The sequence below is a fragment of the Oncorhynchus clarkii genome, chromosome 11 (assembly GCF_045791955.1).
Source record: "Oncorhynchus clarkii lewisi isolate Uvic-CL-2024 chromosome 11, UVic_Ocla_1.0, whole genome shotgun sequence".
Classification (NCBI taxonomy): Eukaryota; Metazoa; Chordata; class Actinopteri; order Salmoniformes; family Salmonidae; genus Oncorhynchus; species Oncorhynchus clarkii.
The window spans coordinates 10,162,376-10,223,323 of NC_092157.1; the positions used below are offsets into that span (position 1 = coordinate 10,162,376).

Below are 60,948 nucleotides of genomic sequence, written 5' to 3' on the forward strand. Positions count from 1 at the left end.
TTAATACCACCTCAGGGCACTATGACTACCTCGTCCTGCCGTACGGGTTGATGAATGCTTCATCAGTCTTCCAGGCCTTTGTTGCTGAGATTTTCCGGGACTGGCACGGGCATGGTGTAGTGGTGTATATCGACAACATTCTGATATACTCCGCTAATCGCGCCGTGCATGTGTCCCTGGTGCGCAGGGTGCTTGGTCGAATGTTGGAGCATGACCTGTACCTCAAGGCTGAGAAATGTCTGTTCTTCCAACAGTCCGTCTCCTTCTTAGGGTACCGCATTTCCACATCAGGGGTGGAGATGGAGAGTGACCGTATTTCAGCTGTGCGTAATTGTCCGACTCCCACCATGGTAAAGGAAGTGCAGCGGTTTTTGGTCACCTGAAAGCTCTGTCTACCCCCGGATCCCTCTTTGGCGTTCATGGTGGAGGTGGACGCGTCCAAGGCTGGGATAGGAGCCGTGCTCTCTCAGCGCTCAGGCACGCCACCAAAGCTCCGCCCCTGTGCTTTCTTCTCAAAGAAGCTCAGCCCGGAGGAGGGAAACTATGATGTGGTGGACCGGGAGCTGTTGGCTGTTGTCAAGGCTCTGAAGGCGTGGAGGCATTGGCTTGAGGGAGCTAAACACCCTTTTCTCATCTTGACTGACCACCGCAATCTGGAGTACATCTGGGCGGCGAGGAGACTGAACCCTCACCAGGCAAGGTGGGCTATGTTCTTTACCCTTTTTGTTTTCACACTATCCTACAGACCAGGTTCCCAGAACGCTAAGGCAGAGGCACTGTCGGCACTAAGGCAGAGGAGCGGTCCATGGATCACCATACTTCCGGCCTCTTGCCTGGTGGCACCGGTGGTGTGGGAGCTGGACGCGGACATCGAGCATTACGCACAGAGCCCACTCCCCCCCAGTGTCCAGCTGGGCGCCTGTACGTTCAGTCTGCTGTCCACGACCGTTTCATCTATTGGGCCCACACATAACCCTCCTCTGGTCATCCTGGCATAGGTTGGACGGTGCGTTGCATTAGTGGGATGTACTGGTGGTCCACCTTGGCCAAGGACATGAGGGTTTATGTTTCCTCCTGCTCAGTGTGCGCCCAGTGCAAGGCTCCCAGGCACCTGCCCAAAGGAAAATTACAACCCCTACCCGTTCCACAACGGCCGTGGTCGCACCTGTCGGTGGATCTTTCTCCCTCACAGGGAGACACCACGATCCTGGTCGTGGTGGATCGGTTTTCTAAGTCCTACCGTCTCCTCCCTTTGCCCGGTCTCCCTACGGCTCTACAGACTGCGGAGGCCCTGTTCACACACGTCACGGCACTATGGGGTGCCTGATCGGGGTCCCCAGTTCACGTCCAGGGTCTGGAGAGCGTTCATGGAACGTCTGGGGAACCTCGGTCAGCCTCACCTCAGGTTTTCACCCCGAGAGTAACGGGCAGGTGGAGAGAGTAAACCAGGATGTGGGTAGGTTTCTGCGGTCATATTTCCAGGACCGGCCGGGGGAGTGGGCGGCGTTCATCCCCTGGGCAGAGATGGCCCAATACTCACTCCGCCACTCCTCCACTAACCTCTCTCCTTTCCAGTGTGTACTGGGACATCAGCCGGTCCTTGCACCTTGGCATCAGAGCCAGATCCGGCGTATGCAGTTTGGTCCACACTGGACTCAAGGCGTCGGGCGAGGGGCCTTCAGTACCTTGTGGACTGGGAGGGGTACGGTCTGGAGGAGAGATGCTGGGTGCCGGTGGAGGACGTGTTGGACCCTACGATGCTGAGGGAGTTCCACCGTCTCCATCCGGATCGCCCTGCACCTCGTCCTCTGGGTCGTCCCCGAGGCTGGCATCGGCGCGCTGCGGGAGCCGCGCGTCAAGGGGGGGGTACTGTCACGACTTCGGCCGAAATCGGTGCCTCTCCTTGTTCGGGTGGCGCTCGGCGCTCGGTGTCGCCGGTCTACTAGCCATCACCGATCCACTTTTCTTTTTCCTTTGATTCGATCCTTGTTTTCACACACCTGTTTTCCATTTCACAGTTAATTGTTCCTGTATTTAAACCCTCTGTTTCCCCCATGGTGTTGTGCGGGATTATTACATGTTCAGTTAGGTTTATTTTGATTGCTGGGTTTTTGATGGGTACTGTGTTCACCCGTGCGTTATCTTTACCGTCTTGTTTAATGTAATTGTTACCTTGTGCCTTGTTGAGTAAAGTACGTTGCTCACTCATTCTGCTCTCCTGCGCCTGACTTCATGCACCAGCTACACTCACCTTCTGACACAAATATTTGTTTTGCCATCATTGTAAGCCTGCCACACACACACTATACAATACATTATATTTTCACAGGACCGCCTGTTGCAATTTCGATGAGGCTCTCTTGTTCAGATATTGGTAAGTGGAGTGGAGGCAGGACATGAAATGGATAATGAATCTAGTGGTTTTTTTCGTCCGTTTTGGGAAAGTACCTGCGTAATTGCGCACCCAGCTCACTCAGGTGCTCCGCTATATCACATTTGGCATTGTCCGTAAGCTTGGGTTCATTTGAACACAAAAATCTGTCACACCCTGATCTGTTCCACCTGTTCATGTGCTTGTCTCCACCCCCCTCCAGGTATCGCCCATCTTCCCCATTTTCCCCTGTGTCTTTAACCTGTGTTTTCTGTCTGTTGCAAGTTTGTCTTGTTTGTTCAAGCCTACCAGCATTTTGTCCTCAACTCCTGGTTTTCCCTAGTCCCTCTTTTTCTCGTCCTCCTGGTTTTTGACCTTTGCCTGTCCTGACCGTGTACCCGCCCCCCTGACCACTGCCTGTCTCTGACCCTGAGCCTGCCTGCCGTCCTGTACTTTTGCTCCACCTCTGGATTACCGAACTCTGCCTGACCCAACCCTAAGCCTGCTTGCCGTACTGTACCTTGCCCTCTGCTCTTGTTTATCGACCCCTGCCTGCCTTGAAATGTCATTTTACCTGCCCCTGTTACAATAAATAATTGTTTCTTCACACAGTCTGCACTGATTCCTGATAAAATCATACAATGATGGAAAGACCTGAGTGTTGTCCTCATCATGCAAGCAAAAATTATGGTCAGTAAAGAAAACTTTAAGCTCGTCTCTCAATTTTAAAAAAAAGTTTCAAGTTTTCAACTTTCCCTTGATAACCAGCCCATTTCCTAGATGCCCTTCCAGATGCCCTCTGCCTACCCAAGGATTTCACAGTACAAAAATCAGTTAACCACCTAACTGAGGAACTCAATTTAACCTTGCGCAATACCCTAAATGTAGTTGCACCCCTAAAAACAAAAAACATTTGTCATAAGAAACTAGCTCCCTGGTATACAGAAAATACCCGAGCTCTGAAGCAAGCTTCCAGAAAATTGGAACGGAAATGGCGCCACACCAAATCCTGTGCTTGGCCCTCCTATGTTGAACATAATAAACGGCTCTCTATCCCCTGGATGTGTACCAAACTCACTAAAAGTGGCAGTAATAAAGCCTCTCTTGAAAAAGTCAAACCTTGACCCAGAAAATATTTAAAAAAATATCGGCCGATATCGAATCTCCCATTCCTCGCAAACAAAAATGTAAATGCTGTTGCACGGCAACTCACTGTCTTCCTGAAAACAAACAATGTATAGGAAACACTTCAGTCTGGTTATAAATCCCATCATAGCACTGAGACTACACTTGTGAAGGTGGTAAATTACCTTTTAACGGCATCAGACCGAGGCTCTGCATCTGTCCTCGTGCTCCTAGACCTTAGTGCTGCTTTTGATACCATCGATCACCACATTCTTTTGGAGAGATTGGAAACCCAAATTGGTCTACAAATTGGTCTACAAGTTCTGGCCTGGTTTCGATCGTATCTATAGGAAAGATATCAGTTTGTCTCTGTGGATGGTTTGTCCTCTGGCAAATCAAATGTACATTTCGGTGTTCCGCAAGGTTCCGTTTTGGTGATGTCAGTCGGAAACATAATGTTAACTTTCACATAAGTTCACTCTCAGACATAAGGAAGTGGATGGCTGCAAATGTTGTACTTTTAAACTCGGACAAAACAGAGATGCTTGTTCTAGTTCCCAAGAAACAAAGAGATCTTATTTTGAATCTGACAATTAATCTTGATGGTTGTACAGCCGTTTCAAAAAATATTGTGAAGGACCTCGGCTTTACTCTGGACCCTGATCTCTCTTTTGACAAACATAAGACTGTTTCAAGGACAGCTTTTACCATCTACGTAACATTGTCACCGATGTGTTGTGAAACAGTGTTTGATGAAGACATTGTCTGTATAGTTTTTTGGCCCTTTCCCCCCAGCATTGACCCAGCTGTAACCGCAGCAGCAGGAAGAATAGAGTCCTCCACATTAGTATGGGGCTTGCCTGTCCTAGCCACTCGGTAGCTCACCATATAAGACGCTTCCAGCCCCTTCTTATTAATGGTATCGGTTGCTTTTATACATGTCTTACTACTCGAATGTCATCTTTATTCATGCTAAAAAAACATCTGTGGCTAATTTTTCAAACTGTAATGTTTCGTTTCTAAATGTTTGCGCAAGAGTGAAGGTTTCTCGTGAGAGAGTAATAGTTAATGTGATTGGATGTTAATTATTTGACTAGGCTTCCTGTATTTGACATTGTGTTGTTATTTCGCTGAACACTAGATGTTTTAATTTTATTTTTGGCAGTGAAATGAGGCTCCTCAGGAGAGAAAAAAACCTCACCCAAATGTTTAGCCTTGTTGGAAAATATAAATGTACTGTTTGAAAAAAATATATATATTTTTGTTACACCCTGATCTGTTTCACCTGTCCTCGTTATTGCCTGCACCCCCTCCAGGTGTAGCTTCTTTTCCCCAGTGTATTTATCTCTGTGTTTCCTGTCTCTCTGTGCCAGTTCGTCTTGTATGTTCCAAGTCAACCAGCGTTTTTCCCGTACCACTGCCTTTGCTCTTCTCTTTTTTCTAGTCTTCCCGGTTTTGACCCTTGCCTGTTCTGGACCCTGTACCCGCCTGCCTGACCATTCTGCCTGCCTTGACCATGAGCACGTCTGCTAATCTGTACCTCCTGGACTCTGATTTGGTTTTGACCTTTAACCTGTCCATGACCATTCTCTTGCCTTCCCCTTTTGGATTATTAAACATTGTAAGACTCCAACCATCTGCCTCCTGTGTCATGATATTGTCACAACTTCCACCGAAGTCGGTCCCTCTCCTAGTTCGGGCGGCGTTCGACGGTCGACGTCACCGGCCTTCTAGCCATTGCCGATCCACCTTTCATTTTCCATTGGTTTTGTCTTGTCTTCCCTCACACCTGGTTTCAATTCCATCAATTACATGTTGTATATTTAACCCCCCCCCCCCCCCCATGTCCTTGTCCGTAATTGATTCTGGCAGTGTGTGTGTACGTTATGTTGGTGGTTGTAAATCAGTTTTCTCTCTCCTGCGCCTGACTTCTCTGCCGTCAGTACGCACCCCGTTACAGATATATTTTATTTGGCGTACCCCCGACGGCATTGCTCGTACCCCAGTTTGGGAATATCTGGTCTAGCCTATACAGGATAGACGTACAACAGGATAGGTCACTATGAGGTTTGACATTATACCTGTAGTCTAGTCTATTAACTCATATCTGCGATACTTTAGTTAAATAGTTTTTTAAGTGTGCCACAAACCTTACGTTCCAGGTCCAGTTCAAGTTCCTGTTTCAAACATTAAAGTAGTTTTATGAATATGGTTGTCACATAAGTATGGAAATAATTTCCATGTTATAATATAGGTTGCTGTCTTTCTGGTTCAGTTGAGGAGAAATAAGTTGTTTAACGCAAAGATGATCTTGACACAAGAGAAGTGTGTTGTTTTTTTTTCTGTCATAGCTTGTCTGTAGGTCGGCGTGGTGGAAGTGATTGAGTGCTTAAACATGTGTTGGTTGTAGGTGCAGTGGCAGAAGTCTAGGTTTAATGTCTGTAACATATTCTGGTAAAACACTGAATCATCCCTCTAAACTCATGATAAGGATCAGTTGACTGATCGCCGACCCCAAGACAGTGTACAAGTAAAATGAAGCAGAACGGACGTTCTTGATGTTCGGATAAAAGAGGATGTTTGGTCACGTCTCAAACCCAACATTTTGTTTCAAAGTCATTAGGACATTTAAGTTGATTTTGTATGTTGCACTCATAACTACTGTTGCACTGTATATTTAGCACATGTTTAAGTATTTTATGAAACTCACTAACTGTGAGTTTGTCATATGATTCATATTTTCATTGTTGATTTGTCCTATTTTAGAATGAATGGATCAGTGGTTAGTTACCTTCTAATCGAAAACTGTGTTGATGCAAACCTGGGGTTTGCACAGATACAATCTGAGACTGTATTGACATGTTTGACTGTTTAGCGCTAATGCTAATTTAGTAAACAGGCAGTGTAACTTCATGGGGATTAGGGATTAGTTTAGTCATTTGGAAATGAGGGCAGTGTTTATGTTCTGAGACATGAGGAAAGACATTACTTAGACCTCTCAGAGTGTTACTGTAAATAAATACTCACTGACGCCTCAAGAATACTCTATGCAGGCAGTGTCACATCTAGCTAGCGCTCAACCACCTTGTCTGGTAGCTATTTATAAGAACAAAGTGGCTGCGGATCCAACTTTTCTGAAACCCTCTTCCCGACAGCTAAAGGTCAGAAGCTTCTGCGTATGTGTAGGATTCTCTACTTTACACACAGTCTCTCCTCTACTCGTTCAGCTGTCCAGAGAGCAGGCTACTCTATAAGAATGTGATAATCTGAAAGTTTATTTACCAATCAATATTGTTATCAACTCTGTTATGATGCAGATGGCCAGTAAATGAGTTAACAAACTGTTATGATTGGTAGCTTTAGCCTCATTTTGTGACCACTAAGAAACTTTCCCTGTATTACTGTAACTTATCCAAAGCCAAAAATATAAACTTTACTCTCTAACCTTACCTGCCATTTCCTTCTGGAATGTTTTTCCATGGCTCGCCCAAGTTCATTGGCTTCAGTCTTGTTTACAGACAAACAACGGATCCTGACTCTGATCCTGACTCCGATCCTGACTCCGATCCTGACTCCCTTCCTTATTCTCATCCTGACTCTGATCCTGACTCTGATCCTGACTCCGATCCTGATTCTGTTCCTTATTCTCATCCTGACTCCGATCCTGACTCCAATCCTGACTCCAATCCTGACTCTGCGCAGACCTTTTTGCCCACGTCTGCCTGCTCTAACCTCACCTGTGAAAATAGGCCCCATTTTGATGCCTTTCCTTTCTGCAGCCTATGTTTAGTTAATTCCAGATTGCCATCTGAGATCATTGGCCCAAGTCATTGGTTTACAGATAAACAACTGATCCTAACTCTGCCCGCATCCCAAGAATAGACAGTGATACCAGTAGGAAATCTTCCTCTGGCAGTTTACACTACAAATTATATCTTTACATTCTGGGCCCTCTCTTTGGATCCTGATCATGGAGGGCGGGGTCAGAATTATTAAAGGTTATTTTTACATACTTGCACAGTCATTGACATGGAAGTCAGAATTCTCGTTTGACACTTTTGTGTGTCAGGTCTTGGTGTATTTTCGGACACCTGCCCACATGGCCCTATACGGGATCCATTAACTAATCCATCACTGCTGGGCTACTTTGTTAAAGCAAGATGGAGATTAAAATCTCTGTGCCATTGTATAGCTATTGAAAACAGCTTGACACATGAGTTTTGCAGGTATCTGTACTGCACTTCTCCCTAGGCCTCTTTGGACTCATCTCATCCGTCGGAGCATTTGATATTCCGCCAGGCAGTGGGGGGGGGGGGATACGTGCGATCCTTGGTTGTGCAGGTGCTAATCTTTCCCCATGCTGGAGGGCTCCGTTGGGGGTCAGGGGAGCTGTGAGAGGGGAGATCTGAGGCATCGGTTGGGGGTTCCAGCCCCGATGGAGCAAGCCGAGCATGGCCGTCTGCTTTGTCCTTTTTCCCCACTCCCCTTGCCTTCAAGGTTCTCCCATCACTCTGTCATGATCTCCGGCGAAGGTATTGCTTTTCTTTGGGGAGAGGATTTGAAAGATGCGTTGATACAGTATGACTGAAAGGTGTGGGGGGGCTAGAGTTAAATCTGTCAGATATCTGAGGACTCTATTCTGATACCTACTATGTGCCATGAAAGTAATGTTTTTATATTACGCAATAACGGATATAATGGATATATAATAACAGATATATATATAGGTTATATTGTAGTGACAGTCATTCAAGTAACAATACATTACTGACCATCCTACCGATCCTCGACTTCGGCGACGTCATTTACAAAATAGCCTCCAATACCCTACTCAATAAATTGGATACAGTCTATCCACAGTGCCATCTGTTTTGTCACCAAAGCCCCATATACTACCCACCACTACGACCTGTACGCTCTCGTTGGCTGGCCCTCGCTTCATACTCGTCGCCAAACCCACTGGCTCCAGGTCATCTACAAGACTCTGCTAGGTAAAGTCCCCCCTTATCTCAGCTCGCTGGTCACCATAGCAGCACCCACCTGTAGCACGCGCTCCAGCAGGTACAGTATATCTCTCTGGTCACCCCCAAAACCAATTCTTCCTTTGGCCACCTCTCCTTCCAGTTCACTGCTGCCAATGACTGGAACGAACTACAAAAATCTCTGAAACTGGAAACACTTATCTCCCTCACTAGCTTTAAGCACCAGCTGTCAGAGCAGCTCACATATTACTGCACCTGTACATAGCCCACCTATAATTAGCCCAAACAACTACCTCTTTCCCTACTGTATTTAATTAATTAATTTATTTGTTTTGCTCCTTTGCACCCCATTATTTCTATCTCTACTTTGCACATTCTTCCACTGAAAATCTACCATTCCAGTGTTTTACTTGCTATATTGTATTTACTTCGCCACCATGGCCTTTTTTTGCCTCTCACCTCATTTGCTCACATTGTATATAGACGTAGAATTGTTCTACTGTATTATTGACTGTATGTTTGTTTTACTCCATGTGTAACTCTGTGTTGTTGTATGTGTCGAACTGCTTTGCTTTATCTTGGCCAGGTCGCAATTGTAAATGAGAACTTGTTCTCAACTTGCCTACCTGGTTAAATAAATGTGAAATAAAAAATAAAAACTTTTATCCACTTCCTATTGACCCTTTTAACCCCAGTTGAGAGACCTCATTGAAGAAGTTGAATGCTGCCAGATACATCGGAAAAGCTCTACATTTTTACAAGTGACACAACACCTAGACTGCCAGACTGGGCTGTCTGCTGTCAACAGCGGTTAATGTTTTTATAGTACTATGCGGCAGATGAAGGTTTAAAGGGAAACATTGGCCGCCGATTCGTCATTGCAGGAGATGTGATGACATGGACTCTCACGCTCAGCACCCCTTTAGAGTTGGTTTCAGTTGATTTATGATAAAGCTACATGGCCACGGCATTCCGCAAAGTACCGGCATTCCAGCAGCCTTTCAGGCAGAGATATCAAGGCATGGTGTAAAGAATAACCTGTCCCTAACCATCCATTCTTAACAATTATGTGACATCTTCGAGACTGGAATGCCTGAGATTCCTGTTTCGGTCATGGCTAAGGACAAAACAACAGTAACCATCAGGTGAGACAGCTTCCTAGGCAGACATACAGTACATGTTTGAAGGCCAGATGCATGACTGTCATTGGCTGTCGATGATTGAGGAAGAAAAAAAACGGCGAGAGACAAAACTCTCTAAACTTAATTATTTTTGGCACATAGATCAACTTCACCAGAATTTATGTTTGAATTTGACTGGAAGTGTGGTTGGTGTGATGAATCTGCTTTGTGTAACTTATTAATGCAGCTATTTTTTAAGAATAAAATTTACAAAAGTCCCACATCAATGTTAGGGTTTTCACCCAGATCAAAAAGGCTGGAAGACCTTGTGTGTGTGTGTGTGTGTGTGTGTGTGTGTGTGTGTGTGTGTGTGTGTGTGTGTGTGTGTGTGTGTGTGTGTGTGTGTGTGTGTGTGTGTGTGTGTGTGTGTGTGTGTGTGTGTGTGTGTGAATGTGAGTCTTATTCAGTAAATGTAGTTATTGCTTTCTTTTCTGAAGTCTACCAACCTAGCCAGCAGGTATGCCAGCTAAGATAGTTAGTCAAACAGTGGTGGAAAAATTACCCAATTTTCATACTAGAGTACAAGTAAAGATACCTTAAAAGAAAATGACTCAAGTGAAAGTCACCCAGTAAAATACTACTTGAGTAAAAGTCTACAAGTATTTGGTTTGAAATGTTCTTAAGTACCAAAAGTAAAAGTAAAAATAATCATTTCGCATTCCTTATATTAAGCAAACCAGACAACACAATTTTATTTTATTTTTAAAAATTGATGGATAGCCCAGGGGCACAGTTCAACACACAGACATCATTTACAAACAAAGCATTTGTGTTTAGTGAGTCCGCCAAATCAGAGGCAGTAGAGATGACCAGGGATGTTCTCTTGATAAGTTGTGAATTAGACAATTTTCCTGTCCTGCTAAGCATTCAAAATGTAACGAGTACTTTTGAGTGTCAGGAAAAATGTTTGGAGTAAAAAAGTGCATTATTTTCTTTAGGAATGTAGTGGAGTAAAAGTAAAAGTTGGCAAAAATCTTAATAGAAAAGTAAAGTACAGATACCCCCAAAAACTACTTAAGAAGTACTTTAAAGTATTTTTACTTAAGTACTTTACACCACTGTAGACAAGCTACTATTGATAGCCTGAAATGGCTTCTTGGTAGTTAGGTTCCCAATCTCCCAAACTCATAACTATCTGGGCTAGTTAAAGCCAACTTCATAAAATGTCTAGGTGGCTAGTAGTAATGCAGAGAAACAACAATAAAAAAAATATATATACACAGTACCAGTCAAAAGTTTCAAGAGCTTTAAGAGTTTCTTCAAGTGCAGTCGCAAAAACCATCCAGCGCTATTATGGAACTGGCTCTCATGAGGACCGCCACAGAAAAGTAAGACCCAGAGTTACCTCTGCTGCAGAAGGTAAGTTCATTAGAGTTACCAGACTCAGAAATTGCAGCCCAAATAAATGACAGAGTTACTTGACAGAGTTCAAGTAACAGACATCAACATCAACTGTTCAGAGGAGACTGAGTGAATCAGGCCTTAATGGTTGAATTGCTTCAAAGAAAACACTACTAAAGGACACCAATGAGAAGAAGAGACTTGCTGGGCCAAGAAACATGAGCAATGGACATTAGACCGGTGGAAATCTGTCATTTGGTCTGATGAGTGCAAATTGGAGAATTTTGGTTCCAACCGCGTGTCTTTCTGAGACGCAGAGTAGGTGAACGGATTATCTCCGCATGTGTGGTTCCCACCGTGAAGCATGGAGGAGGAGGTGTGATGGCGTGTGGGTGGTTTGCTGGTGACACTGTCTGTGATTTATTTAGAATTCAAGGCACACTTAACCAGCATTGCTACCCAGCATTCTGCAGCGATACGCCATCCCATCTGTTTTGCTCTTAGTGAGACTATCATTTGTTTTTCAACAGGACAATGATCCAACACACCTCTAGGCTGTGTAAGGGTTATTTTACCAAGAAGGAGAGGGATGGCGTGTTGCATCAGATGACCTGGCCTCCACAATCACCTTACCTCAACCCAATTGACATGGTTTGGGATGAGTTGGACCACAAGTGAAGGAGACGCAAATGCATTCCTGGTGAAGGTGGTTGAGAGAATGCCAAGAGTGTGCAAAGCTGTCATCAAGGCAAAGGGTGGCTACATTGAAGAATATAAAATATAAAATATATTTTGATTTGTTTAACACTTTTTTTGGTTACCACATGATTCCATATGTATTATTTCATAGTTATGATGTTTTCTATTATTAAACAATGTAGAAAAAAGTTTTTTTTAAATAAAGAAAATCCGTTGAATGAGTAGGTGTGTCCAAACTATTGACTGGTACTGTATATATATTTTTTATAAATATATTTTAAACAGGATTAATCTGAGCAGGCATGACACCCCTATGGGCATGACACCTCTGTGTGTGTGTGTGTGTGTGTGTGTGTGTGTGTGTGTGTGTGTGTGTGTGTGTGTGTGTGTGTGTGTGTGTGTGTGTGTGTGTGTGTGTGTACACAGAGAAAAATGGCTGTGTAAATGGCATCTCTTTCTGGCCAGGAGCAGCTGAGGCCCTGCATTATCAGTCTGAGTAACCTGTAGAGAGATCGAAGCCTACAGAGCCAGAGAGCACCTAGCCTGCCTGCTATGTGTACAGCTACCACTACCACTACCACTACCACTGCCATTGCCACTACCACTACCACTACCACTACCACTATCACTACCACTACCACTATCACTACCACTACCACTACCACTACCACTACCACTACCACTATCACTACCACTACCACTACCACTATCACTACCTCTACCACTACCACTATCACTACCACTACCACTGCCACTACCACTACCACTACTACTACCATTACCACTGCCACTATCACTACCACTATCACTACCACTACCACTACCACTACCACTATCACTACCACCACCACCACCATCACTACCACTACCACTACCACTATCACTACCACTACCACTACCACTACCACTATCACTATCACTATCACTATCACTATCACTACCACTACCACTACCTCTACCACTACCACTACCACTACCACTGCCACTACCACTACCACTACCACTACCACCATCACTATCACTACCACTACCACTACCACTACCACTATCACTACCACTACCACTACCACTACCACTATCACTACCACTACCACTACCACTACCACTACCACTACCACTATCACTATCACTATCACTATCACTATCACTACCACTACCACTACCACTACCACTACCACTACCACTACCACTACCACTACCACTACCACTATCACTACCACTACCACTACCACTACCACTACCTCTACCACTATCACTACCACCACCACCACCATCACTACCACTACCACTACCACTACCACCATCACTATCACTACCACTACCACTACCACTACCACTACCACTACCACTACCACTACCACTACCACCATCACTATCACTACCACTACCACTACCACTACCACTATCACTACCACTACCACTACCACTACCTCTACCACTACCACTACCACTACCACTGCCATTACCACTACCACTACCACTACCACTGCCACTATCACTACCACTACCACTACCACTACCACTACCACTACCACTACCACTACCGCTCAGCAGCTAATGCGAAAGTAGTAGAGAGTCTGTTGAGGAGTCACTCAGGCTGTTAGAAGGCCGGTTCAGTGGACCCGCCACCTGGGACCTTCCATTTTAATCTTCACAGGAATGTTTTTTTTTTTTGAAAAAAATACTCAAAGCCCCATTCTTTTTTTTTGGGGGGGGGGGGGGGATTGGAAGGAAGTGTGCAATAGTAAAAATAAAAAGGGACATAACAGTGCAGGAAGCTTACATTAGTGCTTTTGAAATGGCTAATTTAACCATGAAGGTACAATTCCTTCCCACTGGTATTCTGTGTTTAACAGTTTTACGTTTGAATTTGTTTTCAGAATATGCACCTCAGATAATACAGCTGCGTATGTTGTACTGTGCTATGCACCCTCCTCCTTATTGGCAACACCAAGGCCCGTGATGTGTCCAACCATCTAAGGCACAGTCCCACCTCTGAGCCCCTTTTGGGTCTCTTTGAAGCTATATGAAGGCAGAGATAACCAGGCACCTGCTTTTAAACATGGTGTATCTCTACCCCACTGTTTGTAAACATATCCTCTTGAAGTATGGTGGTGTAGGATGAGGGCTGGGGGATGAATATAGGGGTGGCTGCATATTCACCAACATTAATCAGACACCTATCAGACAGCCAGTGCTACAGACCTGGGTGTATGTCTGTGGTACTCTACCTTCTAAGGGGAGGATACAGGCTGAGTCAACCCCTCAGTGGAAATCAAGACAGGTTTCATGGCAGAGAAGGGTCAATGGTCAGAGAGGCTTAGAGGTCAAAGTTTGCCGTGTTTGGGTGAAGAGTAAAAGTGACATGTGTGTATTATGTGGGTTGGAATCCACTTGTTCTAGAACGTTCACTAATGGGGGTAATTGAATTATTATTAGTTACCACCACCACTACAGTCTTAGAAAAAAATGTGCAATCTAGAATCTAAAAGGGTCATTTGACTGTCCCCATAGCAGAACCCTTTGAAGAATCCTTTTTGGTTCCAGGTAGAATCCTTTTGGATTCCATGTAGAACCCTTTCCACAGAGAGTCCTACCTGGAACCCAAAAGGTTCTACCTCGAACCAAAACGGGTTCTCCAATGGGTACAACCTAAGAACCCTTTTGGAACCCTTTCTTTTAGTATTACAAATTGTTTGTACATTTACTATGAATACAAACCATTGATAGTGTTGAAAGTTAACTTGATATGATGATGATTATATGGTGGGGTTTAAACAGCAGCTAAATTGATTTGACTTGTTTTCCATCCAGTGTGAATGTGTGTTGAGTCAATGCTTTGAAGGAAAATAAGTGATACTTCCCAGGTTTACCTTATAGAAACCAGCTGAAACTGGACATGGAAATAGTGCTACCATTCACTGAAACAAGCACCAGTATGTAGGCCTACAATCTGCTTACCAATTTAGTTCAGTCTTCGATAAGATCTAGAACGTTGCAAGCTCAAACAGGACTGTAGAATAAAGTCACGACCCATGCCATACAGAGGGGAATGGTATTGTAAACGAGATCCTTTCAGGTAAACAAGTTAGGTTTGATGAATCACTCAAATCTCCGCTGTTGAAAACCAAATGTTAGTCTAAAATAAATTGGAGATAATATCTAGGTGCTTTTTACAGTCTAGTTTATAACTTGCCTGGCTGGGCTGATGAGACAGTGGATTGCACAGTCAGATGGAACAGAGGAAATGGGCATTTTAACATCATAGACTTGCACCGCCTGGAATGTTCTTTTAACCAATCAGAATTCAGGATTAGACCCACCCGTTGTATAAAGCACTATAGCCTACCATGCACTGTACTATCATCTAATGATTCTAACATACTATCGTCAGCCAAGTGTATAATTTTAAAAACTATACTTATACTGCCTTGTAGTCTCATGTGCTCTACCTTACATTTCAACGTTTTTACCAACATGCTGTATATGAAATAGTTTTTTCTGTCAAAACGCTGCATTTTAGGTGTACGCCTACACCCCCATCTCAACTATCCAGAAGAAGCTATGTCTCTGTAAAAGTAAGGGAACACAAGGTAATAGGTTTCTGTAGAGATGGAAAAAATATTGTATATGTAACTGAAAAGTGTGGACAATAAATGTGAACTAAAATAATAATCGTCCTATTCAAGTAGACATAGCTTACCCAAAAGGCAACCAAAATGAATAATTAATGTATGTGTGTTATATTAAACAGGCTAAACTGACAACGGAGTGAAGAGCAGAAATCTCAACTAGCAAGCAAGTCGCAGCAATGAAGAATTGAGTGCGTGTGCATTCACGCGAAAGGGGGGGGGGGTGGATTCTGGCAGGGGGGAGATTTTCGTCACAACACCAGCACGGTCGGGGGAGGCTTAGTTTCCAATAGTTCAAAGCGGTCAAACAAGTTGTTTTTGAGACAGGGGTGTCACCAGAGTTGTGTGGTATTCATTAGGTATGTCGTGGCTCATTTTAAAAGATGCATTATGATGCTTTACAAGCTCAAAATATTTTTCAACAAAATTGACAATTATGATAAGAACCGTGGCGATTTTTGTGACGAATAATCGTTAACCAAAATTCCATAATCGTCAAAACAATATTGAGACAGAGCTTTATCAGTCTGTAATCTGTCTGTCTGACAGGGGTACAGTTATGTCTCCTGTCTGCACACAGTTACCCTACAGAGGATCAAATCCCCTCTGGTGTTACCTACTCATCCACATATGGGCAAACTGATTCATGGCTCACACCACCTCTGTCATTACAATAATAGTGAGTAATTTGTTTATCTAGACGGGACATCAGAGGAAAACTCCCCGGCGGGGTCAACGAATGAAGCGGCGCTGCTTCCCTGCTGATCCGGCCGCGAGGAGAGATACTGTCAGCGGCGTGTGTTACCGGCATTCTCGAAGGGAGGGACAAAGACTCTCTCTCTCTCTCTCTCTCTCTCTCCTGTCCCTACCCCAAAATGGAGGGGGGCCCTTTCAAAAGGCTGGAGGTGAATTATAATTGGACCAAAACAAAGGCCATAACCACAACTTCAGAATGTGTCAAATCTATAGTGGGAGCTTATTGAATTTGAATGTCACATAATTATGTTCAGAGACTGTACAGTTCAAGACTTTATCTACAGTTGCACTGGTAGCAAGAGCACATTCATTATGCTTTTGTAGCTCATCCCAATCTATACAACATTTATTCCAGTGCCATAGGAATATAACGTAACACAGACAAAATACCTATTCATGTTCTACAAACACAATAAACTGATTTATTTTATTTTATTTTTATTTTATCCAAAGGCAATAATAACAGCAGGTTGGCATTTATTGGGATGACTCGTGTACTGGAGGCAGCTCTGCAGAGTGGTCACTAGCTGGCACAGCCACAAAGTCAAAAAATCAGATTTTAACCCTACCCTTAATCCTAACAACACTGATAACCCTGGAGCCTAGCATGCTAGCAGATACCCATCGACTTCCAGTCATTGCGCTAATACTATTTAGCATTATCTCACAAAACTACCTCTAACTTCCTTCATACTGGACTCAAGAGACATAAAAATTGTATCCACGAGTCAATCTGACGTTGGGGAAGTACATAAATGACCTCCTTGCCATAATCCCAAAGTATCCCTTTAAGACTAAAAAGCAAAAAAAAAAAACATGAATTTTTAAGATATTGCCAATTTTGACTTTGCAGCTGGCCCATCTAGCAGAAACGGTTCAGTTCTGCCCCCAGGGCAAGACTCATGACAATAAAGATCAACCTGCATAATAACTCATTTGTGGCTTTTCCTTATGCATTAAATGCAAATTGGGAAATGTTGTGAATGTCCTAGATGACTGTCATCACTAGCAGTCCAAACGCATTCCAACACCTCAAATATATAAATAACAATAGATATTCACAAACCTGATAAAAGGTGTCATTAAGTCTGTTCCAAGTGTTCTTTCTGACCATTTGTATACAGGTTACTATAAAATGTACTCCTCTGTCATATCTCCCTATTCTCTGCTCTGTTGGTGTGAGCTATTAGTACCCTACTCCGTCATACCTAAGCGGATGAGAAACCCTGTCGGGATAGCTGTTGGACGCGTAGTTGCTGTATCGGTAAGTGTCAAAGTTCTCTGCCCTCTCGATTTTGGCTGGCAGGGTTTCCGGTTGGTACGACAGCGCCGACTTGATGACCCCGGAATCTTCTGTAATCTTTAGATCAGAGTAGGAGGAGGGCGAGGTGTCCTCGAGCAAGGAGCTGCAGTTGGGCAGGCCCTTAACGTCGTACATGTTATCGCCGTATTTGACCACGGATGGCTTGGGGCAGGGCTGGTAGGACACCTTGGTGGTGGTGGTGATGATGGTCTGCAGGGAGGCGGGCGTGGCTGGCACTGGGCCCGTCAGGGTCCTGCATGGATACTCACTGTTGTAGTAGTGGTGGTTGGCGTTGCCAGGGAGCTGCCCATATTCACCCCGCTCCCCGTATGTCCCCTTGCCCAGGATCTGCTTCCAGCCGTGATGCTTGCTGCTGGGAGTGTCGTAGCTGCTGCGGTCATGGCCCGAGAGGGTGCCGGTAGTGTGGGGTGTGGTGGTGCTGGTACCCAGGCCTAAGCTCACCTTGCTGGGCTCAGGGGCCTCTGCCTGGTGGCTACTGGGGTCCTTGTAGAGGGCTGTGTAGGAGCCAGAGCCTAAATAGCCAGGCACAGCAAAGTCGTAGCTACATGGAGGCCTGGGCATGTACAGACGGTGGTTTGCCGGCTTCTGGAGTGTGGAGGGGGCCTCACCCAGGGTGGCATGGGAGTCGTAGGCAAACTTGTAGGGCTCAGGATTCTGGAAGGGTGGGTAGTGCTGGGTCTTGTAGGGCTCAGGGTTCTGGAAGGGGAAGTTGGACTCAGCGATGATGCTGAAGCGGTCAGGGCCCTCCATGCAGGACAGCTGGTGCAGATTGGGGAAAGGAGCACCCAGGTCATGGTATCTCCCAGTCTGAACAAGTAACAGTACACAACAGTACATATGTCAATGTCCTTGTAGGTGCACAGGGCTTATACAGAAAGCAAAGGCAACAGTGGCAAGACAAATTTTCCTACAGGAAAACAATTGAGAGGAACCATCCACCTCTGGCTAAGCAGGTAGACATAATTCAGAGTACATACAGTTGAAGTCTGAAGTTTACATACACCTTAGCCAAATACATTTAAACTCAGTTTTTCACAATTCTGACATTTAATCCTAGTAAAAGTTCCGTTTTCTTAGGTCAGTTTGGATCACCACTTTATTTTAAGAATGTCAAATGTCAGAATAATAGTAGAGAGAATGATTTATTTAAGCTTGTATTGCTTTCATCACATTCCCAGTGGGTCAGAAGTTTACATACACTCAATTAGTATTTGGTAGCATTGCTTTTACATTGTTTAACTTGGGTCAAACGATTCTGGAAGCCTTCCATAAGCTTCCCACAATACCTTGGGTGAATTTTTGCCCATTCCTCCTGACAGAGCTGGTATAACTGAGGCAGGTTTGTAGGCCTGCTTGCTCGCACACGCTTTTTCAGTTCTGACCACATATTTTCTATAGCATTGAGGTCAGGGCTTTGTGATTGCCACTCCAATACCTTGACTTTGTGGTCCTTAAGCCATTTTGCCACAACTTTGGAAGTATGCTTGGGGTCATTGTCCATTTGGAAGGCCCATTTGCGACCGAGCTTTAACTTCCTGACTGATGTCTTGAGATGTTGCTTCGATATATCCACATTATCTTCCTCCCTTATGATGCCATCTATTTTGTGAATTTCACCGGTCCCTCCTGCAGCAAAGCACCCCTTTTTCCTCCAAACATAACGCTGGTCATTATGGCCAAACAGTATTATTTTTTGTTTCATCAGACCAGAGGACATTTCTCCAAAAAGTAGGATCTTTGTCCCTATGTACAGTTGCAAACCGTAGTCTGGCTTCTTTTTTATGGCAGTTTTGGATCAGTGGCTTCTTCCTTGCTGAGCGGCCTTTCAGGTTATGTCGATAGAGGACTTGTTTTACTGTGGATATAGATACTTCTGTATCTTTAATAATTACTTGTGTCATGCACAGTGTAGATGTCCTAACCGACTTGCCAAAACTATAGTTTGTTAACAAGAAATTTGTGGGGTGGTTGAAAAACGAGTTTTAGTGACTCCAACCTAAGTGTATGTAAACTTCAGACTTCAACTGCATATGACCATGGAGGGTAAATGTTCTTACATCTGACTCTATCAGCCTCCTCTTCTGGGAGAAGTGTGGAGAGGACATTTTCCTCTTCACTGCACTTCTCCGGGCCTCCGTCTCAGACTTACTCTCCGGTCTGGCATGGTCATGGACTCCTTTGGCCTGCAATCACATCAACACATACTACGATTGTTACTTTCTTGAAATAATTTAGAAAATCTTTAGTCACACACTTAGATTTTTTTTGCGCCGAAGCTTGTAACCAAAAACACTGTGTTTCTTGTTTTCTACTTTATCGTGAATTCAAATTATTTGCCTTCAGATATTATTAATCAAACATCCAAATTGATGAACCCACGCCAATTCCTAATTCATTGTCCATTTTTCTTTGTACTGAAATCTTAACACTTTATTTGAAGGTTTGCTTATAAACAACTAAACATCTGTAGTATGAAGTAAGTAGAAAACAGCTATTGTACGTGGTCTTCGTAGGTAATAAATGCTTTATATATGATGATCAACAAACAGGTTATTAATGGTTTATGAGGAAAGAAGACTGTTAAATAAACTGTTACCAGAATCTCAGTTGAAAATATGAGCCCACAAACCTGGAAGAATATGACTTTTCCATCTATTCTCCAGAAGTTGGTGACGGGGTAGCCACTGTGTCCTCTACATGGCATCAGCTCCAGGGCAGAGTTACAGCTGGGGCACAGCTTCTCTGGAGAACAACCACCAGTACACACAACCACACAGTTTTAAACAACCACACAGTTTTAAACAAACACACAGTTTTAAACAACCACACAGTTTTAAACAAACACACAGTTTTAAACAACCACACAGTTTTAAACAACCACCAGTACACACAACCACACAGTTTTAAACAACCACACAGTTTTAAATAACCACCAGTACACACAACCACACAGTTTTAAACAACCACACAGTTTTAAACAAACACACAGTTTTAAACAAACACACAGTTTTAAACAAACACACAGTTTTAAACAACCACACAGTTTTTAACAACCACACAGTTTTAAACAACCACACAGTTTTAAACAACCACACAGTCTTTAACAACCACACAGTTTTAAACAAACACACAGTTTTAAACAACCACACAGTTTTAAACAAACACACAGTTTTAAACAAACACACAGGTTTAAACAACCACACAGTTTTAAACAACCACACAGTTTTAAACAAACACACAGTTTTAAACAACCACACAGTTTTAAACAACCACACAGTTTTCAACAACCACACAGTTTTAAACAACCACACAGTTTTAAACAACAACACAGTTTTCAACAACCACACAGTTTTAAACAAGGCCATATTATTTGATTTTGCATTTGGCTTCCCTCTGGGCTGATAGTATAAAAGCAACCTTTGTATTCAGGTATTGTCCATGTATTTTATTAACTATTCTACTTTTCTGGATGTGAGAGGAAGATCATAGTGTGGGGAGTGGTCACAAGTGAAACAATGATTTAAGGAAATCAATACAAAAAATATATATAAAATAAACATTATTTAAAATTGTAAATATATATTTTTTCATTCAGACCAACAATATTGTTTAATTGAAGTTGTTTGACTAGGTGTTCTGTATATAAAGCTGTGTATTATGTTATTATGATTATTACAATCTGAGCACACTAAGAACCTAATTGCTTTTTCAAAATACAAACAAGAATGTTTTCCATACATTTTGGCTGCTCCTGTGGGCTATCCTCGACTGTAGCCAACTTCGTTATTTTTTTACTACCACATAAGTGAGGATATTATTATTATGATGAAGCACAGTGCCACATTTCCTATAGTGTGACTGAATGAAGGAGTCACAGGAAACCTACCAAGTGTTTAGACCAGATCGATCAAAAGTTGAATATCTCGATCCAGAGTGGGGTTATATTCTCAAAAACAGTCTATATAGTCGACAGGCCCAGTAAGTAGGCTATCATTATGATTCATTTGATACAGCATCAACAGCTGCATTGTTAATGTTAAAAAGACGATGTCTTCATCCTTTTTTCCCCGATGAGACTCGTCGGCAAGTGTACACCATGCAATACAGATGTGCATAATGCATTTACTCACTTTGTTGTTTTTGTCGTGCTTTGTCGCAAATCGCCGGTCTGAGCTGGAGTTTGCTTCCATCAGCCAGCGTGCAGTTTCGACCGCATACTACGACACCCAGGCAGGACTTCTTGAGAATCTGACAGTTGTGGTTGTTGGTGTTCCGCATAGCCCATCCGCTCAGGTGGCGCTGTGCGTTCTTGTCCTCGCCATTGTAGATGTAACGCACATAACCATCCGTCCACTCCTGAAAAGCGTCATACTGCTTTGTGTCCTGTCAGAATTAGGGGGAAATATACATTCCTTACTTTATAGTTGCTTTCTAAATGGATAATAAGGCTACACACGAAAGGTACAGGCCAATGATTAGAATATGCCTGGCTTGCTGCAATACGTTTTGATTGTGGAGAGACCCGAAGATATGGTCACAAAGCGCAAATGAATATCTGAAAGCTGAGTTGTGAAAGCATATTAGGCAAATCATGACAATCTGAGTGCACACTAATTTATCCTGAACTTTGTATATTTTTAGGCTACAAATTGAAACAATGATTTATTTAAATTCAACCTTGACATATTTTGATTTAATAGAGTATGAAGTGATATATATACTTTGGAAATGTAAATATCTCTCATTGAATAGCCTATAGTCTAAAGCATAGCGTAAACTGTCATATGAGAGATTTTGACATACCTGAGGCAGTTTTGGGTCGTTGATATCCCACGATAACTTCATACCGAAGGAACAAACACAGTCCGGGTCATCAAACTGTTCCGAGGACTTTGCCATCTTGTAAGATTCTCTCAATTTGACTGTTTTTGAACTTGACTCATAGCAGGATTCATCAATAGGCCTACAGCTAGCGTCCCCTACCCGCGCACCTTGTATCCCCTGTCTTTTATCTTGTATCCCCTGTCTTTTATCTCAATCCAATGCTCCCGTTGTTTACTGAGTAGTGTTACGCGAAGCCACGGGAGTAGCAAGGTGAATGACTACAGGTACGCTGTCTCGTCTATGTAAAGGAGGAGGAGGCAGGACTAGAAAATATGTCTAGCATCAGCTCTGTTGAGGCTGAGCACTGTGCACTTTCAGTTCACCTGACCCGTGGCACTGACCTCCACTTATCCTACTGCGTGGCGGTTTCCCCGAGCATTCCTTCCAAGCACTGTGTATGTATGAAACACCAAATGCAATTAACTATGCTCTAACCTATATCTATCTATGTTGATCTTGAATACACTTAGACGTCATGAAGTTACACAAGGCCGCTAACAAACGTTTCTTTATCCCTCGTAGTTCTTGTGTGGGTTTTACGCTTATTTGAATTGTTTCATTAGATTTTCTATTATTATTACTCTCTATATTTGTATTATTGTTATTATTATCATTAGTAGTAGTAGTAATAGTAGTATTATCACTGCATTGTTGGGAAAGAGCTCCCAAGGTAAGAATTTCACTGTTTGGTTTTAAGCCTGTTTTATCCTGTGCAAGTGGCGAATAAACTTTGAAACTTGAAACTGGAAAACAATGGGAATAGGCCAATTTCGATTATGCTTGCAGTTCTGACAGGAAAAGTATATGTGTTGTAAATGTCAAACCTGTTGGTTTAGGAATAACGATTAGCTCATAAATCAGCAAATATTTATATGAGTAATCTGAATGTGAAATAACCACATTCAACGGTTACACAAGTAGCCTACAGTGACAGGTGTCAAGTGATCTATCTGAGATCATTAGGAGTTGTTGTATGTAAACCTTAAGCCGCACTGACGCGTAAACATCAAAACTACCAGGGCTGCACATTAACAACAAACAAAGCATCAGTCATGCGGCAATGTTAACGAATTTCATGTTTCAGCGGATAGATTTTCGTAGGCTACACCCATGTCTTTACGAATGTACCTTTTTGTTTTATTGTGGAATGTTGTTCTCTTTTCTTTTATTCGGGAATCTGATCAGGCATGGCCATAGTTTGGATTTTTTTCCCGACATTATTTTACATTTGAAGCATGTCAGGGGTTTGCATGTTTCCATTAGCCAAATTGGCACTGTTACGAGGCTGATCAAAACATAGGCTTACGTTACTGTATACGATTTTATGCACACAAAAAAACGATTATTATTTTCCCTCAAGTGAAATCTTAACATATTTGCTGTTCATTATTCATTGAGTACATTCCCTTCTCACAGAAGGTCTAAGTGGTGTAATCATTAGGCTATCGCTTAACAGTTGTTGTTATATTTACCTACAAATGGCAAAGCACACGACACAATAATAAATGAATAGATTGTATCTGTCACTGTTTGTAGATCAAACAACCAAGCGTGCCATTTGTTATTGAAGGGCGTTATTAGCTATTACATTGCATAACCGTAAATAAGGCAGTTTAAGTTAAATAGTATAACTGTGAAAGTTCAATTTTAATTTATCAAAATTAGAATGTTATCAACATCTTTAGATGTGTGTGTTTGCTATTATATGCAAATGATCGAATGGCTCCACACAGGAAAAAAATCATATTTCCCCCCAAAAAATACTTCGAATACAGTAATGAATAAAAATTGCTGTCTTTAACAAATAGGAATAACAATGTTTACAACATTATTTATTTATTTTGACTGATCATGGTCTTGGAGGGGCGTCTTTTCAAGCGGTTCGCTAATTAGATTTACCTGTGGCAAAATTGTCTCTATAGTTACACTTGCACACTGCAAATTATGATCGTAAATGTTTTCATTTTTTTAATAATGAAATCAAATAGTTTATTTAATAATTATAGTAGCCGAAAAAACGGTTCATGATATTATCGTAAAACATGGTAAATTATCAAAATATGTTTATATTATTAACCTATGGGTTTAATTAAACACGAAAAACACCTTCGTGAAAAGGACCCCATTGACGAGACCTGCAGTGTAAAGCAATAACTAGCCTCCTATGTATTGCATCTATATTTATCAAAACCATGCATATTTAACATTTTCTATCATTTCGAAATCATTTTTGGAGGAGGCTTACGTTAGTAATACTGTTGTAGCCATCACAGCATCACTTCTGAGGGAGAAAGCCTCCCAAGTCGTTGGTTAACAGGTTTATTTTCTCACATCCACATATTCATTAAATTATAGTTAACCCTTTGTGGGTAAGACATTCTTGCCAGAAGTAGCATAGCCAACTTTCAACAACCTTATAAAAGCATCTTGGTTCCACGAGAAATCTGTTGAACAGTTCTGTTAGAATTATTTTTACATTTTCTCTCCCACTATCTCCTTTTTGTGAATTGCAGGAACTTGATAGAAGTGTTCAACAGCGTCACTCAGCTTTTGAGAGCGAGAGCCATTGATGATGCATGCCAGACGGATGAAGACTGCTTTACCCGCCTTCCCAGGAAAGGTCTCATTAAGTATCTAACCCAGTAACATTTTTATTTTTTAATCTAAAGAAATGTATTTAACATTCATACATTTTGTCATCTATTGGGTTCTGTGTCTGTTTGGCTGTATGTTGTCCTGTGTGTTTGCTCATGTCCACGTGTTGACGTGGATTGAAAGGGCTATAGACTTCATGAAAATTGAGGAATACAACAGCATGAAGGACCTGCCAAGCCTTATTGAGGCGTCTATGATGTTGTTTTCCAGATAAGCATGTGAGGTGTCATTTTGTACATACCGTATGTACAGTCCTATGAAAAAGTTTGGGCACTCCTCTGAGGCTGCATAATAATTTACTCTGTCGTCACAGAAAATGATCAGAGTGGCATGCCATTCATTTTCTAATAATATTGTCCAGATAAAGATTTTTAGTGTAGCAATATTAAGTTGTTTGAAATTAAATCAGATGTGAAAAATAGGCTGTGCAAAAATGTGGGCACCCATTGTCATTCTGTTGATTTGAATACCTGTAACTACTTAGCACTGATTAATTGGAACACACACTTGGTTTGGTGAGCTCATTAAGCTTGAACTTCATAGACAAGTGCATCCCAATCATGGGAAAATGTATTTATTAAGGTGGCCAATTGCAAGTTGTTGTTCTCTTTGACTCTCCTCTGGAGAGTGGCAACATGGGGGCCTCAAAACAACTCTCAAATGACCTGAAAACAAAGATTGTTCAACATTATGGTTTAGAGGAAAGCTACAAAAAGCTATTGGAGAGATTTAAACTGTCAGTGTCCACTGTGAGGAACATAGTGAGGAAATGGAAGACCACAGGCACAGTTCTTGTTAAGGCCAGAAGTGGCAGGCCAAGTAAAATATCGGAGAGGCAAAGGCGAAGGATGGTGAGAACGGTCAAAAACAGCCCACAGACCACCTCCAAAGACCTACAACATCATCTTGCTGCAGATGGTGTCACTGTGCATCGTTCAACAATTCAGCGCACTTTGCACAAGTGAAGCTGTATGGGAGAGTGATGCGGAAGAAGCCTTTTCTGCACACACGCCACAAACAGAGTCGCTTGAGGTATGCAAACGCACATTTGGACAAGCCAGCTTCATTTTGGAATAAGGTGCTGTGGACTGATGAAACAAAGATTGAGTTATTTGGTCATAACAAGGGACATTATGCATGGCGGCAAAAGAACACAGCGTTCCAAGAAAACCACTTGCTACCCACAGTAGAATTTGGTGGGGGTTCCATCATGCTGTGGGGGCTGTGTGGCCAGTGGCGGTACTGGGAGTCTTGTTAAAGTTGAGGGTCGCATGGATTCCACTCAATATCAGCAGATTCTTGGGAATAATGTTGAAGAATCAGTCACAAAGTTGAAGTTACACCGGGGCTGGATATTTCAACAAGACAACGACCCAAAACACTGCTCAAAATCTACCCGGGCATTTATGCAGAGGAACAAGTACAATGTTCTGGAATGGCCATTCCAGTCCCAAAACCTGAATATCATTGAGAATCTGTGGGATGATTTGAAGCGGGCTGTCCATGCGCGGCAACCATCAAACCTAACTGAACTGGAGATGTTTTGTAAGGAGGAGTGATCCAAAATACCTTCATCCAGAATCTAGACACTCATTAGAGGCTATGGGAAGCATCTAGAGGCTCTACTAAATATTGATGTGATTTTTCTATTGGGGTGCCCAAATTTATGCACCTGTCTAATTTTGTTTTGTTTTGATTGCACATTTTCTGTTAATCCAATAAACCTCATTTCACTACTGAAATATTACTGTGTCCATCAGTTATTTGATAGATCAAAATGAAATTGCTGATCCAAACACCCAATTATTTATAAATGGAAATCATGGAAATTGTCAGGGGTGCCCGAACTTTTTCATACGACTGTATATATCATATTTTCTGTAACTACTTCATTTGCCCATCTCATTGATATCACTCTCCCTCCCTCGCTCCCTCTCTACTGCACCTGCTGTCTCGACCTCTGAATGCTTGGCCATGAAAAGCCAACTGACATTTACTCCTTATGTACTGACCTGTTGCACCCTCTACAACCACTGTGATTATTATTTGACCCTGCTGGTCATCTCTGAATGTTTGAACATCTTGAAGAACGATCTGGCCTTAATGGCGATGTCCCTGTCTCGGTTTCTTTTAGGTTCCTGCCTTTCTAGTGAGTTTTTCCAAGCCACCGTGCTTCTACATCTGCATTGCTTGCTGTTTGGGGTTTTAAGATGGGTTTCTATATTAACACTTTGTGACATCTGCTGTAAAAAGGGCTTTATAAATACATTTGAATTAATTTGATTGGTTTTGGAAATAGGTCACTGTAATTCAGGGTTTCCTAAACTCGGTCCTTGGGACCCCAAGGGGTGCACATTTGGTTGTTACTCTAGCACTACACAGCTGATTCAAATAATCAACTCATCATCAAGCTTTGATCATTTGAATCAGCTTTTATAGTGTTGGAGCCTAAAACCAAAATGTGCACCCCTTGGGGTCCAGAGGACTGAGTTTGGGAAACGCTGCTGTAATTATATCTACTGCCACGCACGTCCTGGTCATAAGTGTGGTTATTCCAACAGTTTCCAACTTCATCTTTTTTTATTGTTAATGTTTGACCTGACGAAGATCCGGTTCAGATCGAAACGTTGTCAATAAAGTGGTTAATTGGGAGCTTAAACAGTGTGCGGGCCTTCCTGTTCTTCACAAGCGTGTGAGGTTCCAGCCTACCTCCTGTACCAGCCTGTGTGTCTGAATATTAAATCAACCCCTAGCCCCTACTCCCTAGGCACTCATGTACATCTGAAAATGTTGGATATGTTTAAGCAATATATCAATTACTTCACCTTGCCTTATGATAGGCTGGATGGTCTGTTTACCGAAGTGCTTACCTAATGTCATTTCAGATCTGAGGCAGGGCTCTCCAACCCTGTTCCTGGAGAGGTAGGTTTTTGCTACAGGAGGGTAGCTCTCCAAGAACAGGGTTGGAAGAGCCCTGGTCTAGCAACCTGGTCCCAAAGCATTTCTTATTTTTCTGTACGTAAATCCAAGAGACTCCATTTAGTGAGACATGTTTTGTATGGTATGTATTAATTTGTGTATGTCCATCACCCATTTTATATATGTTACAAATTACAATTTGTATTATATGTTTCGAATTTGCAAAACATACAATAAGTTACATATTTGTGAACGTACAATATTTAACACATTTGTTAAAATATAATATGTTACAAATTAGAAAAACGTATGATATGTTACCAATTCTAGCTAAGTGGCTAGGTTGCTAACGTTAGCTAGCTGGCTAACGTTTGCTAGGCTAGGGGTTAGGGTTAAGATTAGGGTTAAATTTAGGAGTTAGGTTAAATGGTTAAGGTTAGAGTTAGGGTTAGGAGAAGGGTTAGCTAAAAAGGTTGAGGTTAGGGTTAGAGGAAGGGTTAGCTAACATGCTAAGTAGTTGCAAAGTAGCTAAAAAGAGGTAAGTCATTTAAATGTTGCTAAAATGCTAAGGTTGTCCATGATGAGATTCTAACTCGCAACTTTGGGTTGCCAGACAGTCACGTTATACGCCCACCCATCCAGCCCATTCAACCACCCTGCTTTCCATTTGTCTTAAGTAACCATCTATCTTATGTAACCATACCAAACATAACATATCATACTAATTTGAGCGTCCCGGATTTACACTTACTATGTTACGTCTAGTGTATGAGACCAGGCTGGGTCTAGGGGAGGGATGTGAAACTTTGATGGGGGTGGGGGCCGCAAGTTGCCCATCCCTCGTCTAGGTGGTACCGGTCTTATAATCATTTTGGATGAAATACTAATATTTCCTAGTTTTCCAGCGTTTTTCTCCTCCTGTGGAAGGTGAGTTTTTTTCCATAATTTTCATCATTCCACGATTTGCTTCCCTTGCTTTGTTTATGCTGGTAGCTACAGTCATGCTGTTTGATATTTGGGGAAAGACTGAGGTCAGCTCACCAGCATCTTCCTGCTGCATGTTGGGAGTGGTTGGGACTGACCCAGAAGTCACATTTGGTCTGAGTTTAAGAGGTAAGGCAGTACAGTTAACTGTTGAGAGAGACGACGTTGGCTCAGAAGGTTAGGAAGGATGCCATTTTGTTCACTACGAAGTGAGACTGTCTAATAGAAAAGCAAGGAAAAAGTTTGTCTTACAGTCTGTTCACCAATGATGTTACATTTGATGATGCTTTCTAAAGACAGAATATATTTTCAAAAAGAATAATTAACATCCCTGCAGTTCTATTGATGTTAACTTGGTCTCGTCTCCAAAATGATGAAACTAATACTCCACCATAATATACCTTTTTTTATCCATTCAAGCTATAAGGTCGATTCACTCGATCCTCAACAATACTACAAAAGAAGAGGCGGAAACCAAGCCTGGCCAAAGATCATTGTCTACTCCTGTACGTTTTCAGTCATGTCAGATTCCTGTGATTAGAAGGTATACTATGATGGAGAGGACGAGAGACCATTCCAACATTGACTGTGATGTCTGAGAATGTATTGCCCCCTAGCGGATAGATTGTACACTGTCTGCATTTTCTTTTCCTCAGCAGGGTCATGTTCATTAGGCACCAAGCGAAAGAAAATAGACGGGAAAAAGGGAGGGACTGCTTACTGTATCTGGACTTCCTTTGCAAACCGCTTCAAAATGTTTTCCGTTGCATGCCCTAATGAACACGACCCAGTAGGTTATGTCCACATTGACTATGGATCTGAATTCGCCAACCTTGTATGGATAGATGCAGACAACTCGTTTCATCATCTTCCTCCTTTCATTTAGTTTTCACATCAGGATTTACCAATACAGTCATGACATCACTCACCCACATCCTCAGAATTGTGGTGCAGTTTGTCTTTTTTTCAGCGAGCAATTCGCAAAAGTAATTCAACGTGGGCGGTGAATCACACAAATGTTTCAGTTATTGTTTTTATGGCAAACAACTCATTTTATGAAAAATTGATAGTTGTCTGGGAATGTGACTTAGGCATTGGTTTTGTTCAGACTATGAGATACAGGTGGTCCTCTCTGAAGCACTCTGTCGAATGACCATAACGAGGTCCAGGAATGAGCTGGCCAACAAGTGGTTCACCAACCCAGCTTTTGCAGAGAGCTTCAACGCAATAAACGATAGAGACATAATGTTTCTCATACTGTGTAGACTCTGAGTTCTTTACTAGCCCACGAAGAAACTACTATTGACTATTTCTGTAAAGAATATATCACACAGAACAACAGTTTCTGATGGTTAGATAATGATCTGTCTCCCTCATGGTTAGATAATGATCGGTCTCCCTCATGGTTAGATAATGATCGGTCTCCCTCATGGTTAGATAATGATCGGTCTCCTTCATGGTTAGATAATGATCGGTCTCCCTCATGGTTAGATAATGATCTGTCTCCCTCATGGTTAGATAATGATCGGTCTCCCTCATGGTTAGATAATGATCGGTCTCCCTCATGGTTAGATAATGATCGGTCTCCCTCATGGTTAGATAATGATCGGTCTCCCTCATGGTTAGATAATGATCCGTCTCCCGCATGGTTAGATAATGATCCGTCTCCCTCATGGTTAGATAATGATCCGTCTCCCTCATGGTTAGATAATGATCGGTCTCCCTCATGGTTAGATAATGATCGGTCTCCCTCATGGTTAGATAATGATCGGTCTCCCTCATGGTTAGATAATGATCTGTCTCCCTCATGGTTAGATAATGATCTGTCTCCCTCATGGTTAGATAATGATCTGTCTCCCTCATGGCTAGATAATGATCTGTCTCCCACATGGTTAGATAATGATCCTTCTCCCTTGTGGTGATGTCACATTCCCCTGCATCAGAGCGTTTCTGGATACCACTGAAACAAGCACAGCAGCAGTTCCTGAGTCATTGATCCAAAGTCAGTAGATGCTGTCATATGGATGACTTAAAGTACCTATAACAATTCCGTAACTACAGAAGCTGGGAGATGGGAATCAAGTACAGGGTGAGGAATTAATAATAAATAGCCATGAACCTAAACAAGACCAGCATCTGGACAAGAGAAACAAAACAACATCAATGCAGACACGGGAATGAAACTGAGGAAGTGACAGATATAGGGGAGGCAATCAATGACGTGATGGAGTCCAGGTGAGTTCGATGAAGCGATTGCGCACGTAACGATGGTGACAGGTTTGCGTAATGATGAGCAGCCTCGAGCGCCAGAGAGGGGGAGCGGGAGCAGACGTGACAGTACCTGCCCAGTGTTTCCAGATTTATATGATATATTGCCTATAATTATTAACAATATGAATAAAATAGTTTTCCTTTCAATTTAAACAAAATTATGTTAAAAAACAGATTTTCTGTGTTGGAATGGTGTGGACACACCCCAAGAAAAGAATTGTGTGAGCGTATACCATGCAGGAAAAATGTTCACGCAAATAGACCGCTGATTGGCCATCTCAGGGAAATTACATCATGTTCTATGAGAAAATAGCAAGTATTTTTTTAAACAATCAGTTTGAGATACAATTTTTGAAGCGTTTCTTCTCCAATGTATTTATGCTTTGGCCATAAATATGAGTATAGGAAGAGTCAACAATATTATTTGGGTATGAGTAGGGCTGTACCGGTCATGACAATTTGTCAGCTGGTTATTGTCATCATATGAGTTAACAGAATATTAACTTTTAAAAGTGAGATTTTCATTGGGCAGTCACTTTAAGGTGACATAGGTGGACATATGGATAACTTAAAGCTGGAATCTGTACTTGGTGAAACAGCCACGTCTGTTTGGAATTTTACAACAACAAAGAAGTTACTTAAAACAATGATCACAGTATTTTTCCCCTCTATGACATCATTGCACGCATGCTAGAACACCAGAATAGGTAGTGCACATTTCTTTTACCATGCTGTCATCAAAAAAATTTAAACATTAACAAAGGGGCTGGAGCAAACAGTTTTTCACCTTATGCAGATCCCAGCTTTAAGGTGACATACGTCGACATATGGATGAAACCCCAGGTAAGATAAAGACACATCTGTGGCAGTTATGACACATGCGTCTTATTCTAAAGCGAACTCAGTGTCCATCTCATGTCAGCCATAAGTACTTCCCCAATGGGGTTTGACTGGGTCTGATATTCCTCTCAGCCATAAGTACTTCACCAATGGGGTTTGACTGGGTCTGATATTCCTCTCAGCCATAAGTACTTCCCCAATGGGGTTTGACTGGGTCTGATATTCCTCTCAGCCATAAGTACTTCCCCAATGGGGTTTGACTGGGTCTGATATTCCTCTCAGCCATAAGTACTTCACCAATGGGGATATTCCTCTCAGCCATAAGTACAATGGGGTTTGACTGGGTCTGATATTCCTCTCAGCCATAAGTACTTCTTCCCAATGGGGTTTGACTGGGTCTGATATTCCTCTCAGCCATAAGTACTTCCCCAATGGGGTTTGACTGGGTCTGATATTCCTCTCAGCCATAAGTACTTCCCCAATGGGGTTTGACTGGGTCTGATATTCCTCTCAGCCATAAGTACTTCCCCAATGGGGTTTGACTGGGTCTGATATTCCTCTCAGCCATAAGTACTTCCCCAATGGGGTTTGACTGGGTCTGATATTCCTCTCAGCCATAAGTACTTCCCCAGCCATAAGTACATCCCCAATGGGATTTGACTGGGTCTGATATTCCTCTCAGCCATAAGTACTTCCCCAATGGGGTTTGACTGGGTCTGATATTCCACTCAGCCATAAGTACTTCACCAATGGGGTTTGACTCGGTCTGATATTCCTCTCAGCCAATTATGTATATAACACATAAATTAATATGCGTCTATAGATTCAGATGTTAATGTCAGAGGATGAGAAACTGAAGGACTTCAACCGGGGAACGTCCTGCACTAGTTGTTTTGTCAAAAGAACCAGAGGTGAGACTGACCCGACAAAATGTGACTACACCAGCAGCAATTGGGAAGCTACTCTGAAAATGTAGTTTAACAAACTGAACACTGGAAGCTACCCTTCAGAAAAATATAGTTTACTTACTTAACTAAGTAACTTTGAAAAAGTAGTTCACTACATCCAAATTATTTTGTGAAAAGATCACTCTGGAGTCAGATGTTTACAGAATGTCTAATTTAGCCTATTAAAACTTCTTATGGCTGTAGGGGCAGTATTGAGTAGCTTGGATGAAAAGGTGCCCAGAGGTTCCCAGAGTAAACGGCCTGCTCCTCAGTCCCAGTTGCTAATATAAGCATATTATTATTAGTATTGGATAGAAAATACGCTGAAGTTTCTAAAACTGTTTGAATGATGTCTATGAGTATCACATAACTCAAATGGCAGGCAAAAACCTGAGAAGAAATCCAAACAGGAAGTGGGAAATCTGAGGTTGGTCCTTTTCAACCCAGCCCCTATTGAATACACAGTGGGATCTTGGTTATGTTGCACTTCCTAAGGCTTCCACTATATGCCAACCATTTTTAGAAACTTGTTTGAGGATTCTACTGTGAAGGGGGAGAGAATGAGAGAAGATTGAGTCAGAGGTCTGGCAGCAGTCACGCGCATTTCACATGAGAGGTAGCTCACGCTCCTTTGCTTTTCTGAAGACAAAGGAATTCTCCAGTTGGAATATTATTGAAGTTTTATGTTAAAGACATCCTAAAGATTGATTCCATACATCGTTTGACATGTTTCTATGGACAGTAACGGAACTTTTTGACATTTCGTCTGCAACTAGGGAACGCGCCCCATGACTTTGGATTTGTTTACCAAACGTGCTAACAAAAGTAGCTCTTTGGACATAAAGGATGGATATTATCGAACAAATCAAACATTTAATGTGGAACTGGGATTCCTGGGAGTGCAGTCTGATGAAGATCATCAAAGGTAAGTGAATATTTATAATGTTATTTCTGATTTCTGTTGACTCCAACATGGTGGTTATCTCTATTTGTTTTCTGAGCGCCGTTCTCAGATTATTGCATGGTTTGCTTTTTCCGTAAAGCATTTTTGAAATCTGACACAGCGGTTGCATTAAGGAGAAGTGTATCTATATTTTCATGTCTAACACTTGTATTTTCATCAATATTTATGAGTATTTCTGTAAAATGATGTGGCTCTCTGCAATATGACCGGATGTTTTTGGAACTAGTGAACATAACGCGCCAATGTATACTGAGATTTTTTTATATAAATATGAACTTTATTGAACAAAACATACATGTATTGTGTAACATGAAGTCCTATGTCATCTGATGAAGATCATCAAAGGTTAGTGATTCATTTTATCTCTATTTGTGCTTTTTATGACTCCTCTCTTTGGCTGGAAAAATGGCTGAATTTTTCTGTGACTTGGCGGTGACCTAACATGATTGTTTGTGGTGCTTTCGCTGTAAAGCCTATTTGAAATCGGACACTTTTGTCACGATCGTCGTATGGAGTAGACCAAAGCGCAGCGTGGTTAGAATACATTCTTCTTTAATTAATGAAGACCACGAAGAACACTTAAACAAAAACTAATAAGACGACCGTGACCGCTATATAAACAATGTGCTAACGTGCAACATAACATAGACCATAACCCACGAAATACCCAAAGAAAATGGCTGCCTAAATATGGTTCGCAATCAGAGACAACGATAAACACCTGCCTCTAATTGAGAACCAATCTAGGCAACCATAGACCAACATAAACACCTAGATGAAAACAACCCCATAAATCTACAAATACCCCTAAACAGTACAAACACCCTAGATGAGACAAAAACACACATATCACCCATGTCACACCCTGACCTAACCAAAATAATAAAGAAAACAAAGAATACTAAGATCAGGGCGTGACAACTTTGGTGGGATCAACAAGATTACCTTTAAAATGGTATAAGATAAATGTATGTTTGAGCTATTTTAATTATGAGATTTCTGTTGTTTGAATTTGGCGCTCTGCACTTTCACTGGCTGTTGTCATATCATCCCGTTAACGGGATTGCAGCCCTGAGAAGTTTTTAAACACAAAAACAATGTTTCAAGTGAGAATTAGGCAGGTCTGATGCCGAAAAAGAAAGGAAATTCTTGCCTACTTCACCCATATTTTATTTTGCAAATAAATGACTGTACAGTTCCAAAAGTTAGCGACACTGCTTCATGGCAAAAATGTATTCACTACAAAACACATTATCAAGATTAGAATTTAGTTCAACTACCACCAAGCTACTGCAAAATGTAGTTACGTTACTAGTTGAATTACTTGTAGTTTACTGCTCCCTAACACTGTACATCAGCGCTAATGTCATTGGTGTTTACTTTAATGGGTCATTACAAAATTACAATGTCACAAATGAGACTTCTGAGTTTGTGTTTTACGCCCTTGCCATGTCCTCTGGTGTTACAGGATTCACTGTGGGAGTCAATCCATTTGATCAGAGCGGACGTCTTTAGGTACAGCGTGCGTGGTGAGTGAATCATTACCCCTGGATGTTTTCTCCATCAGTTTGATGCCTTTCTTTTGTCTGAGAAGTACATTATTAGTATTCTTTAACATGATTCTCTCTAGACTGTGATAATCAGACCATTCTGACTGTTCACCTGTCCAACCCTATCACCCACCACATGACCAAGAGAAACATGGGCCAGATCATCTAAGATTCCAAGCATGGCATCTTGGCCGCTACCCACAGGGTCTTTGAAAGCAAATGACTGCTGGTAACCCCTAACGTGACAGTTGAATTATTAGAGCAATGCTTTACAAATTCCTTTACGAGAAGCCAATGAAAAGGGCTTATGAATATAGGCTACACCCTAGTCTTCTATTTCCCCCAGCAAAGAGTATCTTCAGAAAACCAGCCATTGATACAGCATGTCATGGAAACCTTACATTCAGATATGTTCAGCTCTTTAATCACAGACTGTGATCTGATCTGATACAGAATATACAGGTTATACTGCAGAATACTGGATTCGTTTCCACTGTAAAAGAATGTATGAATTTATGAAATGTATTTCGCCACTGTAGATCTCGATGTGCTAGCTGCAATGGAGACCTGTGATATATGTGGCAGTCTATGTGTCACGCCTTCCGCCGATGTCGGCCCTTCTCCTTGTTCGGGTGGTGTTCGGCGGTCGACGTCACCGGCTTTCTAGTCGCGACCGATCCATTTTTCTGTTTAGTTTTGTTTTGTCTGATTACACACACACCTGTTTTACATTCCCTCATTACATTCCCTATTTAACCATCTGACATACATTTCTGTTCTGTCCGTGATTGTTCATGTCGTTAGTGTTTGTGTTTTGTTGAATGTTCCTATTTGGAATTTTGCTTTATTCTTTGAGTAAACTCAGTTGGATTACTCTATACCTGTGTCCTGCGCCTGACTCCGCTTTCACTCTACACCCAATCACTGACACTATGGTTATTTCTGGTACATTGGACCACATAGTATTTTTTTTAAATGAGCATCTGATTGTTTCTGCCAAGGTCCCCTATTCTGGCAACTGCAGACAGCGCAGAGGTAAGCCTTACCACACACAAAGGGGTAACGTAACCCTAGTGTGGGCTTCCTTTAGCCTGGTCCCATGCTGTATGTACTGTAGCCAACTCTGTCAAGCTATATCATTACATGGCACGTGGCAGTAGGAGAGTTGAATGCGTTACACATAGTATGGGAGTAATAATGATTGTTCTGTAGATCTCTGCTGTAAAACAGACCAATCTGACATCTGTCTCGGTGATCAAAACAAAATGCTCTGTTTCAATGGTTCACCAATACTGTACTCTTTATATAGGTCCAGTATACCATATTGCCATCAAATACAGAAAAGTTGTTGTTTGTTCTCATATCATAGGGAAAGAAGTGGAACCTCACAGGTGTAAATTTATTCAAACTGGGTGGCAGCTCTGACATTGAGGTTGGCTATTTGGTTGTTGTCATATGTCACAGCCTTCCCCCAATGTCTGCTGTAATGCTATTCAAGCAATGCTTTCAATGAGACAACGAGTAGTAATAATTAAGACCTTGGCTCTACTGACTGTTGGTTATGTGGTGATCATGTCCAAGATCAGGATGGAATCCTGCCACCTTCTGGAGATCAAAGGAACCACTGCCTGTGAGGTCAGATCCTGTCGCTGAAAACGTGTGCGCTGCCTCGAGTCTCGGCATCACCGCATGTGTGTTAAGGTCTGACTGCCTCAGGTCACTGTCGAAGTCACTGAGACTATTGGTGCCACGTATACAGACTTGTCACATGTCAGGAAGTCAGAGAATGTTACATTCTTGACCGCTTTGAAGAGGTACCAGGTCAATTTGTGGACAGAGTACTGCATACATACTGTTTATTGTGTGAAGACCATAGGACAGAATGGTATCAAACACATGAAACCATGCATTTGTTGAGCTTGATTCCATTCCTATTGTATGTACTGTTCAGTGTAGACTAGGGTCATGTCTACATGGTATACAGTTTTTGTCCAAATGGATGTCAAAAGTTGATGTTTAGCAAACCTTTTTTCCTAACCATATGCTAATTCTCCTAACCTGCAGCGTCATTTTTCTAAAACTGCTGTGAAAAGTCAATTTTGGAAAAGGCTGTATCCCTTCTAGACAACTTTAGACTGTATATTGTATAGAATGTTTAGTGTATACAGTACACTGTTTGGTGAAGACTGTATATTGTATAGAATGTTTAGTGTGTACACTGTTTAGTATTGAATGCTATTGTATAGCATGTTTAGTGGGTCAAGTACTAAACCACTTTCCTCTCAAGGGCAACTGTTTTTGGCTATATTTCCCACTAAATATAAACATCCTTGTGCTTTGTGCTGTCTGTGTTTGTTTTCCAGGTGGCCAGGGACAAAACCAGGCTCTTCAGCAGTCTCTCCTCTGGTGGGTAAGGTCATAGTTACAAACACGGTCTTGTCTGTAAGACCTCTACAGGACACCTCACTGCTCTGTCTGTTCCTCTGACTCACAAACCAGTTCAATGTTCATTCGGTTATATTAGTCACACTTTCTGTGGTTCTGTCTGCTGATTCTGATGTTGAAACTGGATGTGTAGTTGATGATTCTGATGTTGAAACTGTACGTGTAGTTGTTGTCTCACAAATAGCAACACCTAAAACGAAAACTCTGAGTTTTCTACTAGTTTCAGAGTATTAGTCTCGTGATAGTTTATTAGAAGTTTCCATGTCCTAATGTGCCCACTACTGCTCTACATCCCAACTAACAAAGGACAAAAATAAGCTAAATGTTTTCTAAACAATTTTCACTATTTGATCAAAGTTCTGTATAAGGCAGGGGTACTCAACTCTTACCCTGCGAGGTCCAGAGCCTGCTGGTTTTCTATTCTACCTGATAATTAAATGACTCCCACCTAGTGTCCCAGGTGTAAATCTGTCCCTGATTAGGGGGGAAGAATGACAAAATGCAGTGGAACTAGTTTCGAGGTCCACAAATTAGTGTGAGGAGTATATGGGTATTGCACTCTGAATGGGATTCACTGCTAACAATTTGTGATTTGTGATATCGTAACTCTTTTCCACCAATTTCATTCATACTGTAGCCCTTGCAGTTGTTTTAAAACATTCCTCTTCGTAGGAATGAATAAGGTATTGAATTTTACTGATATCCTTTACAGTGTAAATGTAAAGAGTGGCGCAGCAGTCTAAGGCACTGCATCTCACTTGCCTAGTTAAATAAAATGTAATAAATAAAGGGATCTGCCCCCCCACCTCATGATGCCGGCAGCAGTGTCATCCCATCCCAGCAGGCCATGTATAACTACACCAGGAAGAAGCCCAAAACCAGGAGCAAACTCGAGTGAGCATGCCCTGTCCTGTCCCTCCTCCCCTTACACCCATTGATTGTGTCCGAGTGCTCTGAACTACATTGGTATAGACCACACCCTGCTGTACCTGTCTAGTAGACACCCTCCCATAGACCATTTAGTAGACACCCTGCTGTACCCCATCTAGTAGACACCCTGCTGTAGTCGTCCCCCATCACTCTCTTATACAGTTCTCCCAGTCCTCTCCCAGCAGCGCAAACGAGGCCTCTGTCGTTGAGATAACACACGTCTCTCTTACACTTTAGGTTTAGAACTCTATGGCTAGTCTCAGCCATAGCCCTATTGCACCTAGGCTACCAAACAGTCTCCATAGTTATGAACAGTAGAGGGCGCCCTTACCACAGACTGACTACCAGGCCATTTTGAAATGGTCAACTGGGGCTCATAACTATGCCGTTAGCCTGTTGGGCAGTGAGTGTCAAAATGTGTATGCCATAGATTTAATGCTACGGTATGGAATCTGGGAATTTAGACATGATGTTGGCTTCAACTCAAAAGATGAATGATGAGAAAAACAGCCAACTCAGAAGTACATGAATTTCAACAAACATTAATGACATCATACTTGCTCAAACCTACATGTTCCCTCAGTAGCCAAACTCATCTTGTTTGTTCTCGTAATAAATAAAAATGTTTTATCCTTTGGATATTTATAGGGCTTGTAATACTTTATACCACAGGCTTCAAATCGGTAGCCCTCATCTAAAACAAATATATATAATCCTTTTGATTCATCCACTGTCTTAACGATGGAGGATCATTTTGATTTCCAGTAAAGTCAAAGTTTAAAAATTTTTTTTTAGAAAATAATGGTCCAACCCATAAGGTATCTCACCTCACCTTCATGTACCATGCCTTTACATATGCAGATAGATGGATAAAAGGTAACTTGCATTTCAAAGCTTCTGAAAGACAACTTTCTAACTCCGCCCATAACTTTTGGACTTCATCACTCACAGAAGGCGTAAATGATTGATTCATTGATTGTTTTACACGTAAGACATGACTTTTCCGTAGGGTTGTAGAATTTGTGAATTGTGTCACTTGTATAATGAATTCTGTATATTGGTTTGTACTGGATTAAGCATACATTTTAGTTAACTGTAATTTTGTTAGTTATGTTCCAAAACTCCATCTTTTGCCAATATCAGTTATTTTTAGGTCTATGTTCCAATAGTTTATATTTTTTTCATTGAGACTTAGCCTATCCAAATATCTTGAAGGATTTGTATATCTTATCTATCATATGAGTATCATTTTCTGACTCAAATAGGATCCCCTCAATATTGCTTTGATGTCCAAAAGATTTCAGATTGATGTCTGCATTGGTCAGTTGAAAATTGCTTTTTAATTCTGTCATGGAAATAATTGTATCGTCTATTAACAAGTCATTTACATCCAGGATGTATCACATCCGGCCGTGATTGGGAGTCCCATTGGCCCAGCGTTGTCCGGGTTTGGCCGGGGTAGGCCGTCATTGTAAAGAAGAATTTGTTCTTAACTTACTTGCCAAGTTAAATAAAGATTATTTTTTTTTATTAAAAAAATGAATACATGTTTTTATGGTTTCTATGCCTTAAGTTTTCCATGTGGGCCAATTTATCAGTGAATTCTGAAAAGATATCCAAGGATTGTTCCATAGGGTTGTGGTTTTAGGGAGTGATATCGGTTCTTGAAGGATTTGTTACATTTCTTTCCATATTGTTATATTGTTTTTAGCTTTATCCTTGAAAATAGACACGTTAAATGCACATAAGAGGAGCAATATGTACAGTGCATTCGGAAAGTATTCAGACCCCTTGATTTTTTTCTACAATTTGTTACTTTACAGCCTTCTTCTAAAACAGATTGAATAATTTTTTTCACTCATCAATCTACACACAATACCTCATAATGACGAAGCAAAAACAGCATTTTAGAAATTTGTGCAAATGTATAAAAGAACCACACATATGGAGATCATCCGTTCACCTACTCTGCATCTCACAAAGATATGACGGTTTTAACCAAAAATCTCAAATTTGGACTCATTAGACAAAAGGACCGATTTCCACCGGTCTAATGTCCATTGCTCGTGTTTCTTGGCCCAAGCAAGTTCCTTTAGAAGTGGTCTTTGCAGCAATTCGAACATGAAGGCCTGATTCATGCAGTCTCCTCTGAACAGTTGATGTTGATGTGTCTGTTACTTGAACTCTGTGAAACGTTTATTTAGCCTGCAATTTCTGGTAACTCTAATGAACTTATCCTCTGCAGCACAGGTAACTCTGGGTCTTCCTTTCCTGTGGCGGTCATGAGATCCATTTTCATTATAGTGCTTGATGGTTTTTGTGACTGCACTTGAAGAAACTTTCAAAATTCTTGAAACTTGCCTTTAAATTGTTTAACTTGGGTCAAACATGTTGGGTAGCCTTCCATAAGCTTCCCACAATACGTGGGGAGGATTTTGGCCCATTCCTCCTGACAGAGCTGGTGTAACTGAGGATAGTTTGTAGGCCTCCTTGCTCACCTACGCTTTTTCAGTTCTGCCTACACATTTTCTATAGGATTGAGATCAGGGCTTTGTGATGGCCACTCCAATACCTTGACTTTATTGTCCTTAAGCCATTTTGCCACAACTTTGGAAGTATGCTTGGGGTCGTTGTCCGTTTGGAAGATCCATTTGTGACCAAGCTTTAACTTCAGGACTGATGTCTTGAGATGTTGCTTCAATATATCCACATAATTCTCCTGCCTCACGATGCCACCTATTTTGTGACGTGCACCAGTCCCTCCTGCAGCAAAGCACCCCCCAAAACATGATGCTGCCACCCCCATGCTTCACAGTTGGGATGGTGTTCTTCGGCTTGCAAGCATCCCCCTTTTTCCTCCAAACATAACGATGGTCATTATGGCCAAACAGTTTGTTTTTGTTTCATCAGACCAGAGGACATTTCTCCAAAAAGTACGATCTTTGTCCCCATGTGCAGTTGCAAACTGTAGTCTGGCTTTTTCATGGCGGTTTTGGAGCAGTGGCTTCTTCCTTGCTGAGCGGCCTTTCAGGTTATGTTGCTATAGGACTCGTTTTACTGTGGATATAGATACTTTTGTACCTGTTTCCTCCAGCATCTTCACAAGGTCCTTTGCTGTTGTTCTGGGATTGATTTGCACTTTTCACACCAAAGTACGTTCATCTCAAGGAGACTGAACTTGTCTCATTCCTGAGCGGTATGACGGCTGCGTGGTCCCATGGTGTTTATACTTGCATACTATTGTTTGTACAGATTAATGAGGTACCTTTAGGTGTTTGTAAATTACTCCCAAGGATGAACCAGAATTGTGGAGGTCTACAATATGTTTTATGAGGTCTTGGCTGATTTCTTTTGATTTTCCCATGATGTCAAGCAAAGAGGCACTGAGTTTGAAGGTAGGCCTTGAAATGCATCCACAGGTACACCTCCCACTGACTCAAATGATGTCAATAAGCCTATCAGAAGCTTCTAAAGCCATGCATTTTCCAAGCTGTTTAAAGGCACAGTCAACTTAGTGTATGTAAACTCCTGACCCACTGGAATTGTGATCCAGTGAATTATAAGTGAAATAATATGTCTGTAAACAATTGTTGGAAAAATTACTTGTGTCATGCACAAAGTAGATGTCCTAAACGACTTGCCAAAACTATAGTTTGTTAATTAACAAGAAATGTGTGGAGTGGTTGAAAAATGAGTTTTAATGACTCCAACCTAAGTGTATGTAAACTTCCGACTTCAACTGTACCTCTATTTGTGATATTATACCTTGCCTCGCTAGCTATGAAATCAATTCTGTAACATCTCTTAACATTGTTTTGGCAAAAACTCCTTTCATTTTTCTGGACTTTTGGCAGATCGAGTGTCAGTCGGTGAAGTCGTTCTGTGACAGAAAGCAGCAGAGGTAAGTAAACACTGAACAGCCAACTGGCCTGACCTAACCTCTATGGATAATGTACATGTCAGATCACATGTACTGTACGTACTAATGATTATAATAGCCATGTCTGATGTAAAGTCATGCTCTCCTTCTCCATATCTATCTCCTTCCAGGTTCGAGTCACTAGGAGAGCCCAGAGAGCAGCTCGGCACAGAGGGATCAGGTTGCAGGACCACCGGTACCCCTCTGACCCACACACTGTATTCCACATGGTAGGTCACTGTGGAATAAACTCAGTCCAGCCTGCCCTTGATCTCGTTCCCGTCTTCTTTTTAAATGGAAAATTAGATTTTCTGTTGTATTAAGACCGAAACGTTATCTTTATTTTGTGAGTCGGTTCGTGAAAACGAGGGATTTGAAGAGAAAGTTCAAATATAATATACAAATATAATATATCTGTAAATATATCCAGGGTGAAGCAGGGCATCCAGTGTTCCTGGTAGGGTTGTGGTGTGAACCATGGTCACAGAGAGTTACTGTGTTAGTGGGCTTCGGCGATGTACTTAGTCTCCCCCCGTAGGAGCTACGGACCACACAGAACCAAGATCTGAGCCAGCAGCGACACTTCATAATCCACATGATTTTTCCAACCCGAGTGACGTCAGTGTAAATATGGCTGTTCGGATTTCTAGGTCTGGCAGTATGCAGGTAACAATATATGGGATTAAGTTGGAATAAATGGATATTTTTTCTTGTTAGGAGATTCTGGATGTGGCTTCATAATCAACCAATGAACTCATTTTTAAATATTTTTTATGAAACGACAACCACATCATCGGTAAGTCCAAAATAAAGTAAGTAAACTTCCTCTTTTTAAGATTACCTGTCCTCTCTTCCTCTCCACAGGAACCTCCAATGAGTTGGTGACAAGGGAAAGCGAGGACATGACCCTCCACTTCCTGTTGAAACACTCACCACCTTGGACCCTGACGGTGACGTCATACAGATACGCATAATGGATCATAGACAGTGATCACAGTTCTCACATAATGGATCATAGACCGTGATCACAGTTCTCACACAAGCAATCTTGCTCATCTTTTTTTCTGGCATTCTTCAAAATACACACAATAATAGCTAATAGTTAACACATCTATAGCTAGTATCTACCACATCCATAGCTAATAGCTACCACATCCATAGCTAATAGCTACCACATCCATAGCTAATAGCTACCACATCCATAGCTAATAGCTACCACATCCATAGCTAATAGCTACCACGTCCATAGCTAATAGCTAACACGTCCATAGCTAATAGCTAACACGTCCATAGCTAATAGCTAACACGTCCATAGCTAATAGCTAACACGTCCATAGCTAATAGCTAACACGTCCATAGCTAATAGCTAACACGTCCATAGCTAATAGCTAACACGTCCATAGCTAATAGCTAACACGTCCATAGCTAATAGCTAATACATCCATAGCTAATAGCTACCACATCCATAGCTAATAGCTACCACATCCATAGCTAATAGCTACCACATCCATAGCTAAAAGATCATGGCTGATGAATTTCAGGGATGTGGTTCGTCGCCATAGAGCAAGACAGACCATGCTTATTTATTTTTTTGAAGTACTTTTATTTTGTCTGTTTGCAGATAGCCATTCAAAGATATTGATCAGTGGTTGCATTTCTCAATGTATAAAGTCTACCAAAGTCGTCAGGAAAGCCTGTTCAATATTGCTTTTTCTAAAGATCCAGTCACCCAGTCAGGTTTACCAGCACATTTTGTACCCGTAAATGAAGACATTCAAATACATTGTGATACATCAGGTATAAGGATCTGCAGTGTTTCTAAGACATCTTTAGTTTAACAATGATTTCAGTGAATGCTCTGGGCTGATATTTTTGTACACACTGTACACATGGGCTATATTCAATAAAGCAATAGCAAAGTAAATTATGTCAAAGTATTGTGGAAATTGCTGATTGTATTCAGGTTTTTACACTATGAGAATATAAACTATGAATTGCATAGGTTACTGCGTGGTAAGGAATGGGTGGAGTTTTCACAGTTGCATTTCAGCAATTGAAAGTGCAAAGGAAATGAGCGCATCACTCCTGTACGTACAGTGTGTTACACATACGTTGTCAAGCTCCAAGGAAACCAAATAAAGAATTTAATACAAAAATTAAGTACAAAGTATTCTATACAAAAACGCAACATGCATACTGAAACTTATCCCTGTTTTGGAGCATTTTAGCAGTAGTGTCACGACATGTATAGATTCTGGTGGTTGTTGAAGTAGGTCGTTGTCTTGACAACCAGGTCCAAATACTACTTTCTCTTCTTGAAGCTGGTGCCATTGGTGGAGACAGAGTGGCCATTTGGGCGACTGGACTTGATGGATTCTTCTGGCCGTCTTTTTCTGTAGGTCTGGGATAAAATCGGTCAACTTTCGACCATTGAAAAACCAACAAACATTCAGACATGCCTATAAATAAATCCCTAGCATAACAAAGAACATTGTCGTATTTGTGGACTTTTCCAATAATTTTAGTTTAAGTTATTTTTTACCGTGTCCTATTATACAGAGCACAGTTTGAATCCAGTGTTCATGGGAACGTTACCCCAAGGCGCTACTGTACCTGGACGTAGAAGTTGACAAAAAGGATGACGAGGGTGGCCATGTAGGAGAACTGGAAGAGCAGGCATCCAACGGGGAAACCACAAGGGACGACGATTGCAGACAGGGTGTGTGTGATGGTCAGTATAAACTGGATCTGAGACAGAGAACAAAAAGGGGGAAACCCCTCCGTCAGGGGTCGTATAACTCCCCTAACATGTGTGGCTTTTATCGTCCCATGTCTATGCTTAATGTAGGCCATTGCTCTTAGACTAGAAGAGTAGTTCCCTTCACTGTTCAAGTGAGATCATACAGGCTTGATTGAATATGAGCGCTCGTTTCATGAAAGGAATTTGCAACCAGTGTACTCACCAACTGAGCCTGAGTCAGGTAGCGCTTCCACCAGAGGTATTTCTGCATGGAGGGTATTGTGGACAGGCCATAGTAGGAGTACATACACACATGGATGAAACTGTTAAGAGTCGGCCCAAAGAAACCTTGGAAAAAAAGATTTGGGAAAAATGTATTATTGATTGACATACTTGACAAACCTTTCACATTGAAATTCAGCAGTTTGGTCTGTCACCAAGGCAACACAACTACAGTGAGAAAAATAATGAAACATATTTTGCAAATTGCTCGTAGCAGGGACATGTTAAAGTTGTTTGGGCTAGTTTAATTTATAATTTTTTTATTATAGGACAGGACATGCTCACCCGAGTTTGCTCCTGGTGTAGTTATATATGGCCTGCTGGGATGGGATGACACTGCTGCCGGCCTCATGAGGGGGGGATCCCTTTATTTATTACATTTTTATTTTTATATATTTTTTTATTTTTTTGCCACTTTTTCTCCCCAATTTCGTGGTATCCAGTTGTTAGTAGTTACTGTCTTGTCTCATCGCTACAACTCCCGTACGGGCTCGGGAGAGACGAAGGTCGAGAGCCATGCATCCTCCGAAACAGAACCCAACCAAGCCGCACTGCTTCTTAACACAGCGTGCATCCAACCCGGAAGCCAGCTGCACCAATGTGTCGGAGGAAACACTGTACACCTACCGGCCAATCCCTCCCTAACCTGGACGACGCTAGGCCAATAGTGCGTCGCCCCATGGACCTCCCGGTCGTGGCCGGCTGTGACAGCCTGGGCTCGAACCCAGAGTCTCTGGTGGCAATTTGCAACCAGCCTTAGACCACTGCGCCACCCGGGAGGCCCCAAATTCTTATTTACAATGATGGCCTACCCTGGCCAAACCCTAACGACGCTGGGCCAATTGTGCACTGCCTTATGAGACTCCCAATCACGGCCGGATGTGATACAGCCTGGAATCAAACCAGGGCCTGTAGTGACACCCCTAGCACTGAGATGCAGTGCCTTAGCCCTGCTTGAAGAACGTTGGCATAATCAGCTAAATAACAACTATCCCCATTGGGCTTCAACATTGAAGAATAGGTGTTAGAACATTTCCACAGGAAGAACATCAACCTCAGCTCTCATCTCAATCTGACCCTAACGTCAACCTATATCAAAGATGGTGGATAAATGAAGATGTCCCACTCAGGCCGTTTGCCATTGATATTTTTTTTTCCCGGTCTACTTAAGCAGGTGGCTCTCCCATAGGCACCAATACATTAGCAGCTGGGTCTGGTCCATAGAGAATGATAGAGACCTCTAGTAGCTAAAAGGTCGTATTAGCTGGAGTCCAACCGGGTCATAAGGAGGGATCAGCCAATCGTGAAGAAGAAAATGGACTCCTTTAAAATATAGGTAGCCTCAATGGCGTTGCCCATACTGTCACATAAGCTATAATGGCACAGATACAAAGATGAGTCTTCTATATATCTTTATGGTCTGGTCTGCTTAGTTCATTGACTGTATATGAACCAGAAAAAAGGAGCGAGTGAGATGTCTTGCTTCGCTCTTTCGTCTCTGCCTATACCACGCCCAAAGCCCCCTACCGATTCGCTCTTACATCAATCGAGTCCCTTTGATTCTACCAGTGATGTAGGTGGAAGTGGGTGTGACCTACTCTGTCCACAGGGGATCCAGTTCAGAACACACCACCAGATGTTGAACATGGAGGCGTGGTGATAAACGTGCAGGAAGGTGATCTGGCTGTTCTTCTTCCGCAGCACAAAGAAGATGGTGTCCAGGAACTCAATCACCTTGGAGAAGTAGTACCACCACAGCACCTTGGCTACCTGGTGAGTTTATAGAAGAGCATGTAGGGGACTGTGCAGTAATATGGCGAGTACTCAATCAACTTCCCTTTCATGATCGTGTCTGTAACTATGACCCTCAACAAAAAACACAAAAAAATTTGACCAAGATGTAATTTCAATATTTTTGTGTGGCAGTGGATATTCATTATTATTCTTTAATTTACAGCTAATGTAACTGTAATTAAGTTATGTAATTCATTGTAATTCATTTAATTGTAATACATTGTAATTAACTCTTTGTGTTAATTAATTACACAATTTTATTCTTGCATATGTTGCTTTACGTTATCACATTCATATATATATTTTTTTCAAACTAGGGGGGGGGGGTGCAGAAGATGGGGGATGGGGGGATGCCATTTGTGGATACTAGCTGACATAAATATATTATACAACCCATTGCCTTTGAAGTTGTAGGAGGTAACAGCATGTAACAGCAGAGATCAGGCTGGTTGTCCGAGGCTACACAGCAAGGGCTTCAGCATATTTGACTTGAGTTATACAAGCTCCATATACTGTATGTACTGTATTTGTATTTATCTTATTTATTTAACCTTTATTTAACTAGGCAAGTCAGTTAACGAGAGCCCCCAATATGAACAAACATAGCAATGATAGCATCTGATGAGACACTTGATATTTGAGTGCAGGAGACATTGGATTTCTTAACTAGATGGTTGTAACGTTTTCTAATAAGTAGTAAGGGAACAACAGTCAACACGACATGACTCCTTTCTTCAAGATGTTAAGAGTAGGTTTGTGTTATTCATTAGACAGACTTCTGCATTTCTATGTCAGTGGTTTTCAGAGGCCAGTCATGGAGTAGACAGCAGAGCCCAACACAAGTGTTTCTGAGGAAGGATAGAGGGTGGGAAGGAGTCAGCACACACACACACACACACACACACAGACACACACACGGTGTTACTCACCCTGAGGTCGGCCTCCCCTGCCTCGTGGAGTCCCTGACACTGCAGACGGTAGCCTGCCGACAAGGTTGCCGAGACAAGCTGCAACCAAAACGCCACGGTCAACGTCACTGTATAACTCTCACCACCCCCCACCACACACACAGTCATGCACCATTTCCCTGTAACACACACACACACACACCACCCTGATCCACAAACATACCCCTCCCCACACACACACACATCTGTATCCCTGTCAGGACTGACTGAGCTGAGGCAGTAGCCCGACCCTCCCTGCCTTTCTCTGCCGTGTCAGTCTAACCCAGTGAGTAGTTGTAATGGTATTCGGTCACCCCTGTATAAACTTCCACAAAGAGGGATATATGACTGCTCTCCGCATCCTAACTGTGCTCAAGTGCTCTTTAAATAGATCTCACTGCTTGGAGGTCATTATTCTCAGACGACAGCATACTTCCTGCCTCTCTCCCTCTCTCTACGTTTTAGTGAATGTATGTAGTGCACAAGTGTAGGATTCATACATAGACCAAGCTCCATTGAAAAACACTTTCAACGGAGATTCACAATTGAGCATAATTTTCAGTCTAGGACTAGGCTCCAGCTGTGAAACCATCCCTATATGCCTTCAGGCCAACTACACTTACATGTTAGTCATTTAGCAGACACTGTTATTCAGAGTGACTTACAGGAACAATTAGGGTTAAACACTTTGCTCAAGGGCACATAGACATTTTTTTTCACCTAGTCAGCCTAAGGGACATGAACCAGCAACTTTTTGGTATCTGACCTAACACCCATAACCGCTAGACTACCTAGATTACTGGACTAAACGAGTACGAGCTCCATTCCTTTTCATTTCTAAAGACAAAGGAATTGTCCGGTTGAAACATTATTGAAGATTTATGTTAAAAACATCCTAAAGATTGATTCTATACATCGTTTGACATGTTTCTACGAACTGTAATAGAACTTTTTTGACTTTTCGTCTGGACCTTGTGCATTTTGGATTACTAGACTAAACGCGCAAACAAAAAGGAGGTATTTGGGCATAAATGATGGACTTTATCGAACATTTATTGTGGAACTGAGATTCCTGGGAGTGCATTCTGATGAAGAACAAAAGGTAAGTGAATATTTATAATGCTATTTCTGACTTCTGTTGACTCCACAACATGGCTTGTTTTTTGTGACTGAGCGCTGTACTCAGATTATTGCACGGTGTACTTTTGCCGTAAAGCTTTTTTGAAATCTGACACAGCGGTTGCATTAAGGAGAAGTATATCTTTAATTATATGCATAACACTTGCATCTTTCATCAACGTTTATGATGAGTATTTCTGTAAATTGATGTGGCTCTCTGCAAAATCACCGGATGTTTTGGAAGCAAAACATTACTGAACGTAACGCGCCAATGTAAACTGAGATTTTTGGATATAAATATGAACTTTATCGAACAAAACATACATGTATTGTGTAACATGAAGTCCTATGAGTGCCATCTGATGAAGATCATCAAAGGTTAGTGATTCATTTTATCTCTCTTTGGCTGGAAAATGGCTGTGTTTTTTGTGTCTAGGCGCTGACCTAACATAATCGCATGGTCTGCTTTCTTCCTTTTTGAAATCGGACACTGTTGTGGGATTAACAACACGTTTATCTTTAAAATGGTGTATAATACTTGTATGTTTGAGGAATTTTAATTATGAGATTTCTGTTGTTTGAATTTGGCGCCCTGCACTTTCACTGGCTGTTGTCAAATCAAATTAGCCGTAAGAAGTTAAGTCAAATGAAAGGTGATACACACCAACAGTTTAAGACGGAGGATTTGTTAGAAACACATAATGCAGTAGAGACTCCTCTTCAGTCCATCCATAGAAAGGATCCCGGGGCCAGGAACTTTTTATTTAACTAGGCAAGTCAGTTAAGAACAAATTCTTATTTACAATGACAGCCTACCCCGGCCAAACCTGGATGACGCTGGGCCAATTGTGCGCCGCCCTATGGGACTCAATTGTGATACAGCCTGGAATCGAACCATGGTCTGTATTGACACTTCTAGCACTGAGATGCAGTGTCTTAGACCTCAGTGCCACTTTGGAGCTAACAACACAACCTACAAACTACACCTCAAGCTGTATTTCACACATTGCCTATCATATAGACATTAGACATAGCTTACACTGTAGAGATCTTCATGATTCACATTCCTACTAATAATCATAACAGTATCATCTTTCTAGCTATATAAATAGTCAATCTGTGTTGTGCGAGAGTGGTAGCCTGCCTAGAAGGGTTTCCAGTGAGGTGAATCTGTCTGTATGGTCCTTCACCCTCTCACCTAGCCTGGAATCTAAGCTGATCTGGCATCTGGACCACTGCACAACATGTCATATGAGTCAGCAGACGGGCCCATGCCCAGAGGTCACAGTGGGAGAAGGAGACAGAGAGAAGAGGAGAGGAGGAGAGTGAGAGAGAAAGGAAGAGGAGGGGAGGAGAGGAGGAGAGGAAGACAGAAAGGAGGAAGAGAGGGAAAAAGGAAGACAGAGAGAGGAGGTGAGAAGGAGAGGAGGAGGAGAGGGAAGAGAAATAAATAGGTATATGGAGAGAGAGACAGAGGCGAGAGAGAGACAGAGGCGAGAGAGAGACAGAGGCGAGAGAGACAGAAGCGAGACAGAGGTGAGAGAGGGAGAGAGACAGAGGTGAGGGAGGCGGAGAGAGAGCGGGAGACAGAGAGAGAGCGGGAGACAGAGAGAGAGCGGGAGACAGAGAGAGAGCAGGAGACAGAGAGAGAGCGGGAGACAGAGCGGGAGACAGAGAGAGAGACAGAGAGAGAGACAGAGAGAGAGACAGACAGACAGACAGAAAGTGAAATAATCTGTCTGTAAACAATTGTTGGAAAAATTACTTGTGTCATGCACAAAGTAGATGTCCTAACCGCCAAAACAATTGTTTGTGGACAAGAAATTTGTGGAGTGGTTGAAAAACTAGTTTTAATGACTCAAACCTAAGTGTATGTAAACTTCCGAGTTCAACTGTAGATACATACAGACACACACTCACAAACACCTGGGAGGGATGAAAGATCATCACTTTGAGGAATCATATATCTTTTCACATTAATATTTTATTGAAGCGTTAGCATCACTTTTGATATGCTGTGTAAAACTAGGATGTTACTAATACAGATATATAAAACTAGGATGTTACTAAGACAGATATATAAAACTAGGATGTTACCAATACAGATGTATAAAACTAGGATGTTACCAATACAGATGTATAAAACTAGGATGTTACCAATACAGATGTATAAAACTAGGATGTTACCAATACAGATGTATAAAACTAGGATGTTACCAATACAGATGTATAAAACTAGGATGTTACTAAGACAGATGCCTTCGGACTTGTCTGACAGAGTAATGCTCTTTACACCTACTGTACTGTCACTAACAGACACTCTTTACACCTACTGTACTGTCACTAACAGACACTCTTTACACCTACTGTACTGTCACTAACAGACACTCTTTACACCTACTGTACTGTCACTAACAGACACTCCATTTACAGATGCCCTTTCCCAGGGTTATGTTCATTGGGGTACGCAACGGAAAACGTTTCAAAATGTTTTGCAACAGAAAATGAAAATATACGATTGGAAAAGTCAAGGTTGTCTCTCCCTGTCAGTCTGTTTCTTTCGTTTGATGCCTAATGAACACGAGCCAGCGTATAAAGGCACTCATATCCCCGACTCAGACATCTCTCTGACCTCTGAGGTTTGTCTTAGAACAACTTACCTCAACCAGCATGTACAGGGAGAGCATGGTCACAGAGAAGTTGTACACTTGTAAGACCCCCTTGAGTGAGTATGCTGGCCTGTTCCTCATGTATTTTGATCCCAGGTATACTGTGAGGAGGTAAAGGATGGTGAGGGAGAGGGTGGGGAGATATGAGTCCATCAGGAGCCATCCTCGTACCCTGGAGTCTACGTGGAGGGGAGAGAACACAGTGAACAATCAGTGTTGGGATCATCATGCCATTCCATTATTCAAGCCATTACTGTTCAACCTTTCATAGGCAATAAGATCTAACATTGCACTCTGCTTGAACTGATATGAAAAAATATATAGTATGTTGTTCATGACTTTCATACGATTACAAATCCTTGTCGTAGTCTATATGGTTTATGTACTAATACAAATCAAATTGTATTCGTCATGTCCACAGTTCACAGCAGGTATAAACGGTGCAATGAAATGCTTACTTGCAATCTCTCTCAACAGCATAGTACAATATCAATAATCAATAATATCAATAATCAATCATATCAATAATCAATAACATCAATCATCAGTAATATCAATCACTGATAATACCAAAAGATAACTGTTGACAAATTATAATGGAGTAGAAGGCTATGACAGTGCTTGACAGGAAGGAATCCCAACGTTTATTCTCTAAAACTCCATATAAAAGTAATTCCCTAAGACATGACTTTCTATCACGACCTCAAGGCAACAATTCTATCATAACTTACCTTGGACCAGGTATGTGTGTATAGGTATTCACATAGTAGGGTTATATATAAAAAAATGTGTACTCCATAACTGGCTATTTATAACTCTATCACAGAGGTATTACATAGGGATATACCTGTGTTATTAAGGTGTAATAACCTAAGTACTGTAAAATGTGTTAAAAGTTCATTAACAAGGGGATATGGCAAAGCTGTGGGAACTTGTAGTATTTAGATGGGTCAGTGTGATTACACACACCGACGTGTAGCTAGACCGCTACTCTCCTGCGTGAGGTGAGCTTTGAAGGACTCTGTAATGTCAGTTACGCATCAGTTGATGCTACTCTGTCGTCTGAGCAGACATATTTGTAGTTTTGACAACCACGTTTGTAGTTTTAACAACCATTGCGCAGTCTTCAATTGGAAAATACATACCTCTGTCTTCAAACAGGAAGTAAAAAAGCGCGTTTAACCGCTCGTCCAAACTTTCTAAATGGTTCTGAAAGTAAAAAAAAAAGAGAAGAGAAGTCACTTGCAATAAATGTGTCTGTGTGTCACCGTATGTCCATTTGTATGGCATTTATCAAAATAATGTACATCACATTATAGAGCCCATTTATCACAATATAGAGCCCATTTATCAAAATAATGTACATCACACTATAGAGCCCATTTATCACACTATAGAGCCCATTTAACAAAATAATGTACATCACATTATAGAGCCCATTAATCACATTATAGAGCCCATTTAACACATTATAGAGCCCATTTATCACATTATAGAGCCCATTTATCACATTATAGAGCCCATTTAACAAAATAATGTACATCACATTATAGAGCCCATTTATCACATTATAGAGCCCATTTATCACATTATAGAGCCCATCACATTATAGAGCCTTTTAATCACATTATAGAGCCTTTTAATCACATTATATCAAAATAATGAACATGACACTATAGAGCCCATTTATCACACTATAGAGCCCATTTAACAAAATAATGTACATCACATTATAGAGCCCATTAATCACATTATAGAGCCCATTTATCACTTTATAGAGCCCATTTATCACATTATAGAGCCCATTTATCACATTATAGAGCCCATTTAACAAAATAATGTACATCACATTATAGAGCCCATTTATCACATTATAGAGCCTTTTAATCACATTATAGAGCCCATTTATCACATTATAGAGCCCATTTATCACATTATAGAGCCTTTTAATCACATTATAGAGCCTTTTAATCACATTATAGAGCCCATTTATCACATTATAGAGCCAATTTATCACATTATAGAGCCCATTTATCACATTATAGAGCCTTTTAATCACATTATAGAGCTCATTTATCACATTATAGAGCCTTTTAATCACATTATAGAGCCCATTTATCACATTATAGAGCCCATTTATCACATTATAGAGCCACTTTTCATGTAAACAGTTGGATTTTAGATGCAATTATGCAGTGAATTACAAATAAAACAAGGTCCTCAAATGCATCAAAAAACATCTCAAAAGTGGTCTATATCAGATTCAATGACGTCTCCTGTTCTTCAAGCTTCTTTGGGTTTTAGAAAAGCACTTAATAAATCCGATCTATTATTAAGCAATTGCCAAAATTTGGGTGGCAGGTAGCCTTGCGGTTAAGCGTGTTAAGAGCATTGGGCCAGTAACCAAAAGATCGCTGGTTTGAATCCCAGAGCAGACTAAGTGGGGTAATAATTTGTTGATGTGTGCTTGAGCATGGCACTTAACCCTAATTTGCTCCTGTAAGTCACTCTGGATAATAGTGTCTGCTAAATGTCAAATTGACTATTTCTTACAAACATTATTGTCTCTGGCTAAATGCCTTTGCTGCAAGGTGGTAAGCAAGGTGTTGGAAGTGGCTTATGTTCATATTGTATATGTTGGTCAGACAACACAATATTTGTCGAGTCACAGTAACCGGTATCCTATACATAATGTCAGGGAGTGGTGTGTTGCTCTTTGCTCCCTATCTCTATCTCTCTCTCTCTCTGTCTTTCTCTCTGTCTCTCTATCTCTCTTTCTCTCTTTCTCTCTCGTTCTCTCTCCCTCTCTCTCTCTCTCACTGGGACACTGGAGAAAAGGTCACTAGGGGAAATGCCTCTCCTCTATTTGTCCCCCATTTCCAAGAGCTTTACTGTTTATTGATCCAGGCCACCGCGTTCTGCAGTAACAAATGTCGGAAGGGCGACCTGGGGGGAACAAGCGGTAGGGGCCATATTGACATTTCAGTCTACCTCCACCTTCTTTAGGAGATGGGCCGACACAGACCAAAGCTGATACGCTATGGGGTGTTGGGTTTCTGACGCAGAGGAGACAAATACAATTTGTGACCTGTCCTCAGCTCTTTGGTGCCACCATATTGGCATCTCATGTCCTGTACATGTCCAGGGGCACTTCGTGTCCCTTATCTCATTAAACTGAGCTGAGAGTTTAAACTATCCCTTAGGTCTATGGGCCAACAGAGAGACATACAGGACTGGCTACTTAGTTAGAGAGCCAGCGATGACAGCCAGAGCACATGCAAATCTTGGAAATATTGTTTTTTATTTACTATGGATAACCATCTTTCATATTGTTGATAAGCTATATCACAGTTCCGCAAGCACTTTTGAGCATTATGGGGGAAAAAAACAAATCTGTTTTATTCAAATACAGATGTAGGATTTTAATTTGATCCCCCTGTTGCGGGAAATGTCAAACTTGTAGTGTTTGAGGTTAAAAAGGCTTCTGTAGTTTGTAATTTGCTCTTTGAAATTACAGACTTGATTTTCCCCAATGAAAAATGTCCATTATAATCCACATAATAATTCACATTTCCTGCTGCTGCAGGATTATTTTCCTGTTGTATCAAACTTTCTCAAATTAAGATCCTACATCTGTAATATATCAATGAGAAATGTAATCTCAGCATCCAGAACCAAATCAGCTGAGTAGTCTCGAAAGACTGTAAGAAAAGTAACTTTCATACATTTTGGTACCCATGTATGTTGCCCTCAAAGAACTAGCTTGTTGTGTAGTAGGTGTAGTTTATAAACCTATCCTCTGTTGTTTTCCAATCATTTACTTCGTCACCTGTCTGTCTTCAGTCTACTCTTTGTCTTTCTTTTACCTGGCTTCAAACAGATACTCAGTTATAACTACTAGCTTTTGGTTCAGATTGTCAGTATCCTTCCCTACACTAAGTACAGTATCCCTCCCTTCACTAAGTACAGTATCCCTCCCTACACTAAGTACAGTATTCCTCCCTACACTAAGTACAGTATCCCTACCTACACTAAGTACAGTATCCATCCCTACACTAAGTACAGTATCCATCCCTACACGAAGTACAGTATCCCTCCCTACACTAAGTACAGTATCCCTCCCTACACTAAGTAAAGTATCCATCCCTACACTAAGTACAGTATCCATCCCTACACTAAGTACAGTATTCCTCCCTACACTAAGTACAGTATCCCTACCTACACTAAGTACAGTATCCATCCCTACACTAAGTACAGTATCCATCCCTACACGAAGTACAGTATCCCTCCCTACACTAAGTACAGTATCCCTCCCTACACTAAGTACAGTATCCCTCCCTACACTAAGTACAGTATCCCTCCCTACACTAAGTACAGTATTCCTCCCTACACTAAGTACAGTATCCATCCCTACACTAAGTACAGTATCCATCCCTACACTAAGTACAGTATTCCTCCCTACACTAAGTACAGTATCCCTACCTACACTAAGTACAGTATCCAGTATCCCTCCCTACACTAAGTACAGTATCCTCCCTTCACTAAGTACAGTATCCCTCCCTACACTAAGTAAGTACAGTAGTATCCCTCCCTACACTAAGTACAGTATCCCTCCCTACACTAAGTACAGTATCCCTACACTAAGTACAGTATCCCTCCCTACACTAAGTACAGTATCCCTCCCTACACTAAGTACAGTATCCCTATCCCTCCCTACACTAAGTACAGTATCCCTCCCTTCACTAAGTACAGTATCCCTCCCTACACTAAGTACAGTATCCCTACCTACACTAAGTACAGTATCCCTCCCTACACTAAGTACAGTATCCCTCCCTACACTAAGTACAGTATCCCTCCCTACACTAAGTACAGTATCCCTCCCTACACTAAGTACAGTATCCCTCCCTTCACTAAGTACAGTATCCCTCCCTACACTAAGTACAGTATCCCTACCTACACTAAGTACAGTATCCCTCCCTACACTAAGTACAGTATCCCTACCTACACTAAGTAAAGTATTCCTCTAAGATTTTCCCTATTGGCATTGACAAGGTTATCGTTAGCCCCATTTGTTAGTTCATATTTACGATCAAGAAATGAAATGGGGAAGGGTATTGGTAAAAACCTGGATTTGTGGTAAAGCCAGAAGGGCCAGTTTAGGATGAACTGGGATTGGAGGAAAAGGAAGAATTTTTGTGTGGGGTTTATGTGCATCTTAATAGCCCAGAGCAGCTTTGTAATTCCTGATTTCCCAGCTCCTGGCTGACAGCATCTTTCAAGCAACTCTGACTCTTGTTAACAATCAAAGTTCAATAAATCATTGAGATGGATTTGGAAGTATTGTTGTGTTTGAACAGAGTTTGTTAACAGGTTACATTTCTCCAGCCCCATCCCTCAGCTTTTTACTGAAACAGTAGCGGGGAGCTTGTTTTGTTATTGTTTCAACTGCAGATTTCCTCTTTAAAGAACAGAATTGGTTCTTGCTGACCCAAGCACTCTACTAAAAGGGACCAACAAGCCAGACATTGCGAGGTATTGACGAAGTAAAAAAAGACAACGTCTCTATAGACGTTGAAAAAATAAAGGGTTGAATACTGTAGGTTTTAAATGGTGCTGAGCGATTAGTGCTTTTTGAGGTCGGTTCGGTTTCGGTTCAATTATTTTTTTTAAATAATGACAGTTTCGATTTCGGTTTCAATTATACATTTTTTTTTTTATAAATGCACTATGCATTATGTGGGTTGAAAGCTGTAACAACACAGAAAAAAACAATTAATACAAGTCCCATGATGGTAGTGACTGCCCATTACTGCTTATCACTTATTAACCATCATTTATACACATTACTTTACTAAAATATTTCACTTGTTGTTGATATTACATTTGTTTTATTTGATGACTAAATTATTTAATTCCAAGTCATCACCTCATCTCTATACAACTGCTGCCTATGTTTTCTGACAAAATCACTATTTTAGTAGTTCTTCAAAGTAAATAAGGCATACTTTTATGACTGTTGAATGCCAACTATCAGTCACTTAGATCATGTGTTTTCAGGTAGAGATACCTTGCGATGCAACTGCTCTCTATCCCTCTTGATGGCTCATTCTTGTTTCTTTTATGTAGCAGGCTAAAAGAAACACAGACCAGATAAGTAGGCACACAATGGATTATGATCATTGTAGTTAATTACCACGTTTTCTGCAATAAACTATGTAGAATATTTGCCTGTTAGAAACTACAACTCCCTACAACATCGCAAAGTTCTTGCTTGATCTAGAGAAACTGTGCAATGAGTGCACAGAAAAAAAAGAAAGAAATGAGATTCAAATAATTGAACCTACATTGGTCAATTAGATGTTTAAAACGAAAAATAACCGGGTTAATAGCGCAGCACTAGGTTTTATCATAGTGTGCACACTGCACATAGTAATACATGTATTATTAAAATGCATATGATCTCTGCACCATGCAATAACATGCTACAATATAGGATAATATATATTTCTATGTTTAGCCTTCTGCAGTGAACAAAATCAATTCCGGTATAATAATTATGTAGCTAACTATTGAGTTTGCAATTTGCACTTTCCCATCGCCTGACCATCATCAGTTGCACATTCCTTGCTGTTACTTAACTTTCCCAAGTATAAAAACACTGATAGTGCCTCTAATTCAAGTCTGACACAAGACTTCCAATAATTCATTGAAAATTCAGACAATCACACGAATCAGAGTTATTTCCCCAAGAGGTAGTCTATCTCCCTTCGGTCGTGTTGTCACCTGTGTCAAACATCAGTTGACGCCCATACAAAATGCCGACAGTATAGCCGATATGTGTAGTGTGCTTACCATCTCTTTTTGCTGGATGTAGAAAGCCCTGTAATTTGTACCGCGAAGGTCAAATAGCGTTGAGATTGTGAGGCACGTTACCCTGGAGAGAGAGAGGTGGGCTATATGAGACAGAATGTGCGCTTTCCAGGGTATCTCAGAATCTGCTTTTAGCTCGCTCTGGCATGCATCCACAAACCCCACGAATTATGGTATGTCATATATGCCGGTCTGTGCTCTGTGATGCCACCACAGACGTGCAGGGCAGAGGGGCGGTAGGGGGATGCTAAAATGACCGACAGGGACTGCGGCCAATCATGGCGCACGCCAGCGTGGGCGCGCTTCTAGCAGCGGTGGTGAGGCAATCGAACCATACCATGGACGCTGCCGGGGTTGAACATGACTGGATGGATGGGATGGGTGGGCCGGCATTGTCTGTTTAGATGATGATGCTACTAAATCGGGTAATCACGCGTGAGACTGAGAGAACCACTGGACGACATGAACATAGGCTGCGGGTAGGGAAAAGGCAACATTATTGACCCGATCAAGGCAGGACGCTTTACAGGGTAAACCTACAGCGCTTATTATCTGCAATGGGATATGGCTTAAACGGATGTATCTCCCTTCTAACGCAACTATTCCATACACACACACACACACACACACACACACACACACACACACACACACACACACACACACACACACAGAGACACACACACACACACACACACACACACACACACACACACACACACACACACACACACACACACATAAATGAACTGAAACAGTATGCAAACCCTTTGCCTTCTCTTTTTGTTTAAACCAGCAATTTCCTATGTGACCATTACAACACCTTGCACTCTTCAAGAGAACACCTGCCAACTTGCTCTATGTCAACACCATTGCATAGCTAAATGACTTCATATGGGCTTCATTTGAATAGGCAAACTGCCACCTGTCACATACAAAATGTCCATTAACCAATGCATCCAGCTTCAAGCTGTGGTTGTTGATTTGACAACACTTTGCATAGTGCCAAGTGTTACCATAAACACATTCTCAATGGTGTCAGTCAGCACAGTTCCAGCTCCACAAGTCAATTACAATGCTGTTTAATATATTAGCCTAATATGATTGCTATTATTATATCATGTTAATAGTTTATGATTTATTTATCAAATAAAATATTTAACATGATGGAAAGTGTGTGAGAAAACATTTACTATATTAATAGTTGTATTTTTTATTCATAAAGTATGTGTGGGCCTACCACTAGGTCTACGTAAATGCTGCAGTGCATGCTGGGTTGAATTGTGTGTGAGCTGATGATAATGCTCGGAGGTAATCTACACTGAGTGTACAAAACATTATCTTTTCATGACATAGACTGACCAGGTGAATGCTTTGATCCTTTATTGATGTCACTTGTTAAATCCCCTTCAATCAGAGTAGATGAAAGGGAGGAGACAGGTTAAATAAGGAGTTTTAAGCCTTGAGACAACTGAGACATGGATTGTGTATGTGTGTCATTCAGAGGGTGAATGGGCAAGAAAAAAATATTGAAGTCGCTTTGAACGGGGTATGGTACCAGGTGCCAGGCGCACCGGTTTGAGTGTGTCAAGAACTGCAGGGCTGCTGAGTTTTTCACGCTCAACAGTTTCCCGTGTGAATCAAGAATGGTCCAACACCCAAAGGACATCCAGCCAACTTGACACAAAGCATTGGAGTCAACATGGGCCAGCATCCCTGTGGAACGCTTTCCACACCTTGTAGAGTCTATGTCCGGACGAATTGAGGTTGTTCTGAGGGCAAACGGGGGTGCAACTGGAGATTAGGGA

The 60,948-nt window shown here is 41.6% G+C and overlaps 2 protein-coding genes across 2 annotated transcripts; both read right to left on the reverse strand.

Annotated features, from left to right (window-relative positions):
* Positions 1-16,902: 16,902 nt before the first annotated feature.
* Positions 16,903-22,419, reverse strand: LOC139420607 (chorion-specific transcription factor GCMb-like). Its single transcript, XM_071170802.1, has 5 exons — positions 22,215-22,419; positions 21,542-21,794; positions 20,041-20,153; positions 19,469-19,594; positions 16,903-18,218 (listed from the first exon to the last, which is right to left on the reverse strand). Exons 1-5 carry the CDS (start codon positions 22,308-22,310, stop codon positions 17,274-17,276), a joined length of 1,533 nt encoding a protein of 510 aa, XP_071026903.1. The 5' UTR covers positions 22,311-22,419; the 3' UTR covers positions 16,903-17,273.
* A 21,882-nt stretch (positions 22,420-44,301) lies between these two features.
* LOC139420179 (very long chain fatty acid elongase 2-like) lies at positions 44,302-59,367 on the reverse strand. The gene is made up of 8 exons (XM_071169968.1): positions 59,123-59,367; positions 53,416-53,479; positions 52,262-52,449; positions 48,465-48,542; positions 47,340-47,511; positions 45,683-45,807; positions 45,333-45,467; positions 44,302-45,120 (listed from the first exon to the last, which is right to left on the reverse strand). Exons 1-8 carry the CDS (start codon positions 59,123-59,125, stop codon positions 45,022-45,024), a joined length of 864 nt encoding a protein of 287 aa, XP_071026069.1. The 5' UTR covers positions 59,126-59,367; the 3' UTR covers positions 44,302-45,021.
* Positions 59,368-60,948: the final 1,581 nt, after the last annotated feature.

Excerpts from the sequence above, each read along its gene's own strand:
- LOC139420607 (XM_071170802.1), bottom strand. The coding sequence starts at position 22,310 with ATGGCAAAGTCCTCGGAACAGTTTGATGACCCGGACTGTGTTTGTTCC. Across the intron at positions 20,154-21,541 it reads AGCACGACAAAAACAACAAA|AGAAGCTGTGCCCCAGCTGT; the intron begins GTGAGTAAATGC and ends GTTGTTCTCCAG. Across the intron at positions 18,219-19,468 it reads GGAGGCTGATAGAGTCAGAT|ACTGGGAGATACCATGACCT; the intron begins GTAAGAACATTT and ends TTACTTGTTCAG.
- LOC139420179 (XM_071169968.1), bottom strand. Across the intron at positions 48,543-52,261 it reads CCCTGTACATGCTGGTTGAG|CTTGTCTCGGCAACCTTGTC; the intron begins GTAAGTTGTTCT and ends TTTTGGTTGCAG. Across the intron at positions 45,121-45,332 it reads TTGTCAACTTCTACGTCCAG|ACCTACAGAAAAAGACGGCC; the intron begins GTACAGTAGCGC and ends ATTTTATCCCAG.